Below are 71,919 nucleotides of genomic sequence, written 5' to 3' on the forward strand. Positions count from 1 at the left end.
AGCAATTAGTGTTGTATTGAAAACCGGCTTGGTATGTGTTTGGAAAGCAGTTTATTGGGATAGCACAAAACCGTACGCAGGTGGAAATCATACCTGCTAATGTCAGGATTACACAATCAATTGGCGTACATTTTTTGGGGTTTTTTTTGGCCTCAATTTGTTGTTTATGGCCTATTGTGACAATAATGTCATCATGTTTTAATTAGCTCCCCCTTTTTTTTTTTAATGTGCAATTTGCATCGTTATGTGTTTTTTTAAACGTTCCTTCAAGAGGCCTTTTTTTTAGACAAATGAAATGGTTTTTGGTGTCCTTTTTTGCCTTTAGGGCCAGGATTAAATGTAACCCATTTGTACAATAATGTCACAATACAATGTCAGATTTTTTTCTTAAATTTATTGTTTAAACACAAACCAATTGGCATAATATTTTTTTTTAGTTTTTCTGCCAAAGATACTTTTTATAAAAAAAAAAAAATCAATAACTGATAACATAAACGTACAAAAATAACTTAAAAACATTTCACAAGAAAGGAGAGGGAAGTTTTGACCAGAAAGGAATATGAGCCAAGCACAGAAGGAGTGTGGGAAAAGTCGCCATTGCTGTCACCGTTTTTTCGCCCGTTTGGATGGGGGAGGGTGGGCGCCAGACCGGGTCCGGGATGCCATCGGGCTGGCCTGTCCAGAGGCAGATGTTGTGGCCTCTGGACTAGGCACAGGGCTAGGCACATTTGGAGGATTGGCTGATGTTGTGCCAGAGGTGGAGGATCCTGATGTTCCGGCAGGAAGGGAGGTCGGCTCCACCATGTGCTGGCGAACGAGCTGCTCCAGGGCATCGGCGATGCGGATGTTGGCCCTGGTATTTTCCGCCAGGGCCTGACCAATGGTCACGTTGGCCGCAGCATTTTGCTCCAGGGCCTCAGCCACCCGTAGCAGACTGGCGTCCATCCTCTGCAGAATCTCCGTATGGAAATCCGATTTGAAATTGAGTTCTGTGAGGAGGCCCACTGCCTGCGAGGGGGCACGCCCTGGACTGGCTTCTGCAGGGTCCTCAGCCGGATGTACTGGTTCCTCCCCTGCAGAGCCAGCAGAAATTCTGCGGCCAAGGCTTCCCTCTGGAGCAGACTCATCCGCCTGTGTCTCTGTTGGAAAAATGAGAAAAGAGTCACATTAGAATCTACATATTGGCACAATAGCATTTCAGAGTTGGTGACATCACAATACTTACCTGGGCCAACATGAGGAGCCGCAAAGTCTGGCATGTCCGTATCCATGTTGGACACGCCAAACACCTCCACAGGCTGCACACACCCCTGTGCCAGCTCTTCTAAATCCGTCAACTCCAATGACACAGGGGTGGGACCCCCACCTGTCCCCTTTGCATGCCTAGCCCTGTCCGCGAGTTTTTGCTTTAGGCGATATTTGAAGTCGCCCCATCTGTGGGGAAAAATGGAAGCCATTATCCTTTGGTTTAAAATGGGGTTTGTTTTTAGGGGGGGCAAGGGTTTACTTACCGCCGTTTGACATCCCGGGCTAGACGGACATAATCACCCACCGTATTGACAGCAACGGCTACCTCTTCCCACATTCTCCACTTCTGGCTTAGACTCATATTCCTGTCTGCCTGTGGCAGGATGTCCACACACTTCTGGATCAAAACCTCCATCTCCTTTCTTGTGAAATGTGGCTGCCTTTTTTTTGGGGCCGCTTTGGCCGGAATACTGGGCCCAGCAGCCTCTTCCATGTCATCCTCCTCACCTATTTGTGTAAATTTACAGAATTCACAAAATCACAACTTGCCTCATCTTATGGTTCAAATTAATCGTTGATAGAAAATGCATGAAAGACTTACCGCCTGACTCTTGGGCATTTTTTCCCTGGTCTGTCGCCATGTCTGTGGTCCAAACAAGAAATACACCAGAATTTGAATGTGTTTTCGTGACGTATTTATACATGCGTCCTTATTTTGCGGCCGCATCATTGATTGTGCGGCCCTATGATCCCTCCTTAATTTGTGCGGGAAACGAAACACTATTTATGGCTTGGTGTGTCTCAAGTCGAGGTGGCGTTTTTGGATTGTTGGATGTTATCTTGGCTGGAGTGTATTGATTGTGTAGAAAGGAGTTGGAGGTTGGAGAATCGTTTGTTGGTTAGATTTGCATTTTTTTTTCCGTTATCTTTGTTGGTTTATATTTTTGGGACCTCGTTTGTTGATTTGGTAAGTTTTGTGAAGTCTAACTTTTGTTCAATTGTTGTTTCATTGTGTTTCGTATATTTTGTAATTTTTGGATACCTAATTTATTCTATTTTAGATTTTGTTTATTTTCGACCCCAAAGACCTTTTGATTTTGCATCTTAGATATTTGCTCTTGGTAAGTCCATTTTTTATCTTGTATTAGCGAACTAATTAGCGCATTTTTAGTAGTTACTCTTGTGACTTGTATTAGCGAACTAATTAGCGCATTTTTAGTAGTTACTCTTGTGACTTGTATTAGCGAACTAATTAGCACATTTTAAACAGCTTAATAATCATTCTAACTTTTTGATGGTTTAGCTTTCGCTTTTTGAGCCAACATTTCGACCCGTTTTGATGTACTGTGTTAAATGTCGCTTTGCGGTTTTGCTAAATGGGTGTTTGGCATATTTGAACTTTGGTCTAGCACAAAATGTATCCACAAAAATGCACAGAGTGAAATGTGTCAAGTAATTTTGTCGTTTATTTTCAGTTTGGACGTATCATGACAATACCCCGGCATGTAAGCAGCAATGGATGGTATCATCAAGCTAAGTTGTTTTAATATAGTTTTGGGGTGGGTCAAAAGCCTTACTTTGAAATTTTAGAATTTCAGGTTGATCTGGGGAGGATTGTTCTGGCCATGCTCCCGGAAGCCGACCAACCTCAATCTCATCCCAGGCGTAGGCATCGTAGGCATGCAAGGCCCCAGATATTTCGAACACGTGTCACCCTTTTTGGAATGCCCGATGATGAGGTTTTAAGACGCTACCGTCTACCTCCCAAAATCATCATAGACACTCTCTCATTAATAGAAAGTGATCTTGAGCGGCAAATTGACAGTCCAACAGCAATACCACCACTGACGCAATTTATGGCGGTGTTACATTTCTGTGCCTCAGGATCGTTTCAAACAACGGTGGGAATAGTGGCGGGCATCACCCAATCCTCCTTTTCCCGGATCCTGAGGGCAGTGATGGAGGCACTTTTCAAGCACCTCCATCATTTTATTTAAATGCCTTTGGATATGGGTGCCCTTAGTGTGGCCAAGGCCAATTTTTACCAAATAGCTGGCTTCCCACACATCATAGGGGTTGTGGATGGTACTCACATACCACTTCAGCCTCCAGCACGGCTGGAGGCAATATTTAGAAACAGGAAACACTATCACTCCCTGAATGTAATGGCCGATTCAGATGCCTCCACCGCTCTGGTGGCGAGCTCATGTATTTGCCGGATATGGTGTCGAAAATTGTGGTCCTGTGTGGGATATTTCACAACATCGCCATAAGGAGTGGTGTCCCAATGCAGCCAGAGGATGCCTTACCTGAGGATGGCCCCCCCGAGGTTGGTCGGAGGTCAGTATGTGGGGGGGCCATACGCGATGATGTGGTGGCCAGATTTTTTAGGTAAGTTTGACCCAAACTACAGTGTTTATACCTAATGTGTTTGTGTTTGTTTGCGAACATCTAATTTATTTTTATTTTTTCACCATCTTCTGTTTGTTCACATAATCTTTGCCACTCCAACGCTCACTACTTCCTGCTACCCTTACCAAACCTGGATCTGGTGATTTTGTCCATATATTCTGGAACCCATATCGCAACGCCATGTTTGTGGAATCATGTTGGCATGGTCCTTCGTCAACCAGTTCTTGATTGTTTTTTTAAATTAAATATTTTATTTGTATGTGTTGTATTTGAGATTATCACTGTTTTTTGGTTTTGGGACTGACCACTTTGATTTCTCATTTAAGTTGTGAATAAATGTTTGGAGAGTGAAATGGTCTTCCTTTTTTTGGACGTTAACAGCAAGTGGAACCAGGTTAACACACCTTACAATTGACTAAGGGGTAATCCAGTACTGACACCAGTTGATGTAAACTGAAATATGTTTGCAGGTTCCCAACCCACACCAAAAGGAAGCCTGTCCAAACCTTTGGATTTTGAAGATTGGCCTAAGCAGCTTGCACACCAACTAGGAACCTGTAAAATGGCGAAATATCTAATTGACACTACACCCAAAAAGGGAAATGACATTGTTACTGTTATGTGTTTCTTGTGGCTGTTTAACATACAAATACAAAATACAATCTAACTTTTAAAAAATGGAAATCCGTGCAGGAACAGTCTACTTATGTCAGGGAAAACTATTTGTGTTTTAGAAAAAAAGAATGAGCCAGAACGTATATTAGAACTACAAAATTTATTTACAAAACGAATCAAAAAAAAAAAAACTACTGGCGAAGGATGCCAGACAGCCGGTCAAGGGCCACAAGAAGGCCAATTACATGTTGCCGCATCTGGCCAACACAATCCTCCACCTCTTGACGACGCCTCTGTTCCTCTGTGGGTGAGAAAAGTGTGTGGATTAATAAAACAATAGGGAATCCACATTAAAAAAACAAAAACACAACGAAATCACTCCTAAACCGAAAAAAAAAACAAAAAAACAAAAAGGGGGTGCTGGCAAAAATACAAGGCCTATGTACAAATTCACACAGGTGTGATATGTGTATGTTGAAATCAGCAGGAAGAGGTAAAGGCAAACTGCTAAATCAACAAAAGTAAACCAAACAAGCACGAATAAAGGCACGACACATGATTACATACAAACAGTTTGTGGTTAAAAAAAATGAGAAAGAAAAACATACCGGGAGCCAAAACGGGAGCTCCGGAAGTCCCTCCATGTTCCTCCTCGGAGGAGCCTTCATTCCCCAAAGAACGGGGAGGGGTAATGATGGACTCCGGGGAGGGGGTAATTGGAAGAGGGGTGGGTGGAGGAGAGGGGGAAGTGGGACGGAGGGGAAGGAGGCCCGACAGTTCCGGGAGAGGGTCTGGGAAGGCTGGGGAGGAGTGGGGTATAGGGGAAATATTTGGGGTGGAGTGTTGGCTGGGGGTTGGGGATAGTGGCCGGGAACGCCGTCTGGCCGGACGGTGATGGCGTAGTCTTGGCTGTCCTCCTAAAATATGTCAAACAAATTGAGGTTAGTTTCTGGGCAAATCCGGGGCCCAAATTAAAAAAAAAAAACCAGCAACAAAAAACATGCAAAAAGGAGTAGAATGAAAAAAACAGAAATAGAGGGAAAACAAGCACACGCAGATATGAGGACAAATAATTAATAGGACAGACAGGAAAACATGCACACGCAGATATGAGGACAAATAATTAATAGGACAGACAGGAAAACATGCACACGCAGATATGAGGACAAATAATTAATAGGACAGACAGGAAAACATGCACACGCAGATATGAGGACAAATAATTAATAGGACAGACAGGAAAACATGCACACGCAGATATGAGGACAAATAATTAATAGGACAGACAGGAAAACATGCACACGCAGATATGAGGACAAATAATTAATAGGACAGACAGGAAAACATGCACACGCAGTTTGCCCCACAAACACAAACATGAAAACCACAATACATAACACTTACTTTCAACGATCTGCATGCGAAAGCATGCCAGCAAGCGGGGCGTTCGCCGTTGCAGGTCTGACCACCTGTACTCAAGCTGCCCGATGTTGCGGCGTGAACCCATCGACCGCAGGTGGGACCGTGCCTCCGCATACGCGGAGCACTTCTGCCGGTTGGTGATGGGTGGAGGCTGGCTGGTGATCCGCCTATCCATCACCTCCGTAAGCACCAGCAGCTCGCGCCTGGTGAATGCGGAGGCTCTCATGATGGCAATGGAGTTTTTCATACAAAACATTTTTGATAAAGTGTGGCCAAAATTTCTGATTGGCTAATGTATTTGGAAATTAACAGGAGCAATTTTATTGGTTAGTGTATGAGTCATGTGTTCAACAGGGCCAGAAATCTCTGGAGAGTTATGATAGGCTTGATGCAGTGACATGCGTTTGCAAATTTAAATAAAGAAATGAACCCCGGAAAATATGCGGGGATCCACAGCAATAGAACAATTGTTTAATTGTGGTTCACATGTTTTTTGAACAATAAAAGCGAATGTTCCATCCGTACGTATTCTGCGGGTAAACACAAACACGGACAAGAGTAAAGTTTCTTGCATTGTGTTGAAAAAAAAAAAAAATTGAGCTAATTGATACATTGATTGGCATGATACGATTGAGGGAGGTAGGCAGAATAAAGGAGCAGGTAATCGACATCTGACAAGGCCACTTCCGGTTTCACTTGTGCGTGCGTTCCCTTCAAGCCATTTCGGGGATGTACGCTCGCTATTTCGCACGCTCGTTAGTTAGAGGAGGGGTCGCCTGAGTTTAGGGAGGAATTTTAGATGCGAACGAAAATACGAGCGAGCCATTGAATTTAAATATTTTTGTACGTACGCCTAACGTACGTGCGCCCGCTTGCGAGTGGGTCTGAATGAGGGCCTAAATTTCTACAGTATTAGTTTTACACAATCAGTCAATCTGTCAGTATTAATTGAATGGATAAACAGAGATAATAGGAAACTCTGTATTCCCATATTCAATTTTATTTTCATACTCATATGTTTTGCTCTTGGAAATTCGCTATACAAACAACAGGAAAATCTTGTTATTCTGAACAGAAGACACATGTATCTATTGAAAAGCAACATTGGGATGTTGCAATTTAATGTAACAATAATTCAATAAAGTTGCTACCTGGGAGAATAATACTTATTTACTCTGAACAACAAGTAATATGAGATATTTATTGAGTATTTCTGTTTATTATGATCAATGAGCAACAATATGAGATGAATACTGAATAAATTCATCTAATAATTTTGTCAAATGATTGACTCTAATACTGAGCTTACGTAATATGGGTGAGATAAAAAGTACATTATATTTATATTAATAAATTGTAAATTTATTCTGTAAATTAATTGTTTAATATTTTGCTAAAGTTTACCATAAATATCTCACAACAGGGGTGTTTCTTTTAATGAATACCTAATAAAGGTTAAATTTTAAATTATTATTTGCTCGAATGGTGCACCATTATACTGCCTTTCTTTTTCCTTTGTAATATAGGTCCTCATTCAGAGCCGTACGCTCTGAGCAGAGCGCACGCTCTGAATGAGGGCCGGCCTCCATGAAAATGGAGCGTCCTTCTGGACGCTCGTATAGCTGTGGGTCACCACCCACAGGGTATACGAGCGTGCATTTTGATGGCCGCGATGGTCGAGACCATCGCGACCATCGAAATTGCGAGCCGGAGCCTGCGGTTGAGGTTTTCAACCGCAAGCTCCGGAGTGATTTTGGCTCTATCAGAGCCAAAATCACTCCCACTGACATCACTAGTGATGTCAGTGGGCCGACTTTTGACGGGAGGCGTTCCCGTGGGAACGCCCCCGTCAGGGAGGCACGCGCCCGGCACGCCTACCAAAGGGGGCGTGCTGTCAATCAACATTGACAGCACGCCCCCTTTGATCGGACACAACGAGCGAAGGACTTTCCTTCGCTCGTCGCATCTGGCGCATGCGCACGACGGAGCTCCCTCCGTCGTGCGCATGCTCAGTCCAGAACATCGACCCACTTGCGAGCGGACAGCCGCTCGCGAGTGGGTCTGAATCAGGCCCATAGTTCTGTCTATTGGCAAAAGGTAGCACACCCCTTATAAACAATTTAAATATATACTAGGAGGGGTATATCGAGATCAACCGGTGCGGTAGTTTTTGTTGTTGCTTTGGCTAATAGTGATTCAGAGATTTACTAAATAGCACATCCACTGAGTCTTTACACAAAATGTAATATGCAAAAGCAGCAGGAATCAGCTTAAGTAAAAAGATGGCCACTATCGGTTTCTCTGCTTCTGAAGAAGCAGCCATCGGATCAACTGCAGGACCATCGGACATCTGAGTAAACCCTCAGGTTACTCAGGATGTCTGGCAAAATCATGCTTCCACTTGCATTGGTACGCCCAGAAAATGGTGCCCACTGGGCGGCTGTGGGAAAATAATTTTCCCACAGCTGCCAATCTCTGCACCCATGGCTCCACTCCTAGTGTGTCCCGATTACTGTGGCCAGCAGTAAAGCGGCAGCCCCACTCCTCCTCACAGCGACTGTATTCGCTGGGGTGCAGTGGAGAGGAGCCAAGCTGCTCCTTTCTATAACTGGCGTTGTTCCTTGCTGTCGCCGGGGACATATAGGTAGTAGCCAGTCTGCTCCTGTCAGAGAAGAGCTGCTCTCCTCTGCAGACGCCGGGGTAATGCAAAGAAAGGAGCAGCACTGCCCCTGTGAATACCCGGCAGTTGTAAAGTGGAGCAGCTGTCTGGGTATTGTAAAGTAATCAGCGCCACCCCCCCAGTTTAAAAATATAGCAGCAGGGATGGTCAGCAACCATTGAATGCCAACATCCATCGATTGTTATTGAGCATAGATTGCTACAACCATTTTTATTCAGCGCCAGTACACGGAGCTTAGCTCAACCCCTGACGATGCCATCCCCCGACGGATTGGTCCACCATCCCTTGAGTCAGAGAGCAGGGATGGTTTCTTGTTGACTGTTTCATACCATCGATGTTAGCCACCAATGGTAGCCATATGTAGGTTAACCATCGATGATATCTCTACATAGCAATGCTTCTGCTCCCCCCCGTGTGCGGTGATTTTCCCATATATTGATTTTCTGAAATATATAGAAAACAAATATTTTTGGGTAATCAATATTAGTATCGATGGTTCCATTGATCTTTTTGTATATGGTTAAATAGTGTAAAGTTCAAGTTGGTGCCCAGTATAACAAAAATAGCTATTTTTCATTAAAAAAAACAACAATATCTGAGCGTTTTTTTTTTTTTTTAAATATTAGCCAGTAAAGTGGTTAATTAGCAGTGCAGATTGCAGTCCCCATTATTATCAAAGGGGATTACAATCTGACCCCTATGTAACAAAGCGAAGCTTTTCGGAGTTTGGCCCCCTTCAGATGGTGTAAACTGCTTTAAGCCTAAGGTGGCTTTACAAGCAGGAGAAAGATCTTTCAATCTCTCTCCCGCAGCCTCGGGCCAGCGGAAATTAACACTGTGTGAATGCACAGTATCAGATTCCACCGCAAAAGTGTTACACAAACACCTCTACAAAATGCCGAGAATAGAACTCGCTGTCCCTGCGAGTTTCCCTTCATACATAGCGGGAATGTTTTCATTAAAGATAAAAATATCTGCTGCAAGATGGATACTTAAATGCCGCATTTCCGCAATTATTAAACATAGGCATCTAAGGGGCATATTCAATTGGGCGCAAGATTGAGAGTTGAAAAAACCTTGTGTCCAATTTTGGATTACCGCGGGTATGCACGCTCCCGATACCCGCGATACCTAATTTAAGTGGTCGCAGGGTTTTCAGAGCTGAACAGAGACCCCCCACTTACCTGTTCGGGGGTCTCTGTAGCCTCCCCTCCATCTCACTGGAGAGGGGGTTGCTGGGAGTCCTGGGGGCTGCTGGAAGATAAAGTTCTCCCAGCGCCCATTATGGGGGGGCATACTCACATTGGGACACACACTCATGCTCACACACACTCTTAAACACACACTGACTTACCGCTGCTGCAGGATACCGGTTCCCGACGCTGGATGCAGAAGACAGCACTTCGGAGGTGAGTATTACTGACTAATTAAGCTTATTGTAAACTTCCAATTGCTTAATTAGTCATCAATAGGGGAGCTGCCGGCATCCCAGAGCATGTCCCAACCATTTTTCCTAAAATTCCAAAAAAAACCCTCCTAGCGCTCAAAATAGGAAAAAACGCGCACCTAATTGAATGCCAAAAATCCCGCACCTGCAGGGAAAACCTTGCAGGTACGGGATTTTTTTGCTATTCTTGTCCCCAATTGAATATGCCCCTAAGACTCCTATTTTAAGAAAGAGTAGCATGGCACTGCTAAGTCGCAAAGTCCGTGCCATCAAATGGGGCTGTTTAGCGCAATTTGAGTATAGGTAGATGTGGACACATCTGTAGGTATGGTATCTGGCCCTGTTTCATCAAATTATTTGGCTATGTTGACCTATAGAATGCTGAAGGCACTTTACCTTAAGCTTGTGGATAGTACAGGCAGTGAACCTTACACCATTTTATTTGTCAGTCATAATTTATAGATAACAGAATACTAAATCTGGGAATACATTCTGTAAACTACTTCTTGGGTACAATAACAACCTGAATAAAAGACTACCAAATCCTTAGGCGCACACCGTCTCAAGCTGCACAATTGTCAAAAAAAAAAAAAAAATGAGTCACCCTACTCATATAATACAGGATACAACAAGTGCTAATGACAACATGCACTTTAAACTGATATGCAAACAGGTATGGAGTGACCAATACTTATCAGCCCAATATTGGATGTGTGGTCTGTGCTTCCAAATCTCCCGTGCACATAAAATAAAACAAAATAAGACACAACAGTGTAAAACAGTCAAATCCAAAAAGTTCTTAATCCTCCGTACATATAAAAGAAGAATGTGGTGCTCTTTAATAGCAAAGTCCCAAATACAACAGATGGGAAGTGCTCCCCTGCAGACTTAGAAATTCAACTGCATGATTTTCAAATGTAGATGCTTACATGGAGCTTACATGTAAACATTGTAGAATTTACACGTAAAGGTTTCTTTAAGAACCCACGTCTCAACTGTCCTTCTCTGAGTATATGTGCAGGACCATATATGAAAAACAAACTAAAACTAAACGTGCAACTGACAACATAAACTGGGAACAGGGTGAGGGAGCTATTGCTGTGACAACAGCACAGGATTAGGTTGGTATGCCCCCACCCCATTTATCCATCCAGTCACATTGCAATAAAGATCAGGGCCCCCCTTTCAAATTTGACATGGTGAGATACAGAAGTCTCCTACATGGCTCATATAGAGACCTGGTTAGTTACCTGATATAAAGCTGTTCCAGCATCCTGCACCGCTACCTGCAAGTACATTCCCGGCTGATGAGCTGCATAGAACCCCGCTCTGCTCCATCACCAGTGTGCATGTAACAGTGAGTACGGCGGTACATACTGTACTTCAATAAACCAACACCACTGGTTAAGTAACTGGGCTGTTCATAGTTTGAGTAATCCGCTGGTGTGTGCCTACGTAACTCTGCAGTATAAAAACCTGCATACTCATCATTTCCAACAAAACGCAGCAATATCTTAGTAGTATACTTAGCCATCCCTCTATTGGATAAACATGGCATACACACTTAAAAAAGTACCACTACTGTGCTGCCTCAGATTGCACACTGAAAGCTGACAAAGGGCCTGATTCAGAGCCGCTCGCAAGCGGCTCGATGTTTGGCCACTGCGCATGCGCCGCGTCCGGCGCGTCCGGCGTGCGCATGCACGAGCCCCGCCAAGCGACTGAACTTCAGATGTTATGGGACTCGCTACAAGACGGGGCAGCTGTCGATGGTGAGTGACAGCTAGCCCCGTTTTGTAGGCGGGTAGGGGGGTGGCTGGACAAACGCAGACGTTCCCTTAGGAACACCTGGCGTTTGTGGATGGACCTTTGTGGATCATTACTGATGTCAGTAGTGGACTTCCTGCTCTATTAGAGCAAGAAGTCCACTCGGCCTTGCGGCAGCCTAGACCCTGCCACAGGGTCTTGTCACAAGGCCGATGGTCGCGATAATCACGACGGTCTCCAGGTCGCTCGCACAAGCTGTGGGAGGTCTCCCACAGCTTTGCGGGTGGCAGGAGAAAAAAAAAAAACGCCCACAGACCCTGCGAGCTGCATGCGGCAGCGAGCGGGTCTGAATCAGGGCCAAAGTGCAACCTAAAAACACCAATATACATAGTACAGGTAATGCTAATGGAAATGGATGATGTAACTCTATATAAGTCACATGTTCCATATCAGATGGTTGTATGTTAAATCCTTTTAACAGTGAACATATCTTTATAGATCAGCTCTTCTTTGTCAATGAAAAGCTCCAAACAAAGGTTGGTTGCTTGCTTGTTAATAATTATCCACCTTAGACATAGCCTAGTGTGCAGCGGGTTTACATCAATGGTCGACTGCTTACTTTCCATATAAAGGGCCTGATTTAGAGATGTATACGAATGCTGCTTCTGTGTACACAGCTGCAATGTGAAAATACTCAAATATTGCAGTCACCGGGATTTGTATTGAGATGCCCAATGGCGATTTTGGAAATCAAATAGTCTCACTATAAATATGCATAATCGTTCTTCAGAGTAGCCCTATGGTTGTGGGAACTGAGACATCGGAGCCATTTTTACAGCGTACGGGATAGCAGACGCAGACTGAGACACGCTCCTTTAATGATCGCAACATGTCTGCATTTGAGTAGCCTCTAGACCCCCCCCCCCCCCCCCACGTTGCCCCACAAACGGTCCCTGCTAGTCAGTAGCATTGCAAATAAATCCACACTTCGATCAACTACTTTTCAGGTCATTATGGTGATTCCCCTTAATTATTAAAATGATGATGAATGTCCTTTGCTTGAAAATAATCTTTGAGTCTAACCATAGGTTAAAAGAGCTACATTTATTCCACAAACCAGTTATATTATGACTCCCCTCCCCCAACCTCGCTGGAGTTCTAACAAACTTATTAGTGACATCCTACCAATCCTATAATTTAATATACATGTGTCCTTGGAGCTGATGTTCTTTTTTTATGAGTTGTGTTAAGAGTTTTCATATTGTTATACTTCTCCCTGTACTAGATATTAAGGCTCAATAAGTTATATTTAGCTTCTATATGTTGCCAAACTGTTATGTTAATGATCATGCCCCTTCAAGGAGCTGTTATCACTTATGTTCATCAGAGTACCAAGCTGACCAAGGCACCTGAGTTGTGCCAATACTTTGTGGGACTTTCTCTGCTCGTAGTCAGCCATGTTGTGCCAGTTGATCCATAGGAGCAAATTATAGTATTAGACTGAACCTGGTTAAATTGGGTCTTAAACTCGGATGTCCAAGGACTCATTAGGCTCTTTTGTCTAGTAAAGAGGGTGTCCACTGTTCCACTTCAAATTTAGCTAAACCAACCGGAGCTACTGATCGCAGGGTGTCTGCTCTTACTGAAGGACATGGTTACCTAAAAACAAAACTGCCATGTTAAAGCCACACAACTGTGTTAAGTAAATTAAGGATAAATAGGGATTGACCTCACCATCAGGTACCTTATGTTTGGACAGTAATGACTAGGGATTATGGCTGTTCCATTGTTTGTGCCACCAGCGTGGAATAAATTACTTCTCGCAGAATCTGTTTCAGGGTACACCTGCCCACAGTTAGAAAAAAAATAGGTATAGGTGCCTACCAAGCTTGTAAAGGAGGCAGAAGTACATGGCTCGAACCTGGGACAGAGCATCCAGAAATGGTGACTACAGTTCCTTGGGGTAGGGCTGTAATGACAGTACTGCCAGCCCTAACAGTTTTAGCCTGTTTGTGCTCGCTACCAAAAGCTTTGCCGCAGTGATTTTGAACCACTTAAGACCTTATTCAGAGGTACCTTGGACCTTATTCAGAGGCGGCCGTACGGTCTACGACCGCACGGCCGTCTCGATGTTTGGCCAGTGCGCATGTGCACGAGGGAGCCGACTCCCTCGTGCGCATGCGTGAGACCCGCTACGACCGACAGCGCTGGTCGTAGCGGGTCTTTTTCCAAAGGGGGCGAGCTGTCGATGTTGATTGACAGCTCGCCCCGTTTGGAAGGCGGGCCAGGGGGGTGGCAGCCCAAACGGAGGCGTTCCCATGGGAACAGAGCCAGAAGCTCTCCGGGGCTTACGACAAGTGAGACCCTACCCTAGGGTCTCGCCATAAGCCCCGATGGTCGCTGACCATCGCGACCATCACCCTAGCGGTCGTTAGAGCTGTGGGTTTGGGTGTAAACCCACAGCCTAACCACCGCAACAGAGGCGGGCGGTCAGGATGCAAGTGGCCGCCCAGTTTCTGAGCGACCGCTTGCATCCTCCGACCGCCTCTGAATGAGGTCCCTTGTGTGCCAGATTGACAAATAGGGCCTGATTCCAGGCAGCTTGCGGGGTGGATGAGATAAACATTCATCCAGTACCCTGACAGATATAACAGCAATGACCCCTAGAGGCTAAATGAAGACAGAAATAGATGACCATTACAATAAACAATGATCTTTCAAAACTGTAAAAAAATAATATATTATTTAATTATATGATCAGTAAAGTTGTGATGCGATACAACATAAATCTGCTTAATAACACTGTCAGTTCATCAAATGAAAACTATATGTACTAGAATATTAGGGTTTCCATGAAAGGAAACTTAACACAACGGCAAAAGTCATTTTATATAGATTTAAAAGGAAAACTGTAATATTGCCAAATATACTACTGGTCAAAATTTTTAGAACACTCCAATTGTAAGATGTTAGAGGTTAATAAAAGGTTTTAAAAGTTTAGGTTAGCAAAAACTGAAAAATGTAATTTAAACATCAGTTATAAGAAAAAAATAAATATTTCAGGGAAGAAGTAATGGGTTAAAAACTTACAGCTGTTCTACAGCAATAAAAAAAGAGACACAGCCATGGGACTACTGAAAGTCTTATGGGCCGATGTATCAATATATGAAATCTTTGGTTCATCACACAGGGTTTTTGTATGACGTTGAGTAGGCAAAATGATGGTTCCTCAGTGTAGGATTTATTTACTAAATGTTTCCCGGCATGTTTAAGCCCAGAATTTAAAAGAGTAAAAACACCCCATCATTTGCTATCAAAAGCATTGCTCTTTTATATTTCAGGCTTAAACCTGAAATGTTTACATTTTATTTCCGCCAGGAAGCATAAATAAAACATCAATTGCCGAACACATAGCAGAAAGCATAGTCCTGTCTTCTCAACCAGTCCTATTCCCCTCCCTCTGTACCATGTTATTTATTTATTTAGGCGCTACCACTAGGCAAACTTAGGCATGTGCCTAAGAGCGCCGGCCCTGCAGGGTGGTAGTGTGGACCACACATAAGTGCCGTCTGCACTACACTACTAGGAAGAATACACACAGCCGCCGGCAGCTGTGTGTTTGTTTTAGCAGCCGATGAGAGTCAGACAGACTCTAATCGGCTGCTGCGCCCACCGCAGTGGCTGATGAGAGAGACGTCATGATGTCTTTCCCATCATGCATAGCGGGCCGGCCCAGGAGGACGCCGGAGCATGCCGGAGCGGGGATTAAGGTAAGTAGAGGTTTTTTTTTTTTTCGTGTGTGTCTGGCAGGGGGTGGAGGGAAACGGACTAATGCCTACTACTAGGGGCACTGCGGGGGTGCTACTAGGGGAACTGATGGGGGTACTTCTAGGGGCACTGATGGGAGTACTACTAGGTGCACTGATGGGAGTACTACTAGGTGCACTGATGGGAGTACTACTAGGGGCACTGATGGGGGTACCACTAGGGGCACTGATGGGGGTACTACTAGGAGCACTGCTGGGGGGACTACTAGGGGCACTGCATAGAGGGGATTACTACTAGGGGTTCTGTTGGGGGGGACTGCTACTGGGGGCACTGCTGGGGAAGACTACTACTGGAGGCACTGCACTGGTGGGACCACTACTGGGGGCACTGCATAGGGAGGGATTACTGCTGGGCGAGGGTTGATACTGTGGGGATTACTACTGGGGACACTGCTGGGGGGGAGACTACTACTGGGAGCATTGCATCGGGGGGACCACTAGTGGGGGCACTGCATAGGGAGGGTTACTACTGGGGGCACTATATAAGGGGCACTGCATAGGTGGAGGCAATACTGAGGGCACTGTATAAGGGGAACTATATTGGGGGCACTGCATGGGGGGACCACTACTGGGGGCACTGTATAAGGGCTTGTGTAACGATCAAAGGTGGGGGCAGGGGGGCGTAAAGCTGAAGAAATGCCTAGGGTGCCAAGAAACCTTGCACCGGCCCTGGATGTGGCTCATTGTTGAGGCGATCTGCACTGCACTCATATGTACGTTCATATGCTCAGTCTGTCTACTCTCATGAGCTCTTTAAATAAAGAATTTGAGAAAAAAAAGCATGAAGGTCTTGGGGTTCTTTTGTTGGATCACAGAGTCACTGAGACCCTGAACCAAATGGTCTACCACAGCATTTTGCAGTTCCATGCAAAACCCTCTAGATCAGGGGTCTTCAAAGTTGGCCCTCCAGATGCTGTGGAACTACACATCCCAGCATGCACTGCCACCTTTTTGATATAACAGCATGCTAAAACTATGTGCAGTGCATGCTGGGATGTGTTCCACAGCATCTGGGGGGCCAACTTTGAAGACCCCTGCTCTAGATGGTCAAGGATTCATTCTACAGCAAGGTAATGACCCAAAGCATACCTCCAGGCTATGTCAGAACAACCTTAGAGGAAAAGAACAAGACATGGAATGGCCAGCAAAGCCTCAGGCTTATACCCTACCGAGCTGGTTTGGGCTGAAATGGACGGAAGGGTGAAAGCACAGCAACCTACAAATGCAACACACTTGTAGGAACTTTTGCAACAGTGTTGCAAATAACTTCCCAAACAATATTGGATTTCCATTGTAGAAAAAATGTTACAGGGGTTTTCTGCGGTCATCACTGCAAAAGGCGGCTACTTTGATGAGTCAGAAATTTAGATTACATTTTGTTATAGTGATTCTTGGGGGTTACTAAAGTGCGGGTTTGTAGAAGTGGAGATGTTGCCCATAACAACCAATCAGATTCTAGCTATTATCATCTAGAAGGTGCTAGATAAATGATAAGTAGAATCTTATTGGTTGCTATGGGCAACATCTTCACTTCTAAAAACCTGCACTTTAGTAAATAAAACCCTATGAGTCCTTGCTTATCTCTAATTGTTTATTTGTTCTAATAGGACTGTTCTAAGGCTTTTGAGCAGTAGTGTGTATATACAGTCAGGTGCATAAATATTGGGACATTGACAGAATTTTCATATTTTGGCCTTTATTCACCACCACAATGGTTTTTAAATGAAACAAACAAGATGTGCTTTAACTGCAGACTTTCAGATTTAATTTGTGGGTAAATACATCCAAATCAGGTGAACGGTGTAGGAATTACAACGGTTTCTATATGTGCCTCCCACTTTTTAAGGGGCCAAAAGTAATGGGACTATCAACTCAAAAGCTATTTCATGGACAGGTGTGGGCTATTCCCTCATTATTTCATTATCAATTAAGCAGGTAAAAGGTCTGGAGTTGATTCTAGGTGTGACATTTGCATTTGGAATCAGTTGCTGTCGTCTCTCAATATGAGATCCAAAGAGCTGTCACTATCAGTGAAGCAAGCCATCATTAGGCTGAAAAATCAAAACAAACCCATCAGAGATAGCAAAAAACATAAGGTGTGGCCAAATCAACTGTTTGGGACATTCTTAAAAAGAAAGAACGCACCGGAGAGCTCAGCAACACCAAAAGACCCGGAAGACCACGGAAAACAACTGTGGTGGATGACAGAAGAATTATTTCCCTGGTGAAGAAAAACCCCTTCACAACAGTTGGCCATATAAAGAACACTCTCCAGGAGGTAGGTGTATATGTGTCAAAGTCAACAATCAAGAGAAGACTTAACAAGAGTGAATATAGAGGGTTCATCACAAGATGTAAACCATTGGTGAGCCACAAAAACAGGAAGACCAGCTTAGAGTTTGCCAAACAACATCTAAAAAAGCCATTACAGTTCTGGAACAACATCCTATGGACAGATGAGACAAAGATCAACTTGTACCAGAGTGATGGGAAGAGAAGAGTATGGAGAAGGAAAGGAACTGCTCATGATCCAAAACATACCACCTCATCAGTGAAGCATGGTGGTGGTAGTGTCATGGCGTGGGCATGTATGGCTGCCAATGGAACTGGTACTCTTGTATTTATTGATGATGTGACTGCTGACGAAAGCAGCAGAATGAATTCTGAAGTGTTTCGGGCAATATTATATGCTCATATTCAGTCAAATGCTTCAGAACTCATTGGACGGCGCTTCACAGTGCAGATGGACAATGACCCGAAGCATACTGCAAAAGCAACCAAAGAGTTTTTTAAGGCTAATAAGTGGAATGTTATGCAATGGCCAAGTCAATCCCCTGACCTGAATCTGATTGAGCATGCATTTCATTTGATGAAGACAAAACTGAAGGGAAAATCCCCCAAGAACAAGCAGGAACTGAAGACATTTGCAGTAGAGGCCTGGCAGAGCATCACCAGGGATGAAACCCAGCGTCTGGTGATGTCTATGCGTTCCAGACTTCAGGCTGTAATTGCCTGCAAAGGATTTGCAACAAAGTATTAAAAAGTGAAAGTTTGATTTAGGATTGTTTAGTTTGTCCCATTACTTTTGGCCCCTTAAAAAGTGGGAGGCACATATAGAAACCATTGTAATTCCTACACCGTTCACCTGATTTGGATGTAATTATCCTCAAATTAAATCTGAAAGTCTGCAGTTAAAGCACATCTTGTTTGCTTCATTTCAAAGCCATTGTGGTGGTGAATAGAGGCCAAAATATGAAAATTCTGTAAATGTCCCAATATTTATGCACCTGACTGTATAATAAAAGTTGTACTACTTATGGAAAACAAAGGAACACTAACACATTGTCTGTGGAAACCTATTTTTATGCACTCTTGGAAATGCATTTGCCTCTGTGTGGACCCTTTGATGTTTCACAAGACCCAGTTTCCGTGTAAAAGATTTCCCGCAGTAAGGGCAGGAAAATGGCTTTTCCCCAGTGTGGATCCTCTGGTGCCTCACAAGGTTTGCGCGCCGTGTAAAACCCTCGCCACACTCTGGACACGGAAATGGTTTCTCCCCCATGTGGATACGCCGATGGGTCACAAGATCAGCTTTAGTCCGGAAACCCTTCCCACACTCAAAGCAAACAAACAGTTTCTCTACTTTGTGGCTCTTGCGATGAGCGCTAAGAGCTGAGCGCTGGGTAAAACATAGCCCACAAACAGGGCACATAAAGGAATTTTCTCCAGCGTGTACTCTCATGTGGTCAACAAGGTTTAGACTTTGTTCAAAACATTTGCCGCATTCAAGGCAATGGTATTGTTTGTCGTCTGTGTCACCTGTCTGATGTGACATAATGGCTTTATTGCTACTGTATTTCCCACTCTGAGAGCAAAAGAAAGGTTCCTCTTCTGTGTACACTCTCCCATTGGTGTTTACACTTGTCTGCTGGTTAAAACATTTCCCACTTTGCCAGCAGGACAGCAGGTTTTCTTCTGCATAAATGCTGTGATATCCGTCATGGAATGGCGTATTACTAAGCCATTCTGGATAGGAGTTTGATTTCTTCCCATTACAACTGATATTTTTCCCATCATGATGTTTATTACTGTCACAATCTGTGTCTGGTTTGCGGTACTGCTCACGTACAACGTTAGATTCTTTAGGCAACCCGGAGAAAGTAACCGTCCGGCGGTACCGGTCACCTGGTCGGTATATAGCGAGATCTGAATCGCTGGTGGAACACGTCTGACACATGTACGGCTTCGACTTCTCGTGATGTGGCTCATGTGATTCAACAGTAAAGTGGTCACCACATTCTATGCACGTTACCACCAACAGTTTGTTACCACTAACTTGTGTGTTACCGTCTTCCGTGATGTACAGATATTCACAGCCTTCCTGTTCGGTCGCATTAGAAATATCAGACCCATTGTAATGTTCCTCTTGACGCAGTATGGATTCTTCGTCAAATGGAGTAGGCGAATACTCTGAGTGTGGCTGTTGTATGGGTGCATAAGTGACCGGGTCTTTGAGATCTCCTATATCGCACAAGGCGGGTTCGCTCTTTATATAGATAGATGATTTTTCTGTGTGTGCAGTACAAACATCTGTGACGTCAGCTGGAATTTCCATAACATGCGCTGCGGATTCCACTGCCGGGTTATGGACAGACTCGCCCGCTGTCTGACTTACTGGAATTACACTGTGATGTTTTCTGTCCTCATCGCAAATATCCATAACATGTTGATCTTCATTAGGTGTATTGCAAGTTTCATCTGTTGGGAAAAGATATTATAGGTAGGAAGTCAAGTACGACAGTAGGAACATAACTTAGTCTATATAAATAAAATCTGGCCCATTTTTAACAAACCGGAGAGACAGAAATCATTTAGTGGACGTGACCGGTTTTGGACAAGTCTTCTAATATCTACCACCCACATGTAGCAGTTAGGGGAAGCCTCTTCCCTAGGTTCTGTGAGCTGTGTGGGGAGAGTAAGCCCATACATTCCCTCCCACAGAAGCACGTTTATAAAGGCTATCACATAAAGTAAGATCCTGCTCAGAAGTCCCTAACTGCCAATCTGGCCCATGTGGGGAGCAGCTGGATTTTACCAGGGTCGCTGGGGTCTGTTATGTTGCAAGCCACGACCACACAAACACACACAGGCCAGTAGAGGTCATCCAGTCACCTAATGGGCCTACTGCCTGATATCACTGCAGATATAGTACCAAGGGGCCAGCTGGCATGGGCACATTCCCTTTACCAACAGCTCACATGGGGATTGGCTCTCGAGGCACTGGACACCGGGTAACGGAGGGATCATATAATTGTTACATGTGGGGATAGGCAAGATCAGCAAAATATTAAGATTTTTGGACCCTCCACTGAAGTGTTCACCCGACCTGCACAAAGTTTGTGCCCTAACCAGCCCACGTGTCAGTTTGTAAAAACTCTGTACTGACTGTCTGCAGTTAATGCTGTTCGTTGTTGTCAGAGTGCCAGGCTGCAGCCACGCACAGCTCTCCAACTTGGGGTGCTTTGCTATTAAAAGCAGTCTCTTTACACTTTTGGCTTAAACACGCTGCAATATGGTAACCAGCATCAAACTTTACAAGGCTGGGTTATTACACTATAACAGGGAGACCTATAAATCTATTCACCTGGAGTGGCAATACCTGCTCAGCCAATTAGAGTGGTTTTCCCATTTTGTAGCTTCTGATTGGGTGAGCAGGTACTGACACTCCAGGTCAATAAAGTTTCATAGAGTGTTGAATAATAGGATTCAACGTCTATTATGTGTTATTTATTTATATATATTTTCTCATTTGGCGTATTGGTGTTTAGGAAAAAAAGGTTCTCATTGGTTTAAGGAGTTTAATTGAAAAAAAAAGTAAGCAAATAAAAGTAAAATGTGTGTTATTCCTCTTGAATACTTACTATAGATCAACAAGCGCCAACATGCTCAAACAATCAATAGCTGCCAGAGCTTGCTTGGATATTTAGTTCCACAATAGTATTGTCATGACAAGACCAAGAAGGGCATGCGTGACGTGGGTATGAATGGGTTTATCAGAGCAAAACTACCTGGTCTGTCTAGTGGTGCATACACACGGTCAGATAAAAAGGACGATATAAACGATAATGATATTGTTTGATCATTTATATCGTCCTTTTTTTTAACCCCCTCTAACGACCAAACGATGGTCGATGCGCGGGCACGGATGGTCGATATCGACCATCGCCCGTGCATGCAGGCCAACTTGGTCGATATCAACCAGGTTAGCCTGTTTACTATAGGGACCCGCAATCGTTCATCGCGGGTCGTTACATCTTTTGGGGGTTGGTGCATGTTGCTGGATGTTCGATAACGAACATCCAGCCTATGCAGGATGATCAGACAATGATATCTGATCGTTGTCTGATCGTCCCGTGTGTACGGGCCATAACAATCACTAAAGTAAACCCTCCAAAAAATCTGTCTCCAACTCACTATCAAGTAATGCCACCACTAAGATTTAGTTCAAGAGCTGACACTCTTTAAGAAGTCTTCTAGTTAATCCCTGATTTGTCCTAAAATACGCACAAAATCCTTTTTAGTAATGCTGGCCATACACTAGACCAACTTTCATCCAACTACTGTAGTTGGCTGGTTCGAATCAAAATCTGGTAACGTATGAGAGCAAATGATAATCAGCAATTTTCTCCCAAACGCCGGAAAACAGACAAAATTGGTCGTTCAGGCAAGATGGTTAAATGTTTGATTTAAACAACAGTTTTTGTTTATTTTCCGGGGTTTGGGAGCAAATGCTTGACTGTCATTTACTTTCATACCTTACCAGAGAATAATTCCAACCAACCAACTAGTTGGGTGTAAGTTAGTCTAGTGTATGGCCAGCTTTAGAACTTCTGTAAACCAAACAATTCCCTGCATAAATGGAATAATAACCAAGCTCATCTGACATGTGAATATTTAACAAAATAAATAAAAAAGCGATTCAGGTCTATGAGCTGTTGCTGAAGTGCCCACCAACTTCTGAGCAGCTGTACTGTCTGCAAACCCTCTCAAAAATAGATTTGAAGCCGTGATTAGTTTAAAAGCAAAACCAAATTGGTTTTGCTCTTAAACTAATTGCTGCTTTAAATGTAATGACTATCTCACCGGAATTGCGCAGGCTATTGCATTTGGCCCAATGTAATTAATTGTCTATGCACAAACACGATGATCAATCTTCCTCTTACCCAGCTGTCTGAGCGGCTGTTGATTCTCCATTATGAGGTCCATGTAGAGATCCTTGTGTCCTTCTATATACTCCCACTCCTCCATGGAGAGATAGACAGTGACATCCTGACACCTTATAGGAACCTGACACACACAATGATACAGTCATTACCCAGACACATCCACTGGTGTTACTGTATAATGTCCCATTCCCAGCAGTCACCTCTCCAGTCATCACCCAGACACATCCCCTGGTGTTACTGTATAATGTCCCATTCCCAGCAGTCACCTCTCCAGTCATCACCCAGACACATCCCCTGGTGTTACTGTATAATGTCCCAATCCCAGCAGTCACCTCTCCAGTCATCACCCAGACACATCCCCTGGTGTAACTGTATAATGTCCCATTCCCAGCAGGCACCTCTCCAGTCACCACCCAGACACATCCCCTGGTGTTACTGTATAATGTCCCATTCCCAGCAGTCACCTCTCCAGTCTTCACCCAGACACATCCCCTGGTGTTACTGTATAATGTCCCATTCCCAGCAGTCACCTCTCCAGTCATCACCCATACACATCCCCTGGTGTTACTGTATAATGTCCCATTCCCAGCAGTCACCTCTCCAGTCATCACCCATACACATCCCCTGGTGTTACTGTATAATGTCCCATTCCCAGAGTCACCTCTCCAGTCATCACCCAGACACATCCCCTGGTGTTACTGTATAATGTCCCATTCCCAGCACTCACCTCTCCAGTCATCACCCAGACACATCCCCTGGTGTTACTGTGTAATGTCCCATTCCCAGAAGTCACCTCTCCAGTCATCACCCAGACACATCCCCTGGTGTTACTGTATAATATCCCATTCCCAGCAGTCACCTCTCCAGTCATCACCCAGACACATCCCCTGGTGTTACTGTATAATGTCCCATTCCCAGCACTCACCTCTCCAGTCATCACCCAGACACAACCCCTGGTGTTACTGTATAATGTCCCATTCCCAGCAGGCACCTCTCCAGTCACCACCCAGACACATCCCCTGGTGTTACTGTATAATGTCCCATTCCCAGCAGGCACCTCTCCAGTCACCACCCAGACACATCCCCTGGTGTTACTGTATAATGTCCCATTCCCAGCAGTCACCTCTCCAGTCATCACCCAGACACATCCTCTGGTGTTACTGTATAATGTCCCATTCCCAGCAGTCACCTCTCCAGTCATCACCCAGACACAACCCCTGGTGTTACTGTATAATGTCCCATTCCCAGCAGGCACCTCTCCAGTCACCACCCAGACACATCCCCTGGTGTTACTGTATAATGTCCCATTCCCAGCAGGCACCTCTCCAGTCACCACCCAGACACATCCCCTGGTGTTACTGTATAATGTCCCATTCCCAGCAGGCACCTCTCCAGTCACCACCCAGACACATCCCCTGGTGTTACTGTATAATGTCCCATTCCCAGCAGTCACCTCTCCAGTCATCACCCAGACACATCCCCTGGTGTTACTGTATAATGTCCCATTCCCAGCAGTCACCTCTCCAGTCATCACCCAGACACATCCCCTGGTGTTACTGTATAATGTCCCATTCCCAGAAGTCACCTCTCCAGTCATCACCCAGACACATCCCCTGGTGTTACTCTATAATGTCCCATTCCCAGCACTCACCTCTACAGTCATCACCCAGACACATCCCCTGGTGTTACTGTATAATGTCCCATTCCCAGCAGGCACCTCTCCAGTCACCACCCAGACACATCCCCTGGTGTTACTGTATAATGTCCCATTCGCAGCAGTCACCTCTCCAGTCACCACCCAGACACATCCCCTGGTGTTACTGTATAATGTCCCATTCCCAGCAGTCACCTCTCCAGTCATCACCCAGACACATCCCCTGGTGTTACTGTATAATGTCCCATTCCCAGCAGTCACCTCTCCAGTCAGGAGCTGAATGATCTTGTTGGTAAGTTCCAGGATCTTCTGCTCATTGTCTCTCTCCTGTATCAGTGGGTGAGGTGGAGGAGTTGTGATGGGGCTCTGGGTCCTGCTCCGTCCTCCTGACACACGGGGACATCTGCTATTTGTGACCCCATTCCTAGACTTCTTCACAACTGTATAGTCCTACACATTAATAGGAGTAATAATACTATTAGCGGGTATATAGGCCAAATGTTTTCATGTATTATTGGCTGTAAACTAACGTACATCTTTTAAAGCCTCCATTTAATATAGAATGGGCTGCCTGCACTGCATGCTTTAGAAACAATTGAGAGCAATGCAGAAAACAAGCTGGACCACCAACATTTTGGGGCAGTAACAGGAACCATTAGGATACCTGTACATGTGATATCCAATCTCTAGCCATGCACCTTCTTCTGCAATGCATTGCAAGATGAAGCTTCAACTTAAAATGCAATAGGGATCATTGATCACCGTAACACATAATCAACCCATATCTGCTAATTTTAATGACCAAGCCTCAACGATTTGTATATTTTTAGCAGCTGCAATTGTCTTGTTGGTAAGCTCTAGGCTCTATGTACCTCACTGAAATTAGTTATACTAGCATTACAATTCCTTCTTGCATAGCTGAGTGACAGAAGGTTAGCACTGTATTAGAGGTTTAGAGTTATGCTGTGAAGGAGGTTAGAGTTAGGCTGTTGGTACATCGAGAGCTACAGACTATATATAGGGCTCTAGAGTGAGTAGTAGCAGTTGCAGGCAATCGGTAATCCTAGAACCTCCTGCAAGTAGCTATTTCAATTGCTTGCAGTGAAAGAGCGTTGTCACTGTGACACTCCCCAGATCCTCCTCACCTCTCCGGTCAGCAGGCAGATGATCTCCAGGGTGAGGTTTAGAATCCTCTCAGTCATGTGACTCCTGTCCTTATCCATCCTCAGTGATTCAGCATACGGTGGTCCCAAATGGGCTTCAATGAAACAGGCCTTGATAATGGGACATTTACATTCATCAGTGGTATTACTTTACAAATGACAAAAACATAATCAGAGTCAAGCTGTCCCAAGGCTCATGAGCAACACCCACCCACAAGAATAGCCCTGTTTGTCATAGCAAGCAGCATAGCTGGCAGTTACGTCCTCCTGTGAGCAATATCTGAATATGAAGCGGTTTCTGGTTCGGAAAAGTTGTGGTAAAATCTGCTCATGGCAGCCAGACACAATAAGTATATTGGCCAGGGGGTTAATTGCTCACCTGTCCATCGTAAAATGTTATCTGATTTAATGCTAGGATTACTGCTGATATATCATGGTTGCTTTCAAATTATTTTTTGTTGCCACTTTTGAATAGCATTAAAGTGCTATCAATGTGTATGCAGCAAAATTACATTATCTATTAGGGCAACCTAGGCTCTTGCATAGGTCTCTGAACAGAATGAGGGGCCCAGATTACTCTAACCAGTTTTACGTGGTATTTGATGACAAATGAAGGGGTATGGAAGGGGATGGAAGGGGACACAAACCTGTATCTTCCCTATGGCACCATGGGGTCTTACCCAGCCTCTGGTAAGCAGCTTTGAAGTAGGAGGGAAAAGAAGCAACCTGCAGCCAATCATCACGGAGTGAGCTTCCGGGAAAAGGTGCCGGAATTCCGACACCTGTAAGAATCCCAGCGCTGACTTCTCGAGGTAAGTAGCAGAGTTAGGGGGGAGGGTTAGCGTTAGGCAGTAGGCACTAATGGGCAGGGCCAGGTTAACAATGGGGCGGATGGAGCTCCAGCTCCAGGCCTCCACATAAAAATAGGCCCATTGTCATGACAACATGATGATAACTGGCCATCTGCTCTCCACATGGTCAGCCATAAATCATAAGTAGTGAAATGGTATTTCTATTTACCTCACAAAATGAAGCATTTTTTTTCCTTTATATATTTAGGGAGACATTGGGGCTGAGAGTATAGGGATGTATATGCCCACATGGCACTGGTCACACCCACACAGCACTGGTCACACCTCCTCTGCTTCTCATACTAGGCCCTTTCTCATTTTCAGCTCCAGGCCCATGTAGCCCTCAATCCGGCCCTGCTAATGGGGGAGGGTTAGCTTCCCTCACCTTCAGCACTGAACATACAGTAGTAGTCCTGTAACTCTTTACACAGTCAAGAATTTTGTATCTTTGTTTCAGGATCTCTTGTCTCTTCATTTAGCAGGTAGATGTCCTTCCTGTGCTGTTCCATCCTTATCGATTCAATTAAAGGTACCAGTTGGAGAGACAACCTTTTAGTTCTGCAAACCGCGCATAATGATCTATTAAAATAAACAGGTAAAAATTCTTTAGAATTAGACATCACAAAAATCTAAATGATTAAGGAATTGTAACAAGTAAAATGTCAACCGAACGTTAAATGTAGGTTGGTTTATTTGAAAACATTCTAAGATCATAATGAAGTTATGATGATAGGTATATTTCCCACTCAGTGGTGGGCTTAGTCATTCCTTCCAAGGATGCAAGTGGAACAAGTACCCTTATAGTTATCTGAGCCAATCCCGTAGAATTTAGGTACATCGCAACCAGGGCAATTAGAAAGATTACAGTCAATCATTACAAATACATTAATGGGACATTAATAAGGCACAACATCATCAGGACCAATACAAATAGGAGCCCAGAAATTGGACACAGCACTTTGGTTAAGAACTTGGAAAGGCGAAGAGATCAATTTAGATAAAAATAAATATTTGCACAAAATAACAACATAAACCTCCAATGCAAATAATCATCCACAGTGCAATCATATTATACTACTACTTATATTAAACTATCAATAACCAGTTAGGGTTGAATTAATAAATGTTAGTGAAATGCATTCAACTTTAGTTTCTGTGATTCAACAATAAGCTGAAAAACAGAAATACAGCAGATTTATAGCAGGGTAGTATCCTGTGCATGCTAGAAATGAACGAAAAACCACTGTAAAGAATACAGTAGCAGCAATGCACGAAGACTGAATGAGGGATGACACGTAACCATGGAAAGCCACATGCTGTGACATAAAGCAATGTAAGAAAAGGTTATACCGGCAAATCCCAGTCCCTGTGACTCTGTGCTCACTGCCCAGCCTGCCCTCACTCAGCAGCAGTCACTCACATGAGGAGCCATCTCTCTGCTGCTGCTCCTGTCTTCGCTGAGACAGCCTGATGTCACGCTGCTTGAGGCGTGACGTCACCGCCCAGAGCAGTCCGCGCAAGGCATCATGGGAGACGTAGTTTTCTGGCACTGTACACAGAGAGTCCGGAGTCTGGGGCCGGGAGGAGAGAGCTGCGGCGCCTATAAAATTGTACATCATATATACAGAGTCATATACATAAATGGAGGCCAAGCCAGGAGCAGGGGCGGGGTGAGTGCACCTAGTGTGTATTGCACACACGTGCTGGCGTTTTTATACATATACTGAGTTTACACTGTATGACCTATAGTAAAAGATATACAATGTATTGTACAACCCATGCACTCGTTACCTAATGTACACTCTCTTTTCATCCTCCTCCAGCTGTAGATGCCCTGTACCCTCCATCCCTAATGTATAGCCTCATCATCCACCTCCAGGCAGTATACAGTGTACCCACCATCCCTAATGTATAGCCTCATCACCCACCTCCAGGCTGTGTACCCTGTACCCTCCATCCCTAATGTATAGCCTCATCACTCACCTCCAGGCGGTGTACCCTCCATCCCTAATGTATAGCCTCATCATTTACCTCCAGGATGTATACCCTGTACCCTCCATCTCTAATGTATAGCCTCATCACCCACCTTCAGACTGTGTACCCTGTACCCTCCATCTCTAATGTATAGCCTCATCACCCACCTTCAGACTGTGTACCCTGTACCCTCCATCTCTAATGTATAGCCTCATCACCCACCTTCAGACTGTGTACCCTGTACCCACCATCTCTAATGTATAGCCTCATCACCCACCTCCAGGCAGTATACAGTGTACCCTCCATCCCTAATGTATAGCCTCATCACCCACCTCCAGGCTGTGTACCCTGTACCCTCCATCTCTAATGTATAGCCTCATCACCCACCTTCAGACTGTGTACCCTATACTCTCCATCCCTAATGTATAGCCTCATCACTCACCTCCAGAAAGAGAGTGTCCCGAGGAAAACGGCTGTACTTCAGCCTGAAGTTCCTCTGAGCTCTGATAAGGGAGGAATACAATTTAATATTATAATGCTCACCAGGGAGCTAGTGCCTGCTTCAGTAACAGTTATTATATATCTTCCACCCCATACTTTCCCTATACGTCATGTGCTGTGATTTCATCGTCCTCCATCTCTAATGCGTGGTGCGTTTTACTGTACTGTATAATGCTGTAGCACATCATGTACTGGTACAATTTTCAACATTTACGCTTTGACAGGGAGCCATTGAGGATGGCCAGCGACAGGAGTCACATGACTGAGAATATTTTAAATCTCACCCTGGAGATCATCTACCTGCTGACTCAAGAGGTGAGGGGTTCTGGGAGTGTCATCTCCACTCCTGTAACTAGATAAGATATTTGCAGCTTGCTACTATGAATTAGTATTCATACCATGTTTATATATAAGACACTGATCTCCAAGGTAATAACTGTAGTCGTATTGAGATAGATAGATATAATTTTAGCATAAGGCACCACTTTAGTGTAGAACAGATTATTACAAATATTAGAAGCCCCCTCAGATCTTCATGACCTGCATAAAGCCCTTGGCCTCCCATAATTTGATTAAATATTGTAGCATAATTGGACCATGGAAGGACTAGACTAGATGAGTTTTCGGACATATTGTAATGGTCAGAGCTGTAACTAGACTTTTTTGTGCCCTGTGCCAGAAAGAGCATTGGCGCCCTCTCATTTTTCAAAGGAACGTAAAGCACCCAAAAAAGGTGGGATGTAAAGCACCCAAAAAAGGAACGTAAAGAACCCATAGGTTCATGGGTTAGGGCCAGGGAAGAGATAGGAGAGGCCAGGAGATGCTGGGGATGAAATAAGAGGAAGCTACAAGCAAGAATATAATAATAAACATCCATTTGACAGGCTCAAACAGCGCCCCCTGACCTGTGGTGCCCTGTGCGATGGCACCGGCCGCACTACCCTAGCTACAGCCCTGGTAATGGTTAGGGATTATTCGCTAACTATTACAGTGCCTGAATCGCTTATGCAAAAAACAGTGATTTTGTTGTTGACTCCATCTTGTTTCCTTAATAGAACGTTTCTGTCCCACCTTAGCAATGAGGCAAAGGTCTTTATATAGGTGGAGATAGAGATTTCTATTACAATGCAGAATAATGCCATCTAGCCTTGCTGTTAAAATATTTATTTAACCTTTCAATGGTTAAACAAGTATATTGAATTGTTAAATTTATAAAAATGTAATGTAAATTTAGAAAATAATTCAAGCGCAATGCTGAGTAAGAAATTGAAAAAAAAAGAGATTAAGCTTGCCCTGACCAAAAACACAAAGCTGACAACAAATTGTCACGTAATTGCGTTTTTTGGTTACATTACAGGACTATATTGTCGTAAAGAAAATTAAAAACCGCGTTGCACATGCTGTCAGGCTCTCAGAAGAATTCAGTTCCAACATGGTGCCTCCACCTCCCTCACTGATACATGAGAGTGACAATGAGCAGAAGATCCTGGAACTCACCAACAAGATCATTCAGCTGCTGACTGGAGAGGTGACTGCTGGGAATGGGACATTATACAGTAACACCAGGGGATGTGTCTGGGTGATGACTGGAGAGGTGACTGCTGGGAATGGGACATTATACAGTAACACCAGGGGATGTGTCTGGGTGATGACTGGAGAGGTGACTGCTGGGAATGGGACATTATACAGTAACACCAGGGGATGTGTCTGGGTGATGACTGGAGAGGTGGCTGCTGGGAATGGGACATTATACAGTAACACCAGGGGATGTGTCTGGGTGGTGACTGGAGAGGGGACTGCTGGGAATGGGACATTATACAGTAACACCAGGGGATGTGTCTGGGTGGTGACTGGAGAGGTGAGTGCTGGGAATGGGACATTATACAGTAACACCAGGGGATGTGTCTGGGTGGTGACTGGAGAGGTGAGTGCTGGGAATGGGACATTATACAGTAACACCAGGGGATGTGTCTGGGTGGTGACTGGAGAGGTGAGTGCAGGGAATGGGACATTATACAGTAACACCAGGGGATGTGTCTGGGTGGTGACTGGAGAGGTGACTGCTGGGAATGGGACATTATACAGTAACACCAGGGGATGTGTCTGGGTAATGACTGTATCATTGTGTGTGTCATCAGGTTCCTATAAGGTGTCAGGATGTCACTGTCTATCTCTCCATGGAGGAGTGGGAGTATTTAGAGGGGCACAGGGATCTGTACAAGGACGTTTTGACGGAGAATCCCAAAGCCTGCAGATCAATGGGTAAGAGAGTGCTTGGTAAGTATGTATGTATTTAAATGTATACATGGTTACATGTGAAGCTCTGAGACCAAATTATTGGTAGCACACTAAGCTAATGCAGAAAAGATGAGAGCATTGCAGAAATCAGTCAGTGCATTTGCTTCTAACAACAAGGTCCTCAGTAGCCTTTACAACAGAGAAAGCTGGTTGCTGGCTTTGCATCAGGTGGTGTGCATTCTAAAGCTGGGTACACACTAGAGCGATGTGTACCCGGCGATATGGCGGCCGACGTATCGTATCCATGGTATGAATCAGAACGATGGAATGATCTGCTCTGGTGCTTCTAGCACACTCTGGGCCTGATTCAGACCCGGTCGCAAGCGCTGAGCGCTCGCAACCGGGTCGATGGTGGCCCAGAGCGCATGCGCACGAGAGAGCCGGGCGTCGTGCGCATGCGCGAGACCCGGATAGCGACGGGCAATCTGTCGCTCCGGGTCTCGTACCAAAGGGGGCGTGCTGTCGATGTTGAGTGACAGCACGCTCCCTTTGGTGGGCGGGCCGAGGGAGTGGCTGCCCAAACGGAGGCGTTCCCATGTGAACGCTTCTGTTTGGGGCCGGCCCCACTGATATCACGAGTGATGTCAGTGGGAGAGATTTCGGCTACCACAAGGCTCTCGTCGCAAGCCCGATGGTTGCGAGCGGCCAGGAGGCCGTTAAAAAAAAAAAAATAGCCCGGCCCTGATTCAGAGCGTGCGCTCTGTCAGAGCGAGCGGCTCTGAATCAAGGCCTCTGGCCTGTATCTCAGCAGTTTGTTACATTAGAAGCACCAGAGCAGAGAGTGACACCCCAGGCAGGAAAGAGGAACTGCATGGGTTGTGATAGGTGCTAGAATGAACACTAACATTACCTGTTGTTGGCACTTGGGAACCAAAGCTGTGAAACCCTGAATTCTCATGTACACAGGGTAATCCAGAACAAGTGTGCAAAATAGTTTCTTTGCCGTGCAATATCAAATGACCTAACATGGTAATATATCTTTTCCCAACTGTGTATCTTCATCTCTGTCACACTTATATCATAATTCAACACAGAAAACAATATATTTCACTATCTTGTCTAGTTTAGGATATATGGCCTGATTCAGAGCTGTACGCTATTGCACTGACGGTGCGTCTTTGTGTGCAGCCGTTGTGCAATAATATGCTAATGCCGCAGGAGGCATCTGGGGTAAATAGATGCCTCCTGCCGGCTTCTGTGATCCGCTTCTGCATCCATCGGATCACTTGCTTGAACATCGGCCATCTGAGTAACCCTTAGGTTACTCAAGATTGGCGTGAAACTCACGCATCTGAGGCCAGTAAAGCTGCATCTGAAGCCTTGGCATGCCTCAAAAACAGAGGCAACATGCCCCCATTTTAAAAAAAAGTTTGCTGTCACCCCTTCCCTGTCCCCAAACGGCTGCAGCATGCTGCGTCTTAGGGGGGCACTGTGTCTTCGCGGACACCGATTGGCACATGCGCAGTACAGATCCTGCGCATGCACCAATCAGAGCCATTGGATTTCCGTACACCTGTGAAGCAGGCCCATAGTTCTTCTACATCGGAGAGCGATAGATGGTATACTTCACAGTAGCTGACATATTCAGGCTGATGCAGGGCTCTTAGTAAATTTGTACATTGCTCAAATGAAACGAGCATGGAAAAATTATGCACTTTCGGACATTTGTAGAGCTGTACGCACCTTGAGATTTATCTGCCCCTGCATGGGTAGCATATTTGGTTTACTACAAGTTAACTTCAGCGTGTACCCCCATCAGCCCTATACTAAGTGCATTGGATAGGTGTATATTCGCTTACCTGCTGGAAGAAATAAGAGGACGGTTTTGTGAACACGCTGTTCCTTAATTTTGCCTATGTGAGAATGGTCCTTCACACCCCTGCTATGCCTCTCCGGTTGTAAGTGTAGCGTTCTCCTAATTGCTTGTATCCATTATTTGTTACATGTTTGAACAATGACTTCCTTTCATCTTTTATAAAAATTCACCTTAGTTGCAGGTTACACTGTTCAAAATACACTCAGCGTACCCCACGATACGAAAATGGATAACGGATTCTGTTTCTGATTGTTAACCAAACTATACTTAAAATCAGTTTTGACATGTGACTCATGTTACATAGGAATATGACTCACGATACATTTCTGTCTCCAGTCAAAGGGCTCTGATACAAATTACTCAAAGCTGTAGAATCCACGTGAATTAAATAATGTAGGCCTGTTCATCTTCCTGATTAACTGTGAAGATGTATAAAATGTTTCACCTGGTGATGATGGCCATTTCCAGTTGCTGCCAGCTTGCTCCATTTTGCTCACTAAGTATTAACCATCTCTGATGTCCTTGATCTCACCTGTGTAACTTTCCATCAAATTCAACATAGAACCAGTCACCAATGTTAACTACATCATCTCAAGTCACTGTGACCGTTACAGTAATATATTACGATCTTTTAGCAGCACTTGTGTAACACATCTCTTTCCAAAACAGGTGGATCCCAAGATACACCGGATGGATTTCACCCAGCCAGCCTTGCAACAGATAGTGGGGAAGAAGATATCATTTGTATTGAAGATGATGAAGTTGGATTATATCAGAAAACAAACAACGAAACTGAGAAAGAGGAAAAGTCTGTTGGTAACAAAATGGATTCCTCTTCATATAGCAATCCCATTGATCTCCTCACACATGCGGTACATAGTGGACCTTTTGTAAAGAAAGAATCGGCTTTCTGTGAGGAGGTGAAGCTCATAAAATCGGATGTGTACACCCTAGCTCAGCATACACTGGCAAAATATCCATCTATCAGGACCGAAATGGGATCTGTTGTCTCTTGTGATAAAACAGCCCCCATAGACCTGGACACACTTCTGTCTACCAGACAAACACAGACAGAAAATGCGTCTACACCTATAAAGGGGGAATACGCCACGTGCGGTGATGGACATTATACGCAATCTGATATGTGTCCTCATGTGGGAACGACAGACTCTGAGCCTGTATATAACACAGAGGACAGCAATGAACTGGTAGCTAACATTTTGTCAGTCATGATATGCAGTGAATGTGGCTTATGCTTCACTATTGATTCAGATGAGAAACATCCCGGCAGAAGAGTGTTGTGTCAGAAATGTTCCAACCGTGACAACAATCGTGTTAGGCGTGGATCACATGACAGAGAAAAATGGACGCCCGTTACTGCTTACCGTGGAAGAGATGCCGCCGTAATTCCAGGCATCCAACTTCAGCCATCCCCCAAAGGCCAGACTGATTCTGAAAAGTGCTTTGAATCAGGGATAGATTTTGATAACCCTCAAAGGTGGACTTTCGAAAAGTTCTCAGGTTCATACCCGGAATTTGGAGAACAAATGGCAACACAAAAATACCTTGACAACCACCAGGGTATTCATGTAGATGAGAGGCCATTTTCCTGCCCCGATTGCGGGAAATGTTTTACCTCACATTCGCACCTTGCTCGGCACCAGAGAACGCACACCGGGGAGAGGCCATTTTCATGTCCTGAGTGCGGGAAGTGTTTCATAAGGCAGTCCCACGTCGTTAGACATATGAGAATTCACACTGGAGAGAAACCATTTTCCTGTCTGCAGTGCGGCAAATGTTTCACGAGGAAACCGAATTTTCTTAACCATCAGCTCATTCACACGGGAGAGAAGCCATTTGCTTGCACTTATTGCGGGAGACGTTTCAGAGACCTCACACGTCTGATCAAACATGAGAGTAGGCACGCGGGCGAGACACCCTTCCCGTGTTCTGCAGGTGGAGAAAGTTTCCAGATGAACCAGCATGCAAAACTCCATTATAAAGTGCATAGAAGTGACAATTTATCTGTTTTAAATGAGCTAGACCAGTTTAATCAGACAGAAAAGACATAAACTGTGTATGTACATATATATAATATTACCACCAATAGATATGATCTTGGAAGAATATTTACTAGACATTTTGCTGTTAAACTGTTTGTTCAATGATAAATTTAATTATACTGTCGCCCGCATAGAAGTTGTAAATACATTTTGAATTGAGATGTATCAAAGCTTATAAAGAGTGGACAAGTTGCCAATCAGCTTCTACCAATCATTTTATGGACTGAAGGTAAATAAATGCTAGCTAGGAGCTGATCGGTTGCTATAGGTAACTTCTCCACTTGTTCACTACTCCACTGTTTAGACTCTTTGATACATCTCCCCCCATGCCCACTGCTTATTTAAGGGGAAGGGAATTAAGGCCCTCATTCAGAGCCGTACGCTCTGAATGAGGGTCGCCCTCCATAATTCTGGAGCGTCCTCCTGGACGCTCGTATAGCTGTGGGTCACCACCCACAGCCTATACGAGCGTGCAGTTTGATGGCCGCGATGGTCGCGACCATCGAAACTGCGAGCCGGAGCCTGCGGTTGAGGTTTTCAACCACAAGGCCCGGAGTGATTTTGGCTCTATCAGAGCCAAAATCACTCCCACTGACATCACTAGTGATGTCAGTGGGCCGGCTTCTGACGGTAGGCGTTCCCTTGGGAACACCCCCGTCAGGGAGGCACGCCCACCAAAGGGGGCGTGCTGTCAATCAACATCGACAGCACGCCCCCTTTGATCAGACACAACGAGCGAAGGACTTTCCTTCGCTCGTCGCGTCTGGCGCATGCGCACAACGGAGCTCCCGGCGTCGTGCGCATGCGCAGTGCACAACATCGACCCACTTGCGAGCGGACAGCCGCTTGCGAGTGGGTCTGAATCAGGCCCTAAGACAATTTACACACATTGGACAATTATATATAATTATACATGCTGCACAATGGGTTAACATGGCCAAAACAATTGGTTAATTTATGGCTGGTTAATATAGCTAGTGAGCAGGTTATTACATGACTGATTCATCATCCAGTCATAAATATAGCACCAAGACTCAGAAGAACCAGAACCAGTGCAGGTACAAGGGCTGGATTGCCACTTCATTTACAACCACCCTAGGGATGGCCATCAACCATTGATAATGAACCACCGATAGCTGATGATTTTGCCATCGATCCAACGGTTCTCCGCCATTGATGGCAGATTGGGCCCCAATGGGTTTTTTTTTCTTTCCTGACGGCATGGCACTTAGCCCTGCTCCCGATTGTCCGCTGAGCCCCACCGATGATTCTGATTGGCTTGTGGCCGGCCGTAACTAGGGTAGTGCGACCAGTGCCATGGCACAGGGCACCGCAGTGCAGGGGGCGCTGTTTGGGCCTGTCATTTTTCCTATTATCATTCTCACTTGTAGCTTCCTCTTCTTTTATCGCCAGCATCTCCTGGCCTCCCCTGTGTCTTTCCTGGCCCTTCCCCATGAGGCCATGGACCTTATTCAGGTGCACTATCTTATGTCCCTATTTATGCTACTATCGACAGTAGTCACCAATGAAACCATCGATGATTGAGTATTAATGGACAGCCCACCGATAGCCATCCCTAAACCACGCTCCTGCCTGTGACTGGAAGTGACGGCCTTAGCACTATGAGCGTTTATCAGGCAGGTCCTCATAGTGCTGAGTGATCACATAGAAGGGCTGTATAATTCTGGAACTTACATAAAGTTCTGTCAACAGTGACTGCACCACACTGCTGGCTGGGAAAATTAAAAAAATATAACAATACAGTTGGAAATGCCCAAGTGCGGCATACAACAATTATCACACATCATTATTCATATAATAAACTGTAAAATTGCTGCTTGCATCTATGTCCGGTAATGCCTTTTGGCTTAATGAGACCACTTGGCACTAATTCCATGTGAGCAGTTGGAGCCTATAGGAAGACATGATAGAATACTTCCTACAGTCTGTTGGTGATAGGGAAAATTTCCCAGAAGCACAGTGAGCAAACTTCTGCCAGTACATGGTACGTTCACTGTCATTAATAATAATGAATATTTAATTAGATACAAATGCACCTATTTGTCTAGTGCAGAGTTTCCCAAACTGCCATTACAGTCCATGTTTTTAGGATATCCATGCTTGAGTCCAGATGGTTAAATCAAATTGGCTGAGATACTAATTAAGTCACCTGTGCTCAAGCATAGATATCCTTAAAACTTGGACTGTAATGGCGGAATTTGGGAACCTCTGGCCAAGTGCATAACAAGGAGTGAGCCCACTTTTGGAATGATCTGTGTGACTACTTGCGGGCCCAGTTGGGAACGTGCATATCTGCTAAACTAAAAGATAATTTCAGAGTAATGTATACTTTAACTATTTTCATTTAATAGCTCTTTGCTTCTAAAATAATACCTGTACAAATACCTGTGCTGCTTGATTAATGTCCTAAATGATAAATAAATGTAGGGGATCACTGGCAGAGTCTACAGCCATGCCCAGAAGTTTTGAGAATGACACAAGCATTGGTTTTCACAAAGTCTACTGCTTCAGCTTTTATGATGGCAATTTGCATATAATCCAGAATGTCATGAAGAGTGATCAGATGAATTGCAATTAATTGCAAAGTCTCTCTTTGCCATGACAATGAACTTAGGGCCTGATTCAGAGCTGAACGCTCTGACCAGAGCGCTTGCTCTGAATCAGGGCCGTCCCAGCTAAATTTGGAGCGGCCTCCTGGCCGCTCGCATAGCTGTGGGTGACCACCCACAGCTTATGCGAGCGGCCAAAAAGATGGTCGCGATGGTCAAGACCATCGGGCTTGCGACGAGACCCTGCGGTAGGGTCTCGCTTCCGCAAGCCCAGGAGTGATTTTGGCTCTATCAGAGCCAAAATCACTCCCACTGACATCATTACTGATGTCAGTGGGGCCGGACTCAGACAGTAAGCGTTCCCATGGAAACGCCTCCGTCTGGCAGTCACGCCCCCGGCACGTCCACCAAAGGGGGTGTGCTGTCAATCAACATCGACAGCACGCCCCCTTTGGTGCGAGACCCGGAGTGACGGAGAGCCTGTCGCTATCCGGGTCTCGCGCATGCGCACGACGGGGCTCCCTCCGTCGTGCGCATGCGCAGTGGGGCAACATCGACCCGTTTGCGAGCGTCCTTTGCTCGCGAATGGGTCTGAATGACCCCCTTAATTCCAAAAACATTTCCACTGCATTTCAGCCCTGCCACAAAAGGACCAGCCTTCATCATGCAGGTATTCTCTCGTTAACATAGGTGAGAGTGTTGACGACGACAAAGCTGGAGATCACTCTGTCATGCTGATTGAGTAAAGTTGCATATACACGCAACGATTTTGTGAACGATAATAGTGTGAAAAAATCGTTCACTTTCTGAGTCAAATGATAATCGTTCATGCGCGTTCACATTTGTAGTTCAGTCAGACTGACCAACTCAATGATTTTCATTAAGGGAATATGCAAAAATCATTTGTAGTTCAAAAAAAATCATTCATTACACTTTCAAAAATCTGACAGATAATCTCACAGAAAATTGTTCATAATATCGTTGGTAACAAAATCGTTGTGTGTGTGTGTGTATGCAGCTTTAGAATAACAGACTGGAAGCTTTAAAAGGAGGGTGGAGCTTGAAATCATTATTCTTCCTCTGTTAACCATGGTTACCTGAAAGGAAACACATGCAGTCATCATTGCTTTGCACAAAAGGGCTTCACAGGCAAGGATATTGTTGCTAGTAAGATTGGACCTAAATCAACCATTTATCGGATCATCAAGAACTTCAAGGAAAGATGTTCAATAGTTGTGAAGAAGGTTTCAGGGTGCCCAAGAACATTCAGCAAGCGCCAGGACTGTCTCCTAAAGTTGACTCAGCTGTGGGATCGGGGCACCACCAGTGCAGAGCTTGCTCAGGAATGGCAGCAGGCAGGTGTGAGTGCATCTTCACGCACAGTGAGGCGAAGACTTCTGGAGGATGGCCTGGTGCCATGAAGGGCAGCAAAGAAGCCACTTCTCTCCAGGAAATATATCAGGGACAGACTGATATTCTGCAAAAGGTACAGGGATTGGACTGCTGAGGACTGGGGTAAAGTTATTTTCTCTGATAAATCCCCTTTCAGATTGTCTGGGGCTTCCGCAAACACACTTGTTCGGAGAAGGAAAGGTGAGCGCTACCATCAGTCCTGTGTCATGGCCAACAGTAAAGCACCCTGAGACAATTCATGTGTGGGGTTGTTTCTCAGCCAAGGGAGTGGGAACCTGAGAACTTTTCGAAAGTCCACCTTTGAGTGTTATCAAAGAACACAGTCATGAATAAAGAATGGTATCAAAACATCCTCCAAGAGCAACTTCTCCCAACCATCCAAGAACAGTTTGGTGACGAACAATGCCTTTTCCAGCATGATGGAGCACCTTGCCATAAGGCAAAAGTGATAACTAAGTATCTTGGGGAACAAAACATCAAAATTTTGGGTCCATGGCCAGGAAACTCCCCAGATTTAATTCCATTCAGAACTTGTGGTCAATCCTCAAGAGGCGGTGGACAAACAAAAACCCACAAATTCTGACAAACTCCAAGCATTGATTAGGCAAGAATGGGCGGCCATCAGTAAATTTGTGGCCCAGAAGTTGATTGACAGCATGCCAGGGCGAATTGCAGAGGTCTTGGGAAAAAAAAAAAAGTCAACACTGCAAATATTGACTCTTTGCATAAATTTAATGTAATTGTCAATAAAAGCCTGTAACACTTATGAAATGCTTGTAATATTACCTCAGTATACCATAGCAACATTTGACAAAAAGGTCTAAAAACACTGAAGCAGCAAACTTTGTGAAAACCAATACTTGTGTCATTCTCAAAACTTTTGGCCATGGCTGTATATTTCATATATCACATTTATACAGTTTAAACATATTTGCCAGCATTAAAATGTCTTTTCCGTATGAAGTGCTTCTGGTTCTCTATTAAAGGAAAAATCTTGGGGCTGATTCTTGACTCAAGTGAAAATGCAGATGGTTCCCGCGGCTATCTACTAACAGCGCATTGCGTCGTAGAAAGGAATTGACGGCTAATGCGAAGGTCCATCCATACGCACACAGCTATGAAGAGTGCGGACCGATTGAACGTCCGTTGACGCACCACTCTCTCTGTGCAATGGGGGTTGCTGGTGGCCACAATCTGATTGTCCAGAACGGATCTGTTTCATCAGAGTGTCGTGGGTGTGTACTGTTGGACAGACTTCCGCTTTCATTCGCAATATGCAGACGCAGACGGCTGCATCAGATGGATCTTTTCAACCCAGCATAGAATGGATTCAAAAGATACTAATGATGACGGTTGCATTCGGAATAACTAGGTCAGCAGGCAATCCGCATGAGGACCGACAGGTTATTAACATAAATTCGCATTAGTATAAAGTAGTAAGCAGGCTGATTCCGACTGAGAATCAGCCCCCTTATCTCACAGCATAAAATTGCATTTTAGAATGTGAAAACAGTGTGAGGCGCTGTCCAGCAGCTAACCTGTAATCAGTAATAAGTGCCCCTCTCCTGATTAACCTCCTTTAGAGTGAGCAGAGGTTTGCACCATTACAGTTGCTGCAGTGTTGACATGGCTAGACTTGCTCTTCACAAGATAAACCAGTGTTTCTCAAGCTCAGTCCTCAAGGCCAGTTTTTAAGGCTATCCATGCTTGAGCACAGGTCTTTATTAGTACCTCAGACATTTTGATTTAACCATCTTTGCTCAATCATGGATATCCCTAAAACCTGGACTGTTAGTGGGTCCTGAGGACTGAGTTTGAGAAGCAATAATACAAACAACAGCATTAGTGCAAACATTGGCATGTCATAAAATGACTGGAGTGGTTGGTCTACATCAGGTGTTCCCAACCACGGTCCTTAAGGCACATTAGCAGTCCAGGTTTCAAGGATAGCCACACTTGAGCTCATGTGTCTAAATTAGTACCTCAGTTATTTTAATTTAACCATCTGTGCTTAAGCATGGATATCATTAAAACCTGGACTGTTGGTGTGCCTTGAGGACAGAGGTTGGGAAACACCGGTCTACATGGTAATGTTTGGCTTGACAGTACAGTAATAAGGACCTGATTCAGAGCCGCTCGCTAGATGCGATCGCTCACCCCCAGCGTATGCAAATTCGGCAAAGTGACCGTATGGCAGGTGCAGTGTGCACGCTGCTTGTGCGCACTGCCTAACAATCGACCCGCTTGTGAGCGCATAGCACTTGCGAGCAGATCTGAATCAGGCCCACAGTTCCAAAACAGGTCAGACCTTTTCTACTGCTGCACCGATCCAGATCATTCCTGGATCGGCGCCGTTCACACTGCATACGGGTGCAGTGGGACACTTCTCCCGGTGCTTGGAGATGACATCATCTCCAAGGGCCGAGAAACCCGGAAGTCCCCATGCTGTAAATGGGACCCAGGTCAAATGACCTGGGGTACCCGTTTCCACTGCAGGGTTTCATGGGTCGTTCCCGTGTAAAACCCTGCCAGTTACCTGGGTTGGAATGCAACCCTGGCCCCTTTTACACTTAGGAGCAACCCGGGTTAACCCTACAATAACCAGGGTTTTAGCTCCGGTGTAAAAGGGGTATTACTGACAACTTAGATAAGCTTCCCAGTTCTATTTCAAGTTATGTTTAGGGGAATGTTGCTGGGTGGGAAGTCAAGGGAAATTAGCAGTCCTCTGTCACATAAAGTGTCCATATAAGACACAATACTGATTAAATATAAGTTACATTAGCATTAATCAGTATTGTGTCTTATAGCTACTGTTGTTCAGTCACTTTACTATGGAATTAAAATGCAGTTGGTGTTCGACTGAAAAAAAAAACAACACTAGGTGGCGCTGCTGCTATATAATATCGCTAAAGTGAAAAATAAATTGGTGCCAGTGACGGCTGCGACTCTATCGGTCATTTTGGAGTGGTCAATGATACGTAAATCAAAGCATTCGAGGCTCCATAAAGATGGTCGCCGCACATAATTGGAGACACTTCAATCAGTTGGCTTAAAATCCGGAGACCAAGAGTGTATGTGTCGTCCCGTATTCATTGTTGTTATTAAGATGGTAATTTGAAGTGGTGACTGAGCTCCTCCTGTCTTTTCTGCCTGTAAACTCACCCAAACCATACGCACACCTCGAGCCGGCCGATATGTAGATAAACTACAAGTCCCAGCATCCTTTGCGCGTTAGCCTGGAAGGACCCAATCCAATACACAGAGCAGTAACAGTAACACATTGCTCTGGATAAGGAGGACCTGCTCCTGCTGCTAGTCAGGTGTGTCTGAGATCTCTCACATTGCATTATTGATATAGATTTTACAACAGGCTTAGGCAACTTTTGATGGAAAGGCATGCTGGGACTTATAGTTCCACAACAGCTGGACCCTTACAGGTTGCCTACCCCTGCTTGCTAATGATCATACAGACTAGAACAGGGGATTTCTAACTTGTGGGCTGCAGTCATAAGCATGGGGTCATCATGATCATCTATTGCACAATTACTTTGTAGTACTCAGTAATATTTAGGTGTATATAAAAGTTTTGCATCCTATAGGTGGGCATATGTAGCAATGCCTGACCCAGATCTGCAAAACTGTATTGCTTAAATATATTAAAATAATGTTACATGTATTTCAGAAAGTGACGTTTTGTTGTATCATTGTGCCAACTATGCCCAAACTTGGCGAATCAGAAACTTGGTATAATTGGGATGTGATGTAGGTTAGCGAAAGGCTAGTCTGATTACCATGTATGGAGTCAATCATTATGGTGTATTTCCCGCTGGAAGGTTTCATTGGCAAATACCTTGCTAGACTGTTTTACCATCTTATGGAGTAATAAAGAGTTTAACTTGCTGAAGTTCTGATTTTTATTAGCCAGGAATGACTAAGGGCCTGATTCAGCAAGCATAGCGATTATACACGCAGTCTAACTGCGAAGATATGCTAATGATTGCAATCGCAATGCCATACGCAGCCTAACTTAAGTACACCCACTTTACCTTACATCCGTAATACTTAGCAAGACTGCAACACCATCTGTAATATCGAGTAACATCGCAGCGTCATGCACACTTGCACAAGCTCTGACCTTACTCAGAAACTGCCAACCTAAGCTCACGCAGTGAAAGCCCGCGCTACGTATGGCATTGCAGTGCCTAATTTATGCACGCCCCTCCAGCGGCGATCAAATGCACTGGCACGCCTGCGTTTCCCCGACCACCCACCCGTCACCACCCCAAAACGGTACTTCCTGTCAATCACTCTGCCATGGGTCTGCGTAGTTACTGCGATCGCAGTCCCAATTGCAGTGGCTGGTTTGCGCACTGCGATGCATGCGCAGAACGCAATGCATGCGTAATCGCAATAGCGATCCTTGCTGAATCAGGCCCTAAATCATACATGAAGTATGTGGCCTTTACATTTATATTGATGTATTTAAAAATACAGTTTGCAGCTATAGAACTGTGAAAGTCGCCACGAGGACTGGAGCCCCTTCCGTTGGTCTAGTTGATGATGAAAAACCAACTGGCTGAGAGGATCCTCAATCTCATCTTGGAGATCATCTACCTGATGTCTGGAGAGGTGAGGCTGCGGGTGACATGGGGTGACCTCTAAACTACTGTCATAGATCAGGGCTATTAGTATAAGTGCTGCTTTCAAGTTTGAGGACATACCTGTCACCTTGTAAATATAGCCCCAAGTGTTTTTTTTTATTTTACCTGGACATTTGTCCAGGAATGATGATGATTGTCCATGCAAGATGACGTTTAGCCTCTTTCTGAGTTCCGTTTTTTTGGAGGGAAAAATCCGAACTGGGCGTGCAAACTCGAACCTATCCGAGCCTGCACATCCCTAGTTAAAACATTCATTAGGTGGACGCAGTGTTGATACCGCACGCAGTTGGCTGTTGTTGTAATAGCCCCCATACACCTGCACAATTTCTGGATGATTACACGATTTTCAAGCAATCATAAGATGGATCTTGTGAAAATCATGTCTTTTTTTTTCAGTAACTTATGATCCGATGCGCGCTCCCGCTGTTCGTACAATTGTGTCTTCTGATCATATGTGAAGCACATCTTGCCCGTCGTATCCGTATGAGGATCGTGCCGTTTATTTTGTTCATGCGATCCATCGTGTGGCATTTCAATGATGTTTCCCTGATGAGCCTGTGAGACAAAGGATCGATCTTACGACTGATCCTGTACTAGAAAAACAACAAACATGCTGCCAGGACTGCCAGGGAGCTGTGGAAGAATCGTAGGGAAAACGTATCATTCATCTGATCTTATGCTGGTCGTTTAGGTGTATGGGCCCTATAAGCCTGTGTATCCGTCTGAGTTACACAGTGCATGAGATGTATTACCTGTGTGACTGTGAATCCTGGGGCACCAGTGGCTGTACTGGGAGCAGTCTTCCCTAAGCGTTGTTGCTGCAGGGCTCAGTGACCTTTACATTTACTACCATTTACGTCCATTAATACATTTGTTAGACAAATGCTATTTTATCCATTACAGAATTGTTTACTAATAGTACACAGTGACATGCACTTAGGTCAACCTACTTGAACATGTGCTTTGTATATTTTGCTGTGTCGTAACTCTGTCATTCTGCATGTGATTACAATATGATACCACGAGTTTGGTTCGGGATCCCGGTGGTCAGAATCCCGATGCCGGCATCCCGACTGGGTTACATAGCCGACATCTGCCGGTAAGATTACTAACGCTAACCCTACCCCTAAACCTAAGTTTCCCTCCCCGCAGCCTAATCCTCCCCCTAATGCCTAACCCCAGTACTTACAGTCACGATGCTGGTGTCGGGATTCTGACTGGCGTCGGGATTCCGGTGCCGGTATTCTGAGCACCAGTATCCCGACCGCCAGGATATAAACTACATCCCGTTACCACTTATTACCCAGGTAGAACTACAATATGCATTAATGAAATATTTGCCCCATTGACCATATTATAAGGGAGTATTTTTGTTTTGCCAATTAGTAGGTTATGAAGAATGTAAGCCTGTTTTTTTTTTTTTCTTTCTACTTCAGGGTCCATAGGATATCCACAGGATACCTTGGGGTATAGGTGATGACGTCAGGCATCGGGCACCATAGAGTTAAGTTTTCAGCCTCCCAGGATGCACTCCTATTCCCCGCCCCCGAGCAAAGGCATCTCAGTTTAGTTTGGTGCCCGTCCGGAGTCGGTTGCACCTGTTAGAGGGGGGCCATGAAGAGCCCCTGAAGTTTTCTTCTATGCAGCTGTGGCTGCACATCTGGAAGTACAGCATGGACAGTCAGTCCTGACGTCCATGCTGTCTTCCCTACACCGCCGCCGGTACCAGAACACCGGTACCGATCCGGGGATGCTGGTAGGCATCTGGGGTCACAGCTAGCGGTGACCCCAGATGTTTAGGACCATGGCCGGATTTAAGGGGGTCAGCAGGTAAGCAGCGGGGTCCCGCGGTGGGTCCCCGCTGATACATGGTCCAGAGTCCCCAGGCAGGGGGCTCCCTGGGGACTGGCTGCAGCGTGGAGCCAGGTACTAACCTACCCCCCTGGGACAGCAGGACCGCGGCAGACCGGTAGCGCTGCGGCGTCCCAGGGGTTAAATGCATACCAGGGGAGCCTTCCCTGTCTCCCAGCCGGCGCCTCCCCCGCTGCACACAGCCCTCTCTGCACACGCCGACTGGCCCTGTGGCAGCGCTCCTCCCCCAGGACAGCCTCCTCTATGCTCCTCGATGGCCATCTCTCCCAACGCTTGGTGAACGCTGCTGGAAGCCTATGATCGGAGGCATCGTGGTCTGGGTCCCCCCGCATACCTCTCCTCCGCTGTGGTCAGGTCTGTGTATGCAGCGCTGTGTCCGTGTAGTTGATTTATCAGCGCTGTTAGTGCAGGAATTGATTTTCTTTGCATTGTATGTGACTGTGCTAGCGCTGCTGCCTGTACTTTTACTTTCTAACTGTCAGCCTTATCACTGTCCCTGCTCTTTCTGCTAAAGCCCTTGCGGTGCGGTGCTGCAGGGTGGTCTCTCGCTATACTAAAAGTATTGGTGAGAGGGGTCACATACTTTCCACCATTATGTCTGAGAGTGACTTTCCTTTCCAGCTTCAGTGTACTACGTGTAAAGTACCTATAGCGGAGGGGGAGGGTAGCGCGGAGGGCCTATGCCGGCAGTGTTTTTTATTGGCGCGGCCAATTACGGTCACAGCACCGGTACAGGAGACGCCCTGGGTTTGTTTCGCTCAGGCGCTTACAACCTTGGTGGGCCAGTTAGCTCCGCAGCCCACGTTCTCGCAGATGGGATTGTCCCAGCAATCAGTGGTGTCGTCACCCATGCAGGGTTTCCCGAGGCAATTGGTGGTACCCCGCAGTCTCCCTATTTCCCCTCTCCCGATCTCTCAGGAGCCGGCGTGGGTTAATTCCCTGACTAGTTCTGTACAGCACTTGTCGGAGGTGTTACAAGGGGAGTCTGTGTTGCGGCCGGTGGCGTCTCTGTCTACTCCTTATGAGGATGACGAAGTGACGTCTGATGATGGGGAGATTCTGGATCTTTCCGACCAGGAACCTCTCCGTACTAAGGAGGCGGACGCTAGGTCCAAGGTATATATTCCTGGACTTATTCGGGTAGTCCGCACAGCTTTGGTGATTGAGGACGCAGTTCCTCCAGCGTCTAAATCCAAATATGCTTTTTTTAAGGATGTTAAGGGTGACGCCACAGTCTTTCCTCTTTCGGGTCAGTTGGTGGACCATTTAGAGGAGGCGTGGAAACTGCCTGGCAAACGATACCAGCCGCAGAGGCGTTTGGCGGTGGCTTATCCATTCGCGGATAATTATTTTTCTAAGTGGGAATCCCCTCCACAGGTGGATTCTCATGTGGTACGCCTCGTCCGTAGTGCCACTTTACCCATGCCATCCATGTCCTCCCTTAAGGATGCTACGGACCGCAAGGTGGAGATCTGCCTGAAGTCCGTTTATTCCCTTGAGGGGGGGGAGCGCGGCCAGCTATGGCCATTTGCTGGGTTGCCATAGCTATGGAGCGCTGGGCGGATACGTTGGAGGCGTCCTTTGAATCCGACTGTTTGGCTGAACAGACGGAGTTGATCGGAAATCTCCGGGATTCGGCCACTTATATCAACGAAGCGGCCTTGGATATTAGTACCCTGGCGTCTCGAATTTCTTTGGCAGCTGTAGCTGCTCGTCGCACCTTGTGGTTGCGATCTTGGAAGGCGGACGCTGATTCCAAAAAGGGTTTGGAAGCGTTGCCTTTTAACGGAGAAGTTCTCTTTGGTCCGGACCTGGACAAAATTGTAGCCACGCTGGCGGCAGCCAAATCGGCATGTCTCCCGTCTGCTGCAGTTCCTTCCGGTTCAGGTACGTCGGCCTTATAGGGCCCAGGGTAGGCCTAAAGCACAGTCCTTTCCCCGATAGGCTGGCCCCAAAAAATCGGCCAAGCCCCGGAAGCAGGCCTGGAGTACCAGACGTCTGCCCCCTAAGCCAGATGACAAGCCTGCGGCCTGACGGTCCGGGCCTCCCTTTGGGGGACACCAAGGTGGGAGGCCGCCTGCTGCAGTTCGCCCGGTGTTGGTCGGTCACCACGACAGACACTTGGGTTCTCGAGGTGGTCTCACACGGGTATGCCCTCTCCTTCCGGCACAGACCCCCGTCTCGATTCTTCACCACGGGTCTACCATCAGACCGAACAAAGCCGCGGAGCTGCGGAAGGTCTTGCACACTATGCTCCAGGCTGGAGTTACAGTGCCTGTTCCATTCTCCCAGAGGGGCCAGGGTTTCTATTCAAATCTTTTTTTGGTGCAGAAACCCAATGGGTCGTTTCGTCCGATACTCAACCTCAAAGCTCTCAACAGGTCTTTGCGGGTGCTGAAGTTTCGGATGGAGACCCTACAGTCCATCATTCTGGTGCTGGAACCTGGGGACTACATGGTGTCATTGGACATACAGGACGCTTACCTGCATGTTCATATTCTTTCGAGCCATCAGCAGTTCCTCAGGTTTGCAATCCGCAGCGGCCACTTTCAGTTCTGGGCGTTACCTTTTGGCCTGGCGACAGCACCACGTGTTTTCACCAAGGTGATGGCGGTCATGGCGGCTTCCCTGCGGCTGCAGGGAGTCCGCATGTTGCCGTACTTGGGCGACCTTCTCTTAGTGGCAGGATCTCCGGAACTCCTTCTACGCCACTTGGACCTGACCATTGCGGTACTGCAACGGCACGGCTGGTTAATAAACTGGCAGAAGTCCACCCTGATCCCGTTTCAGCGGATTCTGCACCTCAGAGCCTTATTGGACTCCGGACAGCAAAGGATATTTGACGGGGGAAAGATCTCTGCCTTGCAGTTGAGGGTGCACAGTTGTCTACAGAGCCGCCGGGTGTCTCTGCACTCGGCGATGGGGTTGCTGGGCTCCATGGTGTCGGTAATCGACATGGTGGAATATGCCCAGTTTCTCTCCAGACCTCTGCAGCACCTGATCCTGTCCAAATGGAATGGACTGCCTCAGAGTCTAAAGTCCCAGACGATGGTACTCACTCTGGAGGTTTGCTTGTCCCTAGCCTGGTGGTTGCAGACGACCCATCTCAACAAGGGTCGTCCGTTCTGGGTGGCGAATTGGGTCCTGTTAACAACGGACGCCAGTCTTCGGGGCTGGGGAGCAGTCTCAGGTCCACACTTGTTCCAGGGCAGGTGGACTCGGGCAGAAACAGAGCTTCCAATAAACATCTTGGAACTCCGAGCGGTTTTCAATGCTCTCCAGCAGGCACATCGGGTTCTCCAAGGTCACCCGGTGCAGGTCCAGTCGGACAACGCTACCACCGTGGCCTACATAAATTGGCAAGGAGGAACCCGAAGTCGGGTGGCTCTCGTGGAGGTGTCCCGGATCCTGGTATGGGCGGAGCGCAATCTTCCGGCCATATCAGCGGTCTTCATCCTGGGAGTGCTAAATTGGGAGGCGGACTTTCTAAGTCGCCAGGACGTTCATCCGGGGGAATGGTCCCTGCACCCGGACGTTTTTCAACTGCTGGTGAACAGGTGGGGTCTTCTAGAGATCGACCTCATGGCGTCCCGGCACAACAACAAGTTGCCGGTGTACGGGTCTCGCACAAGAGACAAAGAGGCGTCTCTGGTGGATGCTCTCTCTGTCCGGTGGACGTTCCAGTTCGCTTATCTGTTTCCTTCGTTTGCCCTTCTTCCGCGGGTAATCCGGAAATTCAAACAGGAAGGAGGGATGCTCCTGTTGATAGCTCCCGCATGGCCCAGACGGCACTGGTTCTCAGACCTTCAGGGTCTGTCCATGGACAGTCCTCTGCGGTTGCCGCTACGAACGGACCTTCTGTCACAGGGTCCTTGTCTTCACCCGGACCTGACTCGGCTGTCTTTGACGGCGTGGCTGTTGAGACGGCCATGTTGAGGTCCAGGGGATTTTCCAGCTCTGTAGTGCGAACCATGCTAAGAGCTCGGAAACCGTCTTCCGCGAGAATATACCATCGCGTGTGGCATACGTTCTTCCAGTGATGTCGACCGAGAGGTTATGCACCGCGGGATTTTCGTCTGTCTAGAGTACTAGCCTTCCTACAAGCGGGACTAGACCATGGGCTTCGCCTTGCTTCTTTGAAGGTGTTTCTGCCCTGTCTGTCTGGTTTCATCTTAGGATTGCTACAATCCCTGATGGGCGCACCTTTATGCAAGGCGTTCTGCGAATTCAGCCGCCGTTTGTTCCACCTGTGGCGCCTTGGGACTTGGCTGTGGTCCTGAGGGCTCTCCAAGGACCGCCGTTTGAACCACTGGGCTCAGTGGATCTTAAATGGCTAACAGCTAAGACTGTTTTCCTTCTGGCCATAGCTTCGGCCAGACGGGTTTCTGATTTAGGGGCTCTCTCTTGTAGACCCCCTTTCTTGATTTTTCATGGGAACAGGGCAGTGCTACGCACTCGTCCTGAATTTCTTCCCAAAGTTGTTTCCCAGTTTCATGTTAACGAGGAAATAGTTGTACCGGCTTTTAACTCACCTGGCCTTTCAGTGGGTGAGGCCACTTTGGATGTTGTGTGGGCCTTAAGGACTTATGTTGACCGCACTTTTTTGTTTAGGAAGTCGGACGCCTTGTTTGTCCTCTATGGCTTCCGTAAAAAGGGTTGGCCTGCTTCAAAGCAAACTTTGGCAGCCTGGATCCGTATGGCAATTTCAGAAGCTTATCTTCATGAAGGCCTGCCGGTTCCTCCTTCTGTGAAGGCTCATTCCACTAGGTCTGTGGGTCCTTCGTGGGCAGCTCGACGTGGTGCCTCTGCAGTCCAGATCTGCAAGGCGGCCACGTGGTCCTCTGTCCATACCTTTGTGAGGTATTATGCGTTTGACACCTTTGCCTCTCAGGATGCTTCCTTCGGGCGGCGGATTCTCCTTTCAGCACAGGAGCGTCCCCACCCTTAAAGGATACTGCTTTGGGACATCCCCAAGGTATCCTGTGGATATCCTATGGACCCTGAAGTAGAAAATATGAGATATGGTAAGAACTTACCCTTGTTATCTCTATTTCTACGAAGTCCATAGGGTTCCACAGGACTCCCGCCCTGTCGCACCTGTGCTGCAGATGGGCTTTGCTCTGGTCACCGGTTTTTCCGTCTCCCTCTGGTGAGAATGTGATTCTTGTGTGTGTCCAGATCTTTTTTCTCTCTCTTCCTCCGGCCTATGGCTTGGTACGTAACTGAGATGCCTTGGCTCGGGGGCGGGGTATAGGAGGGGGACCCTAGTGCATCCTGGGAGGCTGAAAACTTAACTCTATGGTGCCCGATGCCTGACGTCATCACCTATACCCCAAGGTATCCTGTGGAACCCTATGAACTTCGTAGAAATAGAAATAACAAGGGTAAGTTCTTACCATATCTCATAATTTTTTTAATTTAAAACCACTTTATGGCAAACGTTAAGCTACACATTTAAAAAATCATTAGTTAGGGCAAAACTTTGCCCTAATCAAACTATATTATTCCCCAGCAACAGTTTGGTCTGCCAGGCATTCAGCTTCCTAAATCAGAAGCATTGTGTGGCGATGACACAGTAGAATAGTCTTGTGGTAAGTCTCCAACATGTTATAGAACTGGTGCTTTTGTGGTCACATGAAGGGAGGATGATAGTTATAGAGGTGAACACAAGGTTAAAACCAGAAGAGCAGGGCAGTCAGACAGGTGAGGTCAGACATCAGAGGGAGCAGTTGTTTCTGAATCCTCTGAAAGTCAGGGAGTACTAGCTTAATGTGTATATATAGTATACAAGGTAGCTAAGATGTGGCTAGTGGCTGCAGCAAGTATTATGTGGAGAAGCTGGGTGGCACTGGCTGAAATCATCTATACTCCAAGTGTAGTTTTTTTTTTTAACACATTGACATCTCTCAATCTTTAGGAATACATAATGGTAAAGAGGCCCAGAGAGGAGGTGACACCCAGCAACAGCCCACATGTTTTAAAAGGACAGAGCAGGTCCCAGAGCCCCAACATGGAGGCTCCACCTCACTCACCGATACATGAGAGTCGCAATGACCAGAGGATCCTAGAACTCACCACCAAGATCATTCACCTGCTGACGGGAGAGGTGAGCCTAAGAGTCTTTATAACTATCATGTTATTGGTGAAAACCATGTTTAGATGAAGAGCCATTCATTATTGATTAGTCCTCGTAAATGCGAAACGCGCAACTTCTATAAGATGTAACTATACGCAACAAATGTCATTGCTTTGACGTTATGCAGGGTCAAACCTCAGGTGCTGCTCAATGGACCTCTGACAAACCCCTGAACACCTTTCAAAATAGTAAGAATGCTTGCAGTGCACTGAGTTAAACTGTTAGGTTATCATGAAAACATGCATGTGACACAATTATTTACACCTTTACGTTTAGAAGCCGGTCAGAGCAGAGTTCCTGGGCCGCTACTGTTGGAAATGAGCCATCCTTTACCAGTTAATTCCCATATTGTTACATGATGGTCTATCTATGTGTACTGCATCATTGTTGATTGTTTTACTTTGCATTTTATATAATATTTTTCAAATGTTGATATCCTGGCCGTATTTAGTTGGTATCACCGTCGTCCAACAACATGGTCACAGTCAAATTTTTGTTTTGTTTTTTTTCCGTTAGTTTACCACCCTTTTTCACATACAATGGCCGTCTTCAGTTCTGGTTGGCTTTTAAGAATTTGTAAATCCTTAGTATAAAAAAGGAGAAAATCAGCCTGGATGTTCCTTGATCTATACACCTGTGCCTCTCGCTGCCTTAGGACCCAAAATACAATTAATATATATACAAATACCGAGATAAAAACCTGCATAAATAAATGTGAATGGCAGGATGATGTGTATCCCCAATGCTTGTATTGAGAAGTAAAAATAAAAAAAAAATGCATGTAAATTTTGTATCAAACATTAAAACAACATGGAGTGTAGATATAGTTCCCTATAAGAGGTTTAGGGTGGTGTAGAACGCTTCAAAGATTTACAGTACATGTACTTTTAATAAACAAGTACTCTATGCAATGAGGCGCACATGCATACATGTAAAATTAGATCATGTCGAAATCGGTCCAATGCAGTTTAATTTAAAACAGTCCATAAACAGCCTAATAAAATAAAATCACATGAAATAGTCAACTATAATATAGTGAATTTCTGGTATAGACTTTCTTATATATAGCAATTAATACATTTTTTTGTGGTTTTCTTGCGTAAATGAAATGCATGGCATCACTGAGCGGCCTAACTTGCGCAAATTAAATGTGTCGCATCACTGAGTGGACTCGCTCTTGCATAATTGAAATGTGTGGCATCTTTTGTAAATGAAATGCGTGGCATCACTAAACGGCCTGACTCATGCATAAATGAAATGCGTGGCATCACTGAGCGGCCTGACTCATGCATAAATTAAAATGCGTGGTACCACTGAGCGGCCTGACTCTTGCATAAATTAAATGTGTGGCATCACTGAGCGGCTTCGCTCTTGAATAAATGAAAATGCGTGGCATCACTGAGCAGCCTGACTCTTGCATAAATGAAATGTGTGGCATCACTGAGCAGCCTCACTCTTGCATAAATGAAAATGCGTGGCATCACTGAGCGGCCTGACTCTTGCATAAATGAAAATGCGTGGCATCACTGAGCGGCCTGACTCTTGCATAAATGAAAATGCGTGGCATCACTGAGCGGCCTGACTCTTGCATAAATGAAAATGCGTGGCATCACTGAGCGGCCTGACTCTTGCATAAATGAAATGTGTGGCATCACTTAGCACCCTGACTCTTGCATAAATGAAATGCGTGGCATCACTGAGCGGCCTGACTCTTGCATAAATGAAATGCGTGGCATCACTGAGCGGCCTGACTCTTGCATAAGTGGCATCACTGAGCGGGCTGACTCTTGCATAAGTGGCATCACTGAGCGGGCTGACTCTTGCATAAGTGGCATCACTGAGCGGGCTGACTCTTGCATAAGTGGCATCACTGAGCGGCCTGACTCTTGCATAAATGAAATGTATGGCATCACTTAGCACCCTGACTCTTGCATAAATGAAATGCGCGGCATCACTGAGCGGCCTGACTCTTGCATAAATGAAATGCGTGGCATACCTGAGCGGCCTGACTCTTGCATAAGTGGCATACCTGAGTGGCCTGACTCTTGCATAAGTGGCATCACTGAGCGGCCTGACTCTTGCATAAGTGGCATCACTGAGCGGGCTGACTCTTGCATAAATGAAATGCGTGGCATCACTGAGCGGGCTGACTCTTGCATAAATCAAATGCGTGGCATCACTTAACACCCTGACTCTTGCATAAATGAAATGCGTGGCATCACTGAGTGGCCTGACTCTTGCATAAGTGGTATCACTGAGCGGGCTGACTCTTGCATAAATGAAATGCGTGGCATCACTGATCGGGGTTACATGTAACGTTACTTTTCTTGTCTCTAATTGAATTTCATGATGACTCTTTATTTTTTGGCTAGGACTGGCTGTGTTCAGAGGATGATCTCCAGTCGGGCAATGACCAGCTACTGTGCTCACCTGGTATGGTTAAATTTAGTAACAGGCCATAATTGATCCCATATATTCCACACTGTGTGGGGCATTTATTATAGCTGTGGCGGACACGAGTAGAATATATGTATAATTGAAGATGATGGTCCTTATGTGACTGGCGCTTTTCCTGAATCCTGTGGGTCAAAGCGACTGTGCCTCTCATTACCCACCCTTGCCACATATTCACAAAACAAAGTCTTATAATTAATTCCCTTATTGGTTTGGCATAGGATTGGTACAAGCAACAATAGTTTAACATATGGGGTAACCCTTCTTTCCAGCCTGGCAATTCAGCCCAATTCCAACGCTGGCATACCAGTGGCCTTCTGTATCTTTATCAATATTTACATGACCAAACACTCCAACCTCTCACTCGCTCTCAGCTGCAGGAGAAATTTCCCTCCATTTCCCTTTATTTCCTTATTTGCATTCAATGAGCTACATTCAAACCATGTTGCTTTGATTTTTGACAGCTGACCTAAACTGGGGTCTGGATGGTGCACTGCGTCGCAAACTACAGGGCCCTTTTTCTGTTTCCTTTATATATTCTTGTGCCCGACCTCTTGTTGATTTAGGCCCGTATTCAATTTGAGCCGAGCCGCCATATTTTTTCGCGGCCCGGACTTTTCGCCTGTCTTGCAGGCGGAAAAGTATCGCGCGCGTGCCGCATATCCCCGTATTCAATTTGAAAGTACGTGAAAACGGGTCGGCGAAACTTGATCAGGCGGAAAGTACTGTCAGTTTTGGGGAAATCAGCCTGACACCCCCCAAAAGATGCTCTGACATGGGGGTCAGCTATGGTACCCCCCAATTTGGCTTGCTGAAGGTATTTGGTGTTTTTAAACGGGCTCAATAGCTGCTAAATAGCGTTTTTCTATACGTGGTGCAGAATAGTATCCACAAGGTTTTTTGCCTGAAAATAAGTTATCCCAGCAAATTTGGGGTACTTGAAACTGGGGGCCATCATATTTAAAAGTTGCTAAAGTGAAGTTGAAAAAATTGTGAAAAATCCACCTTCCGCAAGCACCTGCAATCCAAAAAACACTTGGGGCATACTTGGGGACCCCCCCAGAGTCAAGTTCGCTAGTTTTTAACTTTGTACCCCAACTTTTTTTTTTCGCCCCCTTTTTCAAAGTCATTTATTTGGGGTGTCCTTTTTTTTTTTTTTTACACAGATTACCTTTGGGGGACTGTCTGAAGGCTGCAGGGGGGTTCCCGCAATGTAGCACCCCAAAACCCCAATTCTGCATTTTTTTTCCGCCTGCTATTCATAGGCGAAACTTTTTCGCCTAGTCCATTGCATTGACTTTCCGCCTAGGCGGAAAGTCTTTAAAATTGAATACGGGGTAAAAGCAACACAGGCGAAAATTACGTCATCGGCGAAAAAGTATCGCAGATCTGGACTTTTCGCCTCAAATTGATTGCGGGCCTTAGACTCAAGTACTACAGGACTAAGCAAAATGGAAAGAGGTCTTCCCGCAAATCCCCATTGCTCTTTCATGTCTTAAAATGAATAAACAATTGGGATCAGTCTCTTACAGAGAAATGCATCTCAAAATCAAAACACCCCCCCAAATTGAAATACATTATTGGTGATGCACCTAATGCCAACTGTTATAAATGTTCAGTGCCTGAGGCTGATATTGTGCATTGCCTGTGAGATTGTCCACGTGTACAGGTTTTCTGGGGTGAACTTAATAGCTATATTAAACAGGTTCTAAAAATTATTTTTGTGATCTCTAAAGATTGGGTTTTCTGGAACATATCTGCAAACACACACTCACAGGGATTGACAAAAGGAAATCAGCTACTTCTGACCAAATTGACGGCAGCTGCAAAAAAAAACCATTCTCTCACAATGGATTGAATCTAACCCACCTACTCTTACATTACTACATCCTAGAATTATATTTCTATGTACAATGGACTGGACAGAGACATCCACCAATAAGGAAGACCTTACTGAAAAGTTTTTTTGGCACCTGGTTGCCTTAAGGCCCCCATACATCAGAGGTTGATTGCAGCAATCGTGCAATTGATTGTGTATAAAAATCTTTCCCTTGTTCAATCGATTGCAGAATTGCCCCAATCGATTGAAAAAGGGAAAGATTTTCATACACAATCGATTGCAAATTGCACGATTGCTGCAATCAATCTCTGATGTAGGGAAGCCTTTATATTCATACTTTATCCCCATCACTTACGGAGATGCTTCCAGCTTACGTCATGGTTTAATTTGGAAGTACTTGATAACGGCCCTCCCTTTTGATCTACACTCTAACTGTAACCAGTTTGCTAACTGTATATGTAACTATGTATGTGATTGTTTTTTGTGTGTGCAACTGCAGTCTATATCTAGATTTATTTACTGCAAACTATATAAATATTTTGTGAGATGATTCTCTGCAATTTGTTTCATTATGCTGAGGATAACTTTATATATATATATATATATATATATATTTGTATTACAATATGCTGTTTTCCTAACAATAATATATTTAAAAAAACAAACAATAGTATAACAAGGTCTATTTCTCCTGTCCCCTAATAATCAGTACAGAGACTCTCAAAACTGCAGTGGGCCAAAGAGCAAGCTGCACTTTATGTTATAGATTATATCACAATCATTTTATATTCTCAAAGCATAATAAATATAAAATTGCATTAAAAACGGTATTTGTGACAAAGAATCAGCAGTTTTAGGAGAGGTCACAGGACGTTTTCAGTTAGGATTATACCAATTATATATGCGGTAATAGGGCACTGACTGCATGCACAATACATTAAAGGCAGCAGCTCTTGGGGGTAAATTTACTAAGATGAGAGTTCTATTTAAGAAGTGATGTTGCCCATAGTAACCAATCAGATTCAACTTCTCTTTTATCTAGCACCTTCTAGAAGATAATACCTGGAATCTGATTGGTTGCTATGGGCAACATCACTTCTTAATAGAACTCCCATCTTAGTAAATTTACCCCTTGGGATCATTGATCCCTATGCCAAAGTAGAGATAACAATGAGCGTGAATATTACAGAGAGTAAATTTCTGGTCTGTAACACAGGAAAACTACTCATAACCCAAGCCAATTGGAGACATTTTCATATTGGCTTCAAATGAGTAAATAGAAACATACTAAAACAGCCGTGATATTATAACCACTGCACAAAAAAAAATACTAATAATGTTGTTCTGGTAGAGTTCAAGGCGTTAAGTTGACAAACGATGATTACTTACCCTTGGTGCACCGCTCACCCTATCTCCCCCTTGCTGTAATGTCTCCCACCTCTTACCGGTTGTCTTGTCTCACCCTGATGACCTTCCCCAGTTGTGATAAGAGAGGGAAGGGACATTGTAGACTCCAGCAGGTAACACAGCAGGTAACACATCCAAGGTAGCTAAGGCTTTGTTTGTAATGCGACTCCTCAATGTCCCCAAAAAAGTTCCTTGTTTTTTGGACAGAGTCCTTGTTAAAGATGAGCCTGTATATTTGTGTGGCTTTTGAGCCTGTGTGTTTTTATTTTTTTTAATTAAATTAAACATTGAGGGGTAAAATCTGCAAATAATGTGACTTAATTGAATCTACATTCTGATTATTTCATTTTTGTTTTTTGTTATTTTTATAAATTCAGTACCCAGAAACCCCCCCTGCGTGCGCTACTGGGGCTTATCCCCAAGAAATTGTTTTTTGTTAGTGCATTATCACCTGTGAACACAATTCACATAAAGTGGAGAACTTACCCAAAGCAGCCAATCAGCTTCTATCTGTTATTTATCTAGCACAGTCTTTGAAATGACAGACACCGATTGGTTGCTTTGGGTAACTTCTTCACTTTATTTTTCTCTAAAGTTTGATACATCTCCCACCTAGGAGAAGAAATAAAATGTATGATACAGAGATAAAAACAATGGCAGTCTGCTAAATAGTGAGCGTTAATGGCAGGCTTCGCAACATCACAGAAAATAAGTAAACTCCTATAATAGCATGCTATAATACGAGGTCCACACTATTTCCACTTGCCAAATGCAAAGGGAAAATAAAGAGTAGAATGCCTTTCATTAAATCTGCTATCACCATCAGCGACGTCACAGGGCTGCACCACGTACGCCCCGCTCCTAGAGCGCCTCCTGGCAGCTGTCCCTGGCCAGTGAGCAGGGCAGGAGCTGGGACTCCTCTGTAGCTGGTCCTGCTGCCATCTGCCACCGTTGTGCGCAAATCTATGCACACTGACTACACGCAGGGACTGATATTCTCTACATGCAGCAGCAGACCACTTCAGCCCTCGCACCCAACATCTGGGGGACCTCCTTCATATAGAGATAAAGTACCAACCAATCAGCTCCTTTTAAGCACTGCCTGTAAAATGACAGGAGACGATTAGTTGGTGCTTTATCTCTCCAAGGCTTGATACATCTTCGCCCACAGTGGATCTTACAATCTATATTCCCTACCACATGTACACACACATATACACTACGTCTTTTTTGTCAGAATCCAATCCGCCTACCAGCATGTTTTTGGATTGTGGGAAACTCGCATGAGCACAGGGATAACATATAAACACCACACAGTTAGGGCCTCTGTGGGATTCTACCTCAAGACCTCAGTGCTGCCCATGCAAAGGGCACCAGTATTTTCTTTGTGTGAAAATAAAATTCCATTTCATCCTTTACTTTGCAGCATGGCTTGTCCAAATGCAAATTATCATATTTTAGCTGCACTTATTCCTAACTCTAAAATGGGCCCAAAGTGTTTTATCAGGCCACTTATGGAAAGTAGATCCATCTTAAAAACAATGTATAATTCACTATGTAATGTAAGTTTTTTACAGTGCCAGGTCTAAATCCAAATATATTCTTCCCAACAGATAAATGTCTTCCAGAAAATCCTCCTGACTTATTTTTCAGCACCTGTCCTGCACCAGATATTGGGAATAACCATGAAAGAAAAAGACGCACTGTTAACAAGCCGATAAAAAAGAGGAGGGACATTACTGTAGAATTGGTCTCACGCGAGGAAGGGAATCTCGCAGACACGGACGTTTGTACACCCACAGACCATACACAGGCTGCATCTCCTGACGTCACAGATACAGTAGCGATGTCGTGTGAGGAAGGAAAGCTCACAGGCACGGACATTAATACACTTACAGATCACACACAGACACAATATATTTGTTCCGAGTGCGGTGAGCGATTCACTCCCATGTCGAAGATCGTACAAGAGGCAGACGGTGCAGGAGAGAATAGGTGTAAAACGTGTCAGAAAAAGGCATGTACTTTGAGGCCTGACAAAAGCCACAAGCTGCACAAACCATTTTTGTGTCCTAAATGTGGGAAACACTTTAAGAGCAGGGCCAAGCTAGTGGCACACATGAGGAATCACTCCGGAGAGAATCCACTTTTTTGCTCTGACTGTGGTAAATTTTTCTCCAGCAATTCTAAGCTCGCCACGCACCAGCGGATTCACACAGGAGAGAAGCCCTTTGTGTGTCCGCAGTGCGGCAAATCTTTCTCACAGAACTCGAACCTCAGTACCCATCTGAGGACCCACACGGGCGAGAAACCGTTCACCTGCCCTGAATGCGGGAGGTGCTTTGCACGGAGGCTGCTCCTACTCGCACATCGGAGAACCCACACTGGAGAGAAACCGTTTTTTTGCAGGGAATGTGGTAAATATTTTTCCAGCCGCTCGTATCTAGTGACGCACCAGAGGATTCACACTGGGGAGAGGACGTTTTCTTGCTCTGAATGCGGGAAAAGTTTTGTGCTAAAAAGCTATCTCAACAGCCATTTGAAAACCCACACAGATGACAAAAAGATTGCTTCACAATAATAACACTGGTTTTATTATTAATGTGGCCTTCTAAGTCTTTGGGTTTTTGAATCTTCCTGTGTTTATTTTTTTGTAGTTTCTGTAATTTGTTATAATGTTTTGTGTGTTTTGTTACAGGCAGCCATCTTGTCTGATCCATCTGTGTTCTTGTATGCTCTCAAGTAATAGATCCCGCCTATTTGCATATATATATATATAAATTTGAAAAGATATTTATCAGCTTGCAGTGTACCTTATTAGGGATACACATTCAGTTTTCACTACACAACTGTTATTGGTGTGTATTATATGCTGTAGCTTGTACAAGAGTGTTTGCCTTACTTATAAGCTCCTTTGGCTCTCTCAGAACTAGCAGCCATTTTACCTTTTAAATTTGATGGCTGGAAATTCATTAAGAGGTTTCTACTCCGGCTCTAAGGGGTAGATTTACTGAAGTTCAGGTTTATAGAAGTGGAGATGTTGCCCATAGCAACCAGTCAGATTCTAGCTGTTATCTTATAGAAGGTACTAGATAAAAAAAAGAGTAGAATCTGATTGGTTGCTTTGGGCAACAACTCCACTTCTATAAACCTGCACTTTAGTAAATATACCCCTAAGGGTAGGTACACACCTGAACGAATGGCAATTGTGCCGATGTTCATGGCGATTTGCCTTCACCCTGGACATCGCATGATTACACACCCTACACGATTTAATGAACGACGCAATGTTTACTTGTTCCGTCCTTCAGTATTATGTCTGGCGCTGCACGGCCAATCACATGATATCACACGACCGCAAGAGCGCGCAAATCGGGCATGCACACTGCACGATATGTCCGATTTGTCGTTCTGATTTGGCCAAATCGGGACAATTTTGTGCAAGTATGTAGCAGGCCTAAGACTTTCACTGTTATGCATTCCTCTCTGCAACATACTGAACATCTGCAAGCTGCAAACTGTCATTGGTTGTTCAGCCCACAGGGTGGCTCTCGCCAACAGCTAATCTGCACTGTGCCTAAGCAAAAGTGGCCGAAGCCTTAAGTTAGAGGGTGGGCATGTTTTTCTGCTGATTTGCCATCAGGTAATATGTATATTAAAAACTGTACATTGCATATAGGATCCAATAAAGTTCTAATTTTCAGATCGGCACAACTGTACATGTTAAATTATTTGTTTTATATGGAATCTAATCTGTGAATTTGTACTTCTCATGTGTTTACCGTTTAACTTGACATTAAAATTGTTGATTTATCTCTGAAATTTTTAATTTGTTACTGTAACTGATTTGAAAACTAAGGCCCCGTTTCAGAGCCGGACGCCCTGACAGGGCGCTTGCTCTGAATCAGGGCGTCTTTTTTTTTTTTTTTTTTTTTTTTATGGAGCGGCCTCCTGGCCGCTCACATTGCTGTGGGTTGCCACCCACAGCTAATGCGAGCGGCCAGGATGATGGTCGCGATGGTCAAGACCATCGGGCTTGCGACGAGACCATTGTGGTAGGGTCTCGTGGCCGCAAGCCCCAGAGAGCTTTCGGCTCAAACAGTGATGTCAGTGGGGCCGCCCCCAAACGGTAGGCGTTCTCATGGGAACGCCTCCGTCTGGGCAGCCACCCCCCCGGCCCGCCCACCAAAGGGGGCGTGCTGTCACTCAACATCGACAGCACGCCCCCTTTGGTGTGAGATCCGGAGCGACGGATCGCTATCCGGGTCTCGCACATGCGCACGACAGAGCCGGCTCCGTCGTGCGCATGAGCTCTGTGCCACCATTGACCCGGTTGCGAGCGATCAGCGCTTGCGACCGGGTCTGAATCAGGCCCTAATTTCTCAACTCTATACTGTAAGTATCCTTATTAAACAGGTCTGTATTGTGTTACTGTAACAATGTAGCAATGCCAACATAAAGCTGAGTCAATTAAATTAAATTGTGTACATGTAAATGAAAGTGTAAAGCTAGCCATATACTGCACGTTAATGGTGCACACCTGATATCGTATGACTGGTGTGAACAATTATCATTTAGTGTAGGGATCTGTACTGTAACCGCTCACAGCTTGAAAACGGGTCAAAGACAGTCTGGATCCATTTGGTTTGGTTATTAAACCTGTCTGATCCACCAGACTAGTGAATGGAGATCACCTCCATATAGCGTGTAGTATATGAAGGCACTTTGATTATCGTGCGGTCTCTCCAGCTGGTCTTTTCCCCTTCCCTGCTGGTCGGATGCATTATCAGTCTATGCCCAGCTTTACACACACAATTATTCCCAGTTAATAAATAACAAATTTTGTTTTGCTGTAGTCTGGATGGCATGTCATTGTTTCCATATAACAGTTTTGTGTCTTGTGTCAGGGCAATGCCAATAACTCTGCCAGAAGGAATAAATCAGGCCTGGACATCTTGTGGCACATCCCGTTGGCCGAAAGTCTAGTTTATAATCACCACAAACACAATTGCCCGTTGGCGCTTATCACTGATTAGAGAAGCACTATATCATTTAGGTCGGGTCAGCAACTCTTCAGTTCCACAATTACAACCTGCAATATATAATACTTTTAGAAGAACTGCGCTGAGTTGACTATATTATGAAGTGCAAACACAATACAAGAAAGTAATACCATTTATTATAATATTTACGTAATAAATAACATTAATGCATGGGTCCCAGCATAATAGTGAAAAATCTATAAAATTACATAAAAAATATAGGTATATAAAAACATCAAATAGTGGTATCCCAATGTCATTACCAGAAGGCCCTTACTCAAATCCAATTTGTATCTTAGAGTATTAGTGTCCTGTAGGATGTCAAAGCTTAAAATGGATAATCCTGCATCACCATGCCATAAAGTTCCAAACAGTGGGTACAATTGTTATAAAGTCATTGGAGGTATTAGTATACGTGGGAGAGAGAGATCTCTCTATAGGGTGGTCAGAGCCGGTGCGGGAAGTCAATGCATTGGAATAGGCAAAAAAGATTCACGTATGAATAGCAGTCGAAAAAAAGTGCAGAATTGGGGTTTTGGGGTGCAAACTTCAGATAACCCCCCTGCACCCTTGGGACAGTCCCCCAAAGGTAAACTGCGTCAAAAATGTTTAAAAATACTTTAGATCACCCCAAAAAAGTACTTTCATTTTGGGGACGAAAAAGTCGAAAGTTGAGAGACAAACTTAAAAACTAGCGAAATACTACAGGGGGGTCCCAAAGTATGCCCAGGTGTTTTTAAGCCTGCAGGTGTTTTTTTTTACGATTTAAAAAAATTTGCTTTAGCAACTTTCAAATATGCTAGCACCCATTTTCATGTGCCACAAATTTGCTGGGACTACTTATTTTCTCCCCATAAAAACTGCTAAATGCTATTCTTAACCACTTTGCAAAGATGCCAAATAGCAGCTATTGATCATTTAAATACCCCAAATACCTTCAGCAGGGCTATTCGGGGGTATCTATAGTGATCCCCTTTATCAGTGCTTCTTTTGGGGGGTGTCAGGCTGATTTACCCAAATCTGACTACTTTTTGCATGTTACAGTTTCACCGGGTCCCATTTTCACCGATTTCTAATTGAATACAGGGATAAGCGGGGACGAGCGCAATACTTTTCGCATGGAAAACCAGCGATGCCGACGAAAAGTGCAGCATGCGGAGTACGGGACTTTTCGCTCAGAATTAAATATGCCCCCCAGTGTAAAAAAAAGAAAAATTTCTGTGTGCGTTAGCCGCAACTTAGCTGTGCTATAATTGCTTGGTGACACTGCTGCAAAACCGCAGTGAGTATGAAGGACAGTCACATGACAGGAGAGCAAGGCCGTCAATGTTATCTATGAAGACAGATGCACCAGGGCTTAAGTCAGGCCATGTAAAAAAAAATCGACTTTTACCCTGTTAAGGAAAAAAAAATCCAAAGCTAAGTTAGCTTTAGAGAAACAAAAAATTGGCAATATGCCATTCACTACACGAAGTGGCATGGAAAGGATAAGGTCTTGGCCTTTATTTATGACTGGTGGTTCTAGTGATGATTTAAGCCCTTCTGCTTGTAGGAGAGGTACAAAAAAAATAAAAAAATTGTTAAGACGAGCAAGACACTGGAACCAACTGTGTGCTCCGAAAAAAATCACAAATCCCTGAGTAGAGTCCAAGTGTATCCGCGGTTGCCATGTGTGAGCCTGACCTATCTAATACTGTACTTGAACAGGATCCTCCTTCCACCATTTGTGTGCCCTCTGCAAATGTGGGGATGAGCAGCACAAGTCAACATGCTGACGTAGAAATCGAGGATGCTTCTGTGGAATTGCACCAGGAGGATGAGGATATTTATGTAGGGTTCTTGAGGACTGAACTTGGCCATCCCTGGTCCAAAGGATAGATCCATCATGGACCTACAGTACTGCCTTTGTCCTGGACTCTCTCCTGGTCTTGTGAAGCCGTGACCATCAAAAGCAGAGTGGCAGAGATGCAGGACCACTGTCTTGCAGACAGCCATGAAATGAGAGTGCCTTTGTGTCTCTAGATAAGCTTGGAAGGACATCCTACCAGACTCCTACCCTCAGAGTGGGGAAGAGACTGGTGAGGTGGTTACATTAAGTCCTGTATAATTATTGTGTGTATAGCTAATTTAAAACCTTCCTAAAACTGTGATGTTAAAGAAACCAACTGTTCATATGCCCATATGTGGGTACTGGGTATTTTCTCTACAATGTAAGCTCTGACAAGCAGGGTCCATTCTCCTTTTTGGAGTCCTGGTATGTGGTCATTAGGTCAACAGTCAAACCGATGACACCATTATGTTGAATGTTAAAATGTCAACAACCTGCAAAAATGTCAGCAAATGAAATGCTGACATACTGAAATGTAAACAAAATGTCAGGGTTTAGGGTTAAAATTAGCTGTAGACCTCTTCAGTGCTGACATTGTGAAAGTCGGCATTCCAGATATAACGACATGTTGAACTTGCTGACATTATTGTGTCTACATCAGAGGTTTCCAAACGCAGTCCTCAAGGCACCCAACAGTTCAGGTTTTAGAGATATCCATGGTTGACCACAGGTGGGCTCTTTCCATAGGCTGACGGAACGACCCCGATGAACTGCTGGACATTGCATGATGGTCTATAGTGGGTACACACTGGCTGATGTCGACAATACGGAGGCCCGATCCGCCAGATCAGCCGACATATAGTCTAGTATATACCCAGCACAAGCCCCAAAAATTGTAGCATATTTTGTTTAAAACATCTTTACAACCAACATTTTAAAGTCATATTTACAAGAAAAATAAAAAAGAATTTTATGTATTATGAATTTATTAAAGGTATTTTGCATTGTCCCACATTTAAGAGTACATATTTGTCATTGATTATTCCCACAGTAACTCCTGTATATGTAAGGCAGACAGCTCTCCTTTATTGTAATGCATTTATCATTTCTCTGTAGCTCAGCACAGTCCAGATGATGGGTTCAGTCTTAGGGTGACGATGACCAGGTAAACAGAGACGGATTTTCTGGTAAGTATAACCTTAACATTGAACCCACCATTTAAAATGGTTACATTCCATGACTGACTCTGAGGAACATTTTGACACTTTCGTGGGGGGGGAGGGTCTGGGGGGGGGGGGCATAGCAGTACTTATCCTGCAGGTATAACATTGAGATGTATTAATAACTACGACATTGGAGTGGAAGAGAGAAAATTAAGAGTTTTGGTAGACTTCCATTTGTTAACTCTATTGCTTCAAAGTCCATAGGATCCACAGGGATACCATGGGGGGTGTGTGGTTGGAGAGATCCGGGCACCAAACAGTTAAAGCTTTAGCTCCCAGGCCTCCTCCACATACACCACACCCCCGGGCAATTTTGTAAGCAAGCCCAAGGAAAGAGAAGGAATAACAGTACACTCAAGAAATACTCTCCCAGAAGATGAAGGAATCATTAAACAAGAGAAAAATATGAGATATGGTAAGAACTTACCCTTGTTATCTCTATTTCTACGAAGTCCATAGGGTTCCACAGGATACCTTGGGTATAGGCGATGGCGGCAGACATCCAGGCACCACAGAGTTAAATTTTCAGCCTTCCAGGATGCACTGGGGTCCCTCTCCTATACCCCGCCCCCGAGCCTCAGGCCACTCAGTTTCGTAACAAGCCATAGGCCGGACCAGGAGCAAACAAGAGAGAGAAGACAGTCTGGAACACACAAGAATCACATTCTCACCAGAAGGAGACGGAGAAACCGGTGACCAGATCAAAGCCCATCTGCAGTACAGGTGCGACAGGGCGGGAGTCCTGTGGAACCCTATGGACTTCGTAGAAATAGAGATAACAAGGGTAAGTTCTTACCATATCTCATATTTTCTACTGCAGGGTCCATAGGGTATCCACAGGATACCTTGGGGATGTCCCAAAGCAGTATCCTTTAAGGGTGGGGACGCTCCTGTGCTGTAAGGAGAATCCGCCGCCCGAAGGAAGCATCCTGAGAGGCGAAGGTATCAAAAACATAATACCTTACAAAAATATGGACAGATGACCACGCGGCTGCCAATAACCGCTGAAGCGCCACGTCGAGCTGCCCATGAAGGACCCCCAGACCTAGGGCAAGAGCTTTAATAGAGGATGGAACAGGAAGACCTGTGAATCCATCCCGCCAAAGTTAGTGCAGTGACAGGCCAACCCTTTTTATGGAAACCAGAAAGGACAAAACCGAAAGTCTGATTTCCTAAACGGACTGGTACGGTCAACTTAAATTCTGAGAGCCCGTACCACATCCAAAGAGGCCTCACCAGCAGAAAGGACTGGGGAAGTAAAGGCAGGTACTATAATTTCCTCATTGATGTGGAAACTAGACACCACCGTAGGTAACAAACCAGGGCAAGTGCGAAGCACTGCCCAGTTCCTAGGAAAGATGAGAAAAAGGGAGGTCTACATGACACAGCCCCCCATTCTGAGATCCTACCGGCCAAATCAATGGCCAGAAGGAATACATTCCTAGCCGTAAGCCATTTGAAATCCACTGAGCCCAGTGGATCAAATGGCAGTCCTCAGAGAGCCCTAATCCCAAGGAGCCACAGATGGAACAAAGGGATGCTGAATATAATGTACACCCTGCACAAAGGTGCGGACATCAGGAAGAATAGCAATCCTACGATGAAACCAACAGGGCAGAAACCTGCACCTTCAGGTAAGCAAGGCGAAGACCGGTATCTAAGCCCACCTGTAGGAAAGCCAACACTCTGGATATCCGGAATACCCGAGGAGCATAGCCTGTAGGGCGACACAACTGAAAGAAAGTATGCCATACCTGATGGTAAATCAGCGCAAAACCTACTGGTGTCCACCTGCCCTGGAACAAGTGTGGACCCGTCACTGCTTCCCAGCCACGGATACTAGCATCCGTCGTCAGAAGGACCGTGTCCGCAATCCCAAAGGGGATGCCCCTTGTTTAGGTGAGCCTTCCGCAGCCACCAGGCCAGAGAGAGGCAAACCACCGGGGAAAGCACTATTGACTTTATCCTATGGGGCAACCCATCCCATCCGGAGAGGATCAATTTTTCTAGAGGTTCAGAGTGATACTGGGTACTCTCCACCATGTCGAACAGCGACACCCTGGAACCACATTGCCAAGTGAATAGACATTCGGTGACTCTGCAGGCAACTGCGTACCTTTGCCTGTAATGCAGAGATCTTTTCCTCAATCACAAAGATCCTCAGATGTTGGGATATGGAGCATCCTCTGTGAAGAATCAGAGAGGACCATTTCCAGTTTAACAGTCAGCCCTAACGTAGCAACACAGATATTGTCCGTTGCAGATGGCACTGAAGTATCTCTGGAGACTCTGGTAACACGGATTGGGTAACAAGCGGACCCCCTGCATCCGCAGGTGGGCTGCCATAACTCTGGTAAAACTGGAAATGCTTATCGACCACTGCAAACCTGAGGAAAAACACTGGTGTTCTAAGAAAATAGGGACATTCAGGTAGTCACCCTGAATATATCCAACGACACCACAAAATTCCCAGGCTCCATTGAATGATGGAATGCAGGGTCCCCCTCCTGAACCGAGGAACCCTTAAGAATTTGTTGAAGGATTCGAGGTTGAGGATGTCCAGGTAAGACCCATTGGGTTTCTGTACCAGAAAGAGGATGGAGTAATACCTCGTTCCCCTTTGGGGCAACTGAATAGGTACTATAACTCCAGCCTGGAGCATAGAGTGTAACACCCTCAAAAATTACAGGGCCTTGTCTTGAATTGACAGAAGAACTGTAACAAAATACCGTTTGGGAGGCGTTTACCGGGAGGAGAGGACATACCTTCAAGAAAATACTTCTCTTACCCCAGTGGCTGGGTAGGCCAGACACCAGCACTGGGCGAACTGGAGAAGCCGGCCTCCAACTCTGGGGTCCCCCGAGAGGAGGCCCGTCCCGTGAGGCTGAAGGCTTATAGTCCAACTTGTTCTTATGGTTGAGCAGATTTCCTGGCTACTGACTGTCTTGGAAAGATATAATTTAGACTTACCCTGGCCTCACAGGGCCGAAAAGACGAAGCCCCAGACCCCGATGGGACTGTAGTCGATGGCAGACACGCAGACGTAGCTGCTGCCTGCGGGCCCACAATTGTGTCCAGATGAGGGCCAAACAGGACCTATCCCGTAAAAGGCAAAGCATTCCAAATGGAATCTGCGTCCGCTTTCCAAGAGCGCAACCACAGGGAGCGGCGAGCCGCTACTGCTGCCGAGGAGATTCTGGAAAGGAGTAGGCTATATGTAAGACTGTCTCATTATGAACGTGGCTAAGTCTCTGAGAATTTGCCACTATCCACCTGCTCTGCTGGAGAGTCAGTGTGCAGAGATCCAGTTACCTACCCAGCGCTCCATGGCTCTGGTTCCCCAGCACACGGCCATAGCCGGCCTGGAAGCCCCTCCAGCAAGGGAATAATTTGGATTTTACATATATTTGCACCTTGCAATGTGTAACCTCCTTCAAGGAGGACCTGGAGGGCATGGGCAACGTAGCATTCCTCACTAGGCATGTGAAACATGAGAATCTACCGGTAAAGGTAACTCCCATTCGGAAAAATAATTATCCGCAAAGGGGTATGCAAAAGGTCAACCGTTTTTGAGGCTGGAACCGCTTACCTGGATTTTCCACGCCTCCTCTAAATGATCCACCTGACCAGATAAGAGGAATTACAGTGGCAACACCCTTATCCTTAAAGAATGCATATTTGGATTTAGCCACGGGGGATATGTAATAACCAAAGCCGCACGGACTGCCTGTATAAGGCCAGGTATATAGACTTTAGACCCAGACTACGCCTCCTTTGCACTAAGGGGCTTGTGTCTGAAAAAGTCAATAATGTCACCGTCATCAGACGTCATGTCTTTACCCGTCTGAAACCCGAAAGGCCGTTTAGAAGGCCGAAATGGTGACTCCCCTTGTAAAACGTCCATCAGGTGCTATACCATTTGGACAATAAATTCACCCACACAGGCTCCTGCGAGACCTGGGGGGGCGAAAAACAGGATACACTGGGGTACCATCAACTGTCCAGGGACCCCTGCATGTGATGAGACCACCACTCGCTGCGATAACCCCTATTGGGAAATGCAGGGGGCGTTACCCACAAGGGCTCTAAGCATCTTAGCCAGCCGAGGGCGGTCCTCTTTTTGTGCAGGCACAGTGACAGAAATGGGGCGTGATATATAATACAACATGCCCTCCATAAACCCTCAGCGTCTACATATCCCTCCGCTAACTGCACATGATATCAGTACATTATAGCTGGAAGAGGATATCCTCGTTCACTTTTAGACCTGAGGAGTGTGAACGGAGCGTATGTGACCTCCCACACAGAAAAACCACGTTTACTGTGAGGTAATAAACACCCTGCAACACCGCACCGCAAGGGCTGAAGCAGAAGAACAGGGATAGGAAAAAGGCTGCCAGTCAGAAATAGTACAGGCAAACAGCGCTACATTTAAGTCACATACAATGCACAGATAATATCCTGCTTACAAGCACTGCGATCAACTACACAGACCAGAGCCTGGTAGGAAACAGTGCTGCATACACTGACCTTAATTGAAGGAGAGGTATGCGGGGGACCCGGACCGCAATGGCACCTGTAACAGCTTCCAGCAGCGTTTGTCATTGCCAGCACATGTAGTGAGAAAATGGCCGAGGAGCAGATAGGAGGCGGGTTCGGGGGAGGAGCGCTGACACAGCCCGCTCAGACCGCTGTGGAATGGCACTGTGCAGTGGGGGAGACGCCGGCTGTGAGACAGGGAATGCGTTCTCCCCTGGCCTGCTATTAACCCCTGGGACGCCGCGCTGTACCGCACATGCTGCGATCCGCTGTCCCTGGTGGTCTAGTGGAAGGCGCAGGATCAGTACCTGGCCCCACGCGCAGCCGGTCCCCAGGGAGCCCCCTGCCTGGGGACCAAAAAGGACTGTTACCGGCGGGTGCCCATCGCGGGACCCCGCTGCTTACCTTGTCCCCCGTGGCATCCGGCAACAGTCCAGGTAGCCGGGGTCACCGCTAGCTGTGACCCCAGCTACCAACCAGCATCCCCGGATCGGTACCGGCGTTCTGGTACCGGTGGGGTGTAGGAGTGACAGCATGGACGTCAATACTGACTGTCCTATGCTGGAGCACTCTAGTTGTGCAGCCACAGCTGCGAAGAAATCTTCAGGGGCCTTGAAAAGACCCCCTCTGTACAGTGCGACTGGTCCGGCCAGGCACCGACGAAAGCTGAGTGGCCTGAGGCTCGGGGGCGGGGTATAGGAGAGGGACCCCAGTGCATCCTGGGAGGCTGAAAATTTAACTCTGTAGTGCCTGGATGTCTGCCGCCATCGCCTATACCCAAGGTATCCTGTGGATACCCTATGGACCCTGCAGTAGAAAATACCTAATGAAGCCAAGTGCTTCAGAACCCTGTGGACCTTGAAGAAAAAGTTAACAAAGGTAAGTCTACCATATCTCTTATTTTCTTCTTCAGGGTCCATAGGGACACCATGGGGATGTCCCAAAGCTGTTTCCCTTAAGGGTGGGGACGCTCCTGAGCATAAAGGAGAATCAGACACCCAACGGAAGCATCCTGAGAGGCAAAAGTATCAAAGGCGTAGACCCTGAGAAAGGTGTGGATGGAAGACCATGTAGCCACCTTGCACAATTGTTCAGCAGAAGCGCAACGTCGAGTAGAATGTGCTGTAACCCTGTTTGTTACCTTGCTTTATTGTCTACCTCAATATTATGTAGACTACACCATCTGGTGAGTGTCCATTCTGTATCTTCCCATATATTTGTTTTTTTAATGTTTGTATGAAGTTCTTAAGTGAATAAAACAGTGTTACACTATAAGGTGCTTCTACTTCTCTTTTTATATGTGCAACTGTGGAACGTGTTTCCCAGGATTTAAGACGATTACATTTAGAAGGGATTAATCATCTGTTTATCTTGCCTTATTGTCTACCTCTAAGGGGCCCATTTATTAAGGATCGCATTTTGCAATGCGATCAGGGCATGCAGTATCGCCCATGATCGCATTGCAAAATGCGATCATACCGGCCGAATGTATGACCCGGCACATGCACGGAGACGGGCTCCGAAAAGAGCCCGTCCCTGCGATGTGGCCGGAGCGCATTCCGGGCTACTGCGCATGCGCAGTCCCGCGGACTGCACATGAGCGGCACCCATTGCCGGCGGAGGGATCTGGAAGATCCCTCCGCCGGCTCAAATGCGGTAAGTGCCCATAGGACACAGCGGCTAACGCTATCTGCAGATGGCGTTAGCTGCTGGGGTCAATATCGGGAATGCAAAGCATTCCCAATATTGATACATTTGGCAGCATCGCATCCCCCATAGAAACCTATGGGGGAGGCGGCTGCCGGCGGCAATGGAGGGATCGCAGCAGGTATTGGAGATACCTGCTGCGGTCCCTCCTTCATACATTTGGGGGATACTAAGTATTTGAGGTAAACCCCCGAAAACAGGTGTTTTCGGGGAATTTACCTCAAATGATCTTTGATAAATGGGCCCCTAAATGACGTAGACCA

At 45.5% G+C, this 71,919-nt stretch overlaps 3 protein-coding genes across 5 annotated transcripts; 2 read left to right on the forward strand and 1 right to left on the reverse strand.

Annotated features, from left to right (window-relative positions):
* Positions 1–18,733: 18,733 nt before the first annotated feature.
* On the reverse strand, positions 18,734–27,771 carry LOC148473248 (uncharacterized). 2 transcript variants are annotated; one of them, XM_088459862.1, is made up of 6 exons: positions 27,733–27,771; positions 26,698–26,891; positions 25,444–25,572; positions 24,560–24,748; positions 22,642–22,765; positions 18,734–20,176 (listed from the first exon to the last, which is right to left on the reverse strand). In XM_088459862.1, exons 2-6 carry the CDS (start codon positions 26,785–26,787, stop codon positions 18,753–18,755), a joined length of 1,956 nt encoding a protein of 651 aa, XP_088315988.1. In that variant the 5' UTR covers positions 26,788–26,891; positions 27,733–27,771; the 3' UTR covers positions 18,734–18,752. The 2 variants fall into 2 exon arrangements, with proteins under 2 accessions (XP_088315988.1, XP_088315989.1); XM_088459863.1 differs by lacking the exons at positions 26,698–26,891; positions 27,733–27,771 and adding an exon at positions 26,482–26,497 and having other exon boundaries at positions 25,444–25,609.
* Positions 27,772–27,877: 106 nt separating this feature from the next.
* Positions 27,878–37,930, forward strand: LOC148473249 (uncharacterized). Of its 2 annotated transcripts, none has more exons than XM_088459882.1 (5): positions 27,878–27,982; positions 29,012–29,102; positions 30,145–30,315; positions 30,926–31,064; positions 33,571–37,930. In XM_088459882.1, the coding sequence occupies exons 1-5, from the start codon at positions 27,954–27,956 to the stop codon at positions 34,971–34,973; spliced, it is 1,833 nt and encodes a 610-aa protein (XP_088316008.1). In that variant the 5' UTR covers positions 27,878–27,953; the 3' UTR covers positions 34,974–37,930. The 2 variants fall into 2 exon arrangements, with proteins under 2 accessions (XP_088316008.1, XP_088316009.1); XM_088459883.1 differs by having other exon boundaries at positions 30,926–31,049.
* Positions 37,931–41,991: 4,061 nt separating this feature from the next.
* On the forward strand, positions 41,992–61,106 carry LOC148473250 (gastrula zinc finger protein XlCGF66.1-like). Its single transcript, XM_088459901.1, has 5 exons — positions 41,992–42,267; positions 43,442–43,576; positions 51,398–51,586; positions 53,989–54,049; positions 58,931–61,106. Exons 2-5 carry the CDS (start codon positions 43,505–43,507, stop codon positions 59,896–59,898), a joined length of 1,290 nt encoding a protein of 429 aa, XP_088316027.1. The 5' UTR covers positions 41,992–42,267; positions 43,442–43,504; the 3' UTR covers positions 59,899–61,106.
* Positions 61,107–71,919: the final 10,813 nt, after the last annotated feature.

Source organism: Taudactylus pleione, unplaced genomic scaffold (assembly GCF_031769625.1).
Source record: "Taudactylus pleione unplaced genomic scaffold, aTauple2 ptg000946l, whole genome shotgun sequence".
Lineage (NCBI taxonomy): Eukaryota > Metazoa > Chordata > Amphibia > Anura > Myobatrachidae > Taudactylus > Taudactylus pleione.

What these genes read in the sequence shown, in the direction of transcription:
- LOC148473248 (XM_088459862.1), bottom strand. Translation starts at nt 26,787, where the DNA reads ATGAAGAGACAAGAGATCCTGAAACAAAGATACAAAATTCTTGACTGT. An exon ending in CTGTATGTTCAGTGCTGAAG is followed by an intron (nt 25,573 to 26,697) that starts GTGAGGGAAGCT and finishes CCCATTATCAAG; the next exon opens with GCCTGTTTCATTGAAGCCCA. An exon ending in TCTGCCTGCTGACCGGAGAG is followed by an intron (nt 24,749 to 25,443) that starts GTGAGGAGGATC and finishes ATTAATGTGTAG; the next exon opens with GACTATACAGTTGTGAAGAA.
- LOC148473249 (XM_088459882.1), top strand. Translation starts at nt 27,954, where the DNA reads ATGGAGGCCAAGCCAGGAGCAGGGGCGGG. An exon ending in AAGCCAGGAGCAGGGGCGGG is followed by an intron (nt 27,983 to 29,011) that starts GTGAGTGCACCT and finishes ACGCTTTGACAG; the next exon opens with GGAGCCATTGAGGATGGCCA. An exon ending in AATGGGTAAGAGAGTGCTTG is followed by an intron (nt 31,065 to 33,570) that starts GTAAGTATGTAT and finishes TTTCCAAAACAG; the next exon opens with GTGGATCCCAAGATACACCG.
- LOC148473250 (XM_088459901.1), top strand. Translation starts at nt 43,505, where the DNA reads ATGATGAAAAACCAACTGGCTGAGAGGATCCTCAATCTCATCTTGGAG. An exon ending in TCTACCTGATGTCTGGAGAG is followed by an intron (nt 43,577 to 51,397) that starts GTGAGGCTGCGG and finishes CTCAATCTTTAG; the next exon opens with GAATACATAATGGTAAAGAG. An exon ending in TTCACCTGCTGACGGGAGAG is followed by an intron (nt 51,587 to 53,988) that starts GTGAGCCTAAGA and finishes TTTTTTGGCTAG; the next exon opens with GACTGGCTGTGTTCAGAGGA.